Below are 72,089 nucleotides of genomic sequence, written 5' to 3' on the forward strand. Positions count from 1 at the left end.
TGCAGGCATATATTTAATAATCCAATTAGGGAATGAGCATATGCACAAGGGAACAGCCATTTTACCCAAACAGGGCGGGCAAACTACAGGGTTCCCTTGTGCCAATTGTAGTTATTATTACTCAGTTAGCACATTGGATTTGCTTTGAATACACTAGTGGGTGATTATCTCTCTCTTTTCCTCATTCTCACTGGGTTTATAGTTATGTGTAACTGTCACTGTGTCTGTCCCTTTCCCTTCTCTGCACTGCTGGTTCTGACTCCTGATATAACTCCCCAATATCCATTAATTCCTCATTCTCACTGGGTTTATAGTTATGTGTAACTGTCACTGTGTCTGTCCCTTTCCTTTCTCTGCACTGCTGGTTCTGACTCCTGATACAACTCCCCAATATCCATTCATTCCTCATTCTCACTGGGTTTATAGTTATGTGTAACTGTCACTGTGTCTGTCCCTTTCCCTTCCCTGCACTGCTGGTTCTGACTCCTGATACAACTCCCCAATATCCATTCATTCCTCATTCTCACTGGGTTTATAGTTATGTGTAACTGTCACTGTGTCTGTCCCTTTCCATTCCCTGCACTGCTGGTTCTGACTCCTGATACAACTCCCCAATATCCATTCATTCCTCATTCTCACTGGGTTTATAGTTATGTGTAACTGTCACTGTGTCTGTCCCTTTCCCTTCTCTGCACTGCTGGTTCTGACTCCTGATACAACTACCCAATACCCATTCATTCCTCATTCTCACTGGGTTATAGTTATGTGTAACTGTCACTGTGTCTGTCCCTTTCCCTTCCCTGCACTGCTGGTTCTGACTCCTGATACAACTCCCAATATCCCATTCCTCATTCTCACTGGGTTTATAGTTATGTGTAACTGTCACTGTGTCTGTCCCTTTCCCTTCTCATGCTGATTCTGACTCCTGATACAGCTCTCCAATATCCATTCATTCCTCATTCTCACTGGGTTTATAGTTATGTGTAACTGTCACTGTGTCTGTCCCTTTCCCGTCCCTGCACTGCTGGTTCTGACTCCTGATACACCCCCAATATCCATTCATCCCTAATTCTCACTGGATTTATAGTTATGTGTAACTGTCACTGTGTCTGCCCCTTTCCCTTCTCTGCACTGCTGGTTCTGACTCCTGATACAACTCCCCAATATCCATTCATTCCTCATTCTCACTGGTTTTATAGTTATGTGTAACTGTCACTTTGTCTGCCCCTTTCCCTTCTCTGCACTGCTGGTTCTGACTCCTGATACAACTCCCCAATATCCATTCATTCCTCATTCTTCTGGTTTTATAGTTATGTGTAACTGTCACTGTGTCTGCCCCTTTCCCTTCTCTGCACTGCTGGTTCTGACTCCTGATACAGCTCCCCAATATCCATTCATTCCTCATTCTCACTGGGTTTATAGTTATGTGTAACTGTCACTGTGTCTGTCCCTTTCCCTCCCTGCACTGCTGGTTCTGACTCCTGATACACCCCCAATATCCATTCATCCCTCATTCTCACTGGATTTATAGTTATGTGTAACTGTCACTGTGTCTGTCCCTTTCCCTTCCCTGCACTGCTGGTTCTGACTCCTGATACACCCCCAATATCCATTCATTCCTCATTCTCACTGGGTTTATAGTTATGTGTAACTGTCACTGTGTCTGTCCCTTTCCCTTCTCTGCACTGCTGGTTCTGACTCCTGATACAACTCCCCAATACCATTCATTCCTGATTCTCACTGGGTTTATAGTTATGTGTAACTGTCACTGTGTCTGTCCCTTTCCCTTCTCTGCACTGCTGGTTCTGACTCCTGATACAACTCCCCAATATCCATTAATTCCTCATTCTCACTGGATTTTATAGTTATGTGTAACTGTCACTGTGTCTGTCCCTTTCCCTTCTGTGCACTGCTGGTTCTGACTCCTGATACAACGCCTCAATATCCATTAATTCCTCATTCTCACTGGTTTTATAGTTATGTGTAACAGTCACTGTGTCTGTCCCTTTCCCTTCCCTGCACTGCTGGTTCTGACTCCTGATACAGCTCCCCAATATCCATTCATTCCTCATTCTCACTGGTTTTATAGTTATGTGTAACTGTCACTGTGTCTGTCCCTTTCCCTTCCCTGCACTGCTGGTTCTGACTCCTGATACAGCTCCCCAATATCCATTCATTCCTCATTCTCACTGGTTTTATAGTTATGTGTAACAGTCACTGTGTCTGTCCCTTTCCCTTCCCTGCACTGCTGGTTCTGACTCCTGATACAGTCCCCAATATCCATTAATTCCTCATTCTCACTGGTTTTATAGTTATGTGTAACTGTCACTGTGTCTGTCCCTTTCCGTTCTCTGCACTGCTGGTTCTGACTCCAGATACAACTCCCCAATATCCATTCATTCCTCATTCTCACTGGGTTTATAGTTATGTGTAACTGTCACTGTGTCTGTCCCTTTCCCTTCCCTGCACTGCTGGTTCTGACTCCTGATACAACCCCCAATACCCATTCATTCTTCATTCTCACTGGGTTTATAGTTATGTGTAACTGTCACTGTGTCTGTCCCTTTCCCTTCTCTGCACTGCTGGTTCTGACTCCTGATACAACTCCCCAATACCCATTCATTCCTCATTCTCACTGGGTTTATAGTTATGTGTAACTGTCACTGTGTCTGTCCCTTTCCCTTCCCTGCACTGCTGGTTCTGACTCCTGATACAACTCCCCAATATCCATTCATTCCTCATTCTCACTGGGTTTATAGTTATGTGTAACTGTCACTGTGTCTGTCCCTTTCCCTTCCCTGCACTGCTGGTTCTGACTCCTGATACAACTCCCCAATATCCATTCATTCCTCATTCTCACTGGGTTTATAGTTATGTGTAACTGTCACTGTGTCTGTCCCTTTCCCTTCCCTGCACTGCTGGTTCTGACTCCTGATACAACTCCCCAATACCCATTCATTTCTCATTCTCACTGGGTTTATAGTTATGTGTAACTGTCACTGTGTCTGTCCCTTTCCCTTCCCTGCACTGCTGGTTCTGACTCCTGATACAACTCCCAATATCCATTCATTCCTCATTCTCACTGGGTTTATAGTTATGTGTAACTGTCACTGTGTCTGTCCCTTTCCCTTCCCTGCACTGCTGGTTCTGACTCCTGATACAACTCCCCAATATCCATTCATTCCTCATTCTCACTGGGTTTATAGTTATGTGTAACTGTCACTGTGTCTGTCCCTTTCCTTTCTCTGCACTGCTGGTTCTGACTCCTGATACAACTCCCCAATATCCATTCATTCCTCATTCTCACTGGGTTTATAGTTATGTGTAACTGTCACTGTGTCTGTCCCTTTCCCTTCCTGCACTGCTGGTTCTGACTCCTGATACAACTCCCCAATATCCATTCATTCCTCATTCTCACTGGGTTTATAGTTATGTGTAACTGTCACTGTGTCTGTCCCTTTCCCTTCCCTGCACTGCTGGTTCTGACTCCTGATACAACTCCCCAATATCCATTCATTCCTCATTCTCACTGGGTTTATAGTTATGTGTAACTGTCACTGTGTCTGTCCCTTTCCCTTCTCTGCACTGCTGGTTCTGACTCCTGATACAGCTCCCAATATCCATTCATTCCTCATTCTCACTGGGTTTATAGTTATGTGTAACTGTCACTGTGTCTGTCCCTTTCCCTCCCTGCACTGCTGGTTCTGACTCCTGATACACCCCCAATATCCATTCATCCTCATTCTCACTGGTTTTATAGTTATGTGTAACTGTCACTGTGTCTGCCCCTTTCCCTTCTCTGCACTGCTGGTTCTGACTCCTGATACAACTCCCCAATATCCATTCATCCTCATTCTCACTGGTTTTATAGTTATGTGTAACTGTCACTTTGTCTGCCCTTTCCCTTCTCTGCACTGCTGGTTCTGACTCCTGATACAACTCCCCAATATCCATTTATTCCTCATTCTTACTGGTTTTATAGTTATGTGTAACTGTCACTGTGTCTGCCCCTTTCCCTTCTCTGCACTGCTGGTTCTGACTCCTGATACAGCTCCCCAATATCCATTCATTCCTCATTCTCACTGGGTTTATAGTTATGTGTAACTGTCACTGTGTCTGTCCCTTTCCCGTCCCTGCACTGCTGGTTCCGACTCCTGATACACCCCCAATATCCATTCATCCCTCATTCTCACTGGATTTATAGTTATGTGTAACTGTCACTGTGTCTGTCCCTTTCCCGTCCCTGCACTGCTGGTTCTGACTCCTGATACACCCCCAATATCCATTCATTCCTCATTCTCACTGGGTTTATAGTTATGTGTAACTGTCACTGTGTCTGTCCCTTTCCCTTCTCTGCACAGCTGGTTCTGACTCCTGATACAACTCCCCAATACCCATTCATTCCTGATTCTCACTGGGTTTATAGTTATGTGTAACTGTCACTGTGTCTGTCCCTTTCCCTTCTCTGCACTGCTGGTTCTGACTCCTGATACAACTCCCCAATATCCATTAATTCCTCATTCTCACTGGATTTATAGTTATGTGTAACTGTCACTGTGTCTGTCCCTTTCCCTTCTGTGCACTGCTGGTTCTGACTCCTGATACAGCTCCCCAATATCCATTCATTCCTCATTCTCACTGGTTTTATAGTTATGTGTAACAGTCACTGTGTCTGTCCCTTTCCCTTCCCTGCACTGCTGGTTCTGACTCCTGATACAGCTCCCCAATATCCATTAATTCCTCATTCTCACTGGTTTATAGTTATGTGTAACTGTCACTGTGTCTGTCCCTTTCCGTTCTCTGCACTGCTGGTTCTGACTCCAGATACAACTCCCCAATATCCATTCATTCCTCATTCTCACTGGGTTTATAGTTATGTGTAACTGTCACTGTGTCTGTCCCTTTCCCTCCCTGCCCTGCTGGTTCTGACTCCTGATACACCCCCAATATCCATTCATCCCTCATTCTCACTGGTTTTATAGTTATGTGTAACTGTCACTTTGTCTGCCCCTTTCCCTTCTCTGCACTGCTGGTTCTGACTCCTGATACAACTCCCCAATATCCATTTATTCCTCATTCTTACTGGTTTTATAGTTATGTGTAACTGTCACTGTGTCTGCCCCTTTCCCTTCTCTGCACTGCTGGTTCTGACTCCTGATACAGCTCCCCAATATCCATTCATTCCTCATTCTCACTGGGTTTATAGTTATGTGTAACTGTCACTGTGTCTGTCCCTTTCCCGTCCCTGCACTGCTGGTTCTGACTCCTGATACACCCCAATATCCATTCATCCCTCATTCTCACTGGATTTATAGTTATGTGTAACTGTCACTGTGTCTGTCCCTTTCCCTTTCTCCTGCACTGCTGGTTCTGACTCCTGATACAACTCCCCAATATCCATTAATTCCTCATTCTCACTGGGTTTATAGTTATGTGTAACAGTCACTGTGTCTGTCCCTTTCCCTTCCCTGCACTGCTGGTTCTGACTCCTGATACAACTCCCCAATATCCATTCATTCCTCATTCTCACTGGGTTTATAGTTATGTGTAACTGTCACTGTGTCTGTCCCTTTCCCTTCTCTGCACTGCTGGTTCTGACTCCTGATACAACTCCCCAATATCCATTTCATTCCTCATTCTCACTGGGTTTATAGTTATGTGTAACTGTCACTGGTGTTGTCCCTTTCCTTCTCTGCACTGCTGGTTCTGACTCCTGATACAACTCCCCAATATCCTTCATTCCTCATTCTCACTGGTTTATAGTTATGTGTAACTGTCACTGTGTCTGTCCCTTTCCTTCTCTGCACTGCTGGTTCTGACTCCTGATACAACTCCCAATACCCATTCATTCCTCATTCTCACTGGGTTTATAGTTATGTGTAACTGTCACTAGGGCTGATTCACTAAAGTGCGATAAATTTTATCGCATGTTTATTTGCGTTAAAATAGACGCAAAAATTAGCGCAACCATTCACTACAGTATTACCACGTGCGTTAAGTTGCGTATCGCATGCGTTATTTAGCGCGCTGAAAAGAATACCAACGCCTGATTCACAAACACTTAGACGCGCTAAATATCGCATTAGTCTATGCGAAAAATAACCCCTACTTGGGCAGGCGGTAATTATAGAAAAGTACAGTAAATGAGGTTTGGCAATAAAATATGACTTTGCTGTGTTATTTATTCAAGTCTGTGTTGGCCCCAGAGTGACGCAGCCGCCAGTTTGCAGGGAAATGGTCATTTTTAATACAGTAATTTTCCAAAAGTATTGGCGTGTATGGCTAACATGGCGTGCGTTTATTTGCGCGACCATTTATATGGCGCTACAATTGATGAAATGTTTTTGCCAGGTATGGATTCGCGGCGAATTTTTAACGTACGGCTAATTTTTCCACGGCAATTTTTTCATGCGTTTCGCAAAACAATCCGCCAATGGCAAAACGCATGAAAATTTGCCGGGGAAAATTCGCCGCACGTCCAAAAATTCGCCACGAATCCATACCTGGCGAAACATTTCATCAATTGTAGCCGCATATAAATAGTCGCGGGGTAACAATATTTTTGGGCCGCACGACATTGTGAATTTTTCGCTAAAGATAAACGGAACAGATTCGGCTCATCACTAGCAGTTACTTATTTATAAGCAGCTACTTATTATATGCTACCATTTATATGTGGCGACAATTCATATGCGCCGACTATACGCGGGCGTTAAGTAGCGCATGTACCGTCAAATACGAACGAAAATAGTCTTCGCGAGTTAAATAACGCATGCAATATCGCGCGTAAATTAGCGCAAGTATGCTTATAGTGAATCGTGCGATAAGTAGCGAAAATTTAGACGTGATAAAGTTTTGAATGCAAGCTATAAATAGCGCACGTTAAAACGCACGTTAGTGAATCAGCCCTAAAATGTATTAATGTGTAATTCGTGTAATGAAGCTCTTAACGCAGCTCCCTTGAGCAAAAGACACAAATGGCCGGAACGTGTGATTTTAAGCAAAGCGCCACGTGTGACACTGCCCTGGGAAATATGGCAAAGGTAAGTACCCAGGAAGCCTTTGCCTTCAGCTTTTAATATAAAGAGACGCTTTACGCTACAAATAAAGCCAATTTGGGAAATGAATGGATGTTTTCAATACGCTGGTGCATATCAGTCAGTGTTCCAGGGAACCAATGCTGTGCTCTGGGCAATCTCTCTCCTATTAAAGCTAATGGCAGGGGGGGACTAAGCCCTGACACTGGAACATTTATCCCAAGAAATGCTACAAACAGGCGTCAGTCTTTGGAAAATATGAGCGGGGAATAATAGTTAGGAGCGCCATATTGGGGATACCTTGCCGGTGTCAGCTTTAGGCTCATAACTCTGTAAGTAAAATACACGCGCTGCACATACTACATTACTAGTAAGGGGCCTGGGAATGTGCACTGATCCCCTCTCTTTTGTATGCTCGTTCCAGTGTGAAACTGCCCTGTGCAATAATCTCCCACATTCCCCTTCATTCTATATATTTATGGCATCATTCCATATATTTTAGGTGCCAATAATACAGCAGGAAAAGAAAGGCAACCTGACAGACATCCATAATGCACAGAAAATAGATTAAAGGGGAACTCCACCCAAACACAATTTAAGCTTTTTGAAAAGTAAACATAATCTCAAGCAACTTTGCAATATACAATCAGTTAAACAACACGCAGACTTTTCATGACTTTTAATGTAATAATACGGTTTGGAACATTTCCCTAAATCCCGCCCCCTGTTCCCCTGCTGATTGGGCCGACTACTGTGAGACCCAAATAAAATGTAGCAGTAGTCGGCTGTCCTCAGCCTACCTTTCCCCAATCCCACAATCCCCTGCTGCACACGTAATGTCAATAAGGAAAGGAACATCCCAGTGCAATGCATTGTGGGTTATGTAGTTCCTGCATGCTGTCTGTAAGCTGGGGAGAAGTTGCTACAATTTATAACATCAGTGTTTTAGTCCCTCCTCCCCTGTCAGGATTACAAATGATGCAGAAAGAGAAGAACTGCTTTGCAGCTGGATTTCAGCATATAAACATGGGATTTATTCCTACTTTTTTGAATAAACAGATTACAGAGATAGGGATATCAGGGATTTCTGTGTTGTGCAGGGCACTAACAACTATATGTAGGAATAAATATAGATTTCAGCAAATCCAAGCACACTCACTCTTTACCCCCTTCTGTTCTTTTTTCCCTTCTTTTCAGACTCCTGTTTCTTCCTGGTTTTCTCTTTTCCTGTGTCTGTTTTTCTACCTTCTTTTTCCTAGGAATTAAATCAGGCAGTTACCAAGTGCACTCGTAAATATATATTTCATTGCAACTGAAAGATAAGGAAACACTTCAATATTTTAGGTTTTTGTTCAGCAGCTCTACAGTTTAACAACTCTCTCAGGTGTCAGGCTGCTAAGGTCTAATTTACCCCGGCAACCAGGCAGCGGGTTGAACGAGAGATTGGGAGTTGAATAGGAGAAGGTCTGAAAGGGGTCAGTGACCCCTATTTGATGCAAAAAGGAAATATAAACCATTTAACAAATGTTTAAGGAATGATAGCACAAAGGATGTATAGAGCATAGCACATTAATATCTGGTAGAAGAAGAATAAATGTGTAACTAGGGAATAACAGGGAGACATTTAGGCATCCCTCAGATACAGAGCCCACGGGCTGCTTTCCCTTCCGTGCTTGCTCGCGAGCCCTTCTGAAACGGAGCAGGAAGAGGTGCAGCCTTTCCAATACAGAAAGCTCTTTTACCTTCTCAAAGGTTCCTGCTGTTTCTGCTCTTTTTCTCACTCTGCAGCTCGTCACACAGGCCCTTCCTTTCCTCACCTCTCTCTTCTTCTTCTTTAACTTTTATCTCCTCATTGTCGTCGTCATCCTCCTCCTCTTCCATACCGGGTAACTCGCTCGGCTTTCCCTCTGGCAGATCCTGAATTGGTTCTTTTTCCTCTCGCTCCTCTATGGGTTGTTTTTTCTCCTCTGTTAAAATGGCTGAACTCACACTAATGGAATGGGAAAGCTCTTCAGAAACCTGCCTGGCATAATCTGGGGGGTCACAGTCCTTCACTTTGTCCTTCTTCTGCTGTTTGTCTCTTAATTCATCTTTTCCCTTGACCTTTAGGTCTTTTACATCTTCTTTCTTTGCCTTTTTTAACTCTTTGAGATCATCCTTCTTTTGCTTTTTGTTACTTAAATCTTCCTTGCTTTCTGATAGTTTCTTCTTTGGTTTTAGGTCTGGGGATGAGCTATCAGACAGCTCTGCTTCTGCCTTAGATTTTGCCTTAGATTTACCAGACTTGGATTTTTTTCTTTTTCATCTCTTCAAGTGCTAATTCTTCATCTTCCTCTCTGGATTTTTTCTTCGTTTGCGGAGGGGAGTCGGCCTTTTGGTCACTCTGCTCACTCTCAGAATCTGCCTCAAAGAGATCACTTGGAGATCATTTCTGCTGCTAAAAAGAGATTGGGGAGAATAAAGAGCTGACAAAACAAAGTTTTCATCCAAAATGGAAGTGAGGATTAAGGGAAGGGGCAGGCAGAAAGACATGCTCCAGTATATATTAGTGCAGGAAGAGTATCATTCCAACAAAGAGATATCAGACAAAAAAACCATAGAACAATAAGGAGTTCATTTGAATGAAAAATGGCATTATAGGACAGGGCCAAACTACAAGCCTATGGTCAGTAGGGCACAGCCATGTGTGATTCCTGCGGTTCTTTGGCAAAAAAAAGAAAACAGAGCTCAAACTCCCCAGTCCCCCGGCACCAATTTTGATTGAATTGAAATCGCCCAACTGAAAGCAACATGGAGCAGTGACAGACAGACTTTTCTCACTAGGATAGCAGTAGCTGTTAATATGCCCCCTCTGTTGCCATTTGTAGATTGTAAGCTCTTTTGGGCAGGGCTCTCTTCCCCTCCTGTATCGGTTATTGATTACTTTATATGTTACTCCTTGTAGAGTGTAAGCTCTTTTGGGCAGGGCTCCCTTCCCCTCCTGTATCGGTTATTGATTGCTTTATATGTTACTCCTTGTAGAGTGTAAGCTCTTTTGGGCAGGGCTCCCTTCCCCTCTTGTATCGGTTACTGATTGCTTTATATGTTACTCCTTGTAGAGTGTAAGCTCTTTTGGGCAGGGCTCCCTTCCCCTCTTGTATCGGTTACTGATTGCTTTATATGTTACTCCTTGTAGATTGTAAGCTCTTTTGGGCAGGGCTCCCTTCCCCTCTTGTATCGGTTACTGATTGCTTTATATGTTACTCCTTGTAGAGTGTAAGCTCTTTTGGGCAGGGCTCCCTTCCCCTCTTGTATCGGTTACTGATTGCTTTATATGTTACTCCTTGTAGATTGTAAGCTCTTTTGGGCAGGGCTCCCTTCCCCTCTTGTATCGGTTACTGATTGCTTTATATGTTACTCCTTGTAGAGTGTAAGCTCTTTTGGGCAGGGCTCCCTTCCCCTCCTGTATCGGTTATTGATTGCTTTATATGTTACTCCTTGTAGAGTGTAAGCTCTTTTGGGCAGGGCTCCCTTCCCCCCCTGTATCGGTTACTGATTGCTTTATATGTTACTCTGTATGCCCAATGTATGAAACCCACTTATTGTACAGCGCTGTGGGATATGTTGGCGCTTTATAAATAAATGTTAATAATAATAAATAGCCCTAAATGTTTACAAGTTTTATTACAATGTTTAATTTTTACATTTATTTTAAGAAATTGAAAGAAGCTTTTTGTCACAAATCACCCACTGCCCTAAGGCAAAAAGTAGGAAAGGGTAAAACCAATGGAGTTCCAGAGAATGGATGAATGTGGCAGCAAATGCATTTGCATGACTCGCACAGCCAGGCTTTGCCAAAGTGATGTGCAGGAGAACTGATTGGGTCCCACTGCGGGTAAGAGATGATGCTAATAAGCAATATTAATTGGTGCTGCTTAGATGTCTAATTACCGGCATTTCCTTCTTGACAGGTTTCTGTTTGTTTTCGGCCTGTTTCCTCCGAAATTCAAGCAGGACTTCCTTACAGTCATCAAGATGGGCTTCGGGCTCCCAGGTGTCCCCTTCAGAGTCCCTTCCACCTCACGCGGTACAATACTTCACCCTGAAAGACCAAAGAGTTCTAGTTAGGAACAGCCTAGCAGCCATGTGGCTAGCAGAAGAGTAAAGCAGATAGCGTATATACTCGAGTATAAGCCGATCCGAATATAAGCCGAGGTACCTAATTTTACCTAAGAAAACTGGAAAAACGTATTGACTCAAGTATAAGCCCCTCAATGGTGCAGCATGAAAAGCATCCATATACCGGTATACAAAATCTTTAATCCCATAACTAAATATGGCATTTCTGTATACTTTAAATACAGTAAATTGCTGTATCACAATAAATATTTTCATGGCTCAATTTAAACATCCCATCTCCAGAACAAAATGCCTCAGGACTGTAAGTGTGAATGGCTCACCAAGAGGAAAACGCTGAACAGAGATAGATTACGCATTTTACAGACACCACAAATGTTGTGCTAAAAGAAACTAGGAGCCCAGCAGGACTCTAATGGCCACATGCTTATGTTTTTAGTCTTTATCCATAATAAAACATCACAGTCCTGCCAAGGAAAGTAATCTTTAGAGAGAGACAGAAAGGCTTCTTTTTTAACACACTGTGTCCCGCACCACTCGCTGTGTCCAATAATGTATGAAGAACCCAGTCTAGGCTTTAAATAGTATTATATTCATTATGCATGGTACAGATGAATGCTATGCAAGTGTCGCACACCACTCAAACCACATATATAAGCAAGTTGTCCCTGTGAATGTTACCAGTGACTACACATGCTGCTTATTCCTGCCGAACGGTGCCACAGTCGTCCAGGGGGGGTCCAGGGAGGGGGGGGCTCCGGGGTGCTCCTCATAGCGGCTCCTCTCCCTATGTGCAGCGGCACGATGCGCATCGTACCGCGTATACACGCCGCTTACGGCCGGCCACGGGCAACTACTGTATTGCCTGTAGTTTGAGCGCATATACCCGAGTTTTACCATATATACCCGAGTATAAGCCGATGCTTACTTTTTAAGCACATTTTTAGGGCTGAAAAACTCGGCTTATACTCGAGTATATACGGTAATATGCAATGTTAGTACAGTGTATGTATGGAGAAAGCAGTGCAAAGCTAAAAAAAAATATAAATAAAAACACTAAAAACCCAGTGACTACATTTATGGAAAAACACACACACAATGTATATAGCGCTCCAGCAAATGTATACAACCTTAGGGTTCATGTATGACAAGAGTATTTACAAAGTTACTTGCCTATACACACTCCCTGCTCCCTGAATCCAATGCAAAAGCCATTTTAGATTGTGAGCACACAGGGCCCTCTTTCCCTGGTTAATGGTTGTTGTTTGTTTGGGATCTGCATGTACAATGTATACACCCATGTACTGTACAGCGCTGCGGATATGTTGGTGCTTTATGAATACGGATGCATTTCTGGGGGTGGGAGCATCGATGCGCCACAAATGATGCCATTCACACCTACAATGACTAAGAAGCGCTGCTGCCACTAGCTACGCGGGATTTACACACACAGTTGCATGGCCCCTGCTATTTCGTGGGTGCCCGCTGTTAGGCTGGCATTGTGGGTAACAAACACACAACAATTTGTCATGAACACCATGCTCACCCAACTCACGTATTTAAGCCCTTATCTGAAGAGACAGGAGAGACCTGTATTGCTCCCCATATAAAGCTGCCCGTACCTAGGCCAATACGGCCACATGTAACTCAGTCAGCAGCCGGATATCTGGTAGGAGTGTGGCCGGGAATTAGGCTGGGAATACCCTAATCCGGCCATAGGGGGTGCCCCTCCCGCGGCACAGACCATTATTGTGCCCAATGGCGCCTCTCCCTTGGGGTACGCACAGGCTATTTATATTATTAGATTACTGCCAAATGATTAAATCCTACCTCCCAACATTTGAAAAACGAAAACATACACAGTAGCTTTTGTGGCCCCGCCCCAATTACCACACCCCATTTTTTTCTAAAAATACTCCTTTTATATAGTTGAAATGGCGGGATCAGACACTAATGTGCTATACCCTCATACTGTACTACCTAAGGAAAACAATATAGCAACTCCTACATATAAAATACAAATATAGAGAGAAGGCAGTCAGTTATAACCCAGTTAGTCAGTTAGTACCCCCCATACACACTGCCCCCCATAGACAGTAACCCCCATTCACAGTGCCCCCCATTGCCCCCATAGACAGTAGCCCCCAATTGACCCAATAGACAATGCCCCCAATTACCCCATACACAGTTTCCACAATTGCCCCCATAGACAGTACCCCCTACACAGTACCCCCAATTGCCCCCATAGACAGTATCCCCCATACACAGTACTCACAATTGCCCCCATACACAGTGCCCCCATAGACAGTAACCCCCATACAAAGTACCCCCCCAAATGCCCCCATAGACAGTAACCCCCATACACAGTACTCACAATTGCCCCCATACACAGTACCCCCAATTGCCCCCATAGACAATACCCCCCATACACAGTAAACCCAATTGCCCCCATAGACATGTAACCCTTTCTTGGCTGTAACAAGCCAATAGCACGACTAGATAGGTCTAGAGCATGGGGTACACGTGACTCAGTCCTTCAGGATGGACCTTCGCTATGTGGAAGTAACCAAACGGAGCTAGGGTGTAGTGCAACTACAACTCACTGTAGCTGTGTGCAGTGCAGAATAACAAATGGGCGCCAGAAGGTTCTTGCAGTTGAACAGTAGAACTGGTTTATTTTCAGCAACAAGCAACTTGCAGGGTTATGCAATATACTCACACATCAGTTAGCATAGCAGTCTCTGAGGACAGCACAGAGAGGGGGCACACCCGCTCCCCCCAACTCCCCTTGAGCCCGGGCAGGATCAGTGCCACCGGTTCAGTTGCCCACTCTGTGGAACAGGCAGCTGGGTACCCCACTCCTCAGGCCCCACGGCAACTCTGGATCAGGGTTCAAACTACCTGCCTCCTAGGTCTAAACCGTGGCCCTACACTAAGGCAACAGGGCCTGTCTGGGACTCCCACAGCTACTTTCCTCTGAGCCAAACTGCTCCTTCCCTCACTATCTCACTTTCCTACAAAGTGCCCCCAAAACTTGCTCTCTAACTGCTCCTCATTCACGGGGTCCCTGTCCCCGACTTCCCCAGAGTGACTGACACACTGTGGGGCACATGGCTTTACTGGGGCCTAGTTCTTCTGCCTCCAGCACAGTGCTGCTTCCCCTGTGAGCACAGGCAGCCAAAGAGGCAGACCCCCCCCTGCTAAACACTATATCTGTGTCCCAGGGGAGGGGTCTCCCTATTAACCAATAATCACACATATGAACTCAAACTGATACATGGGGCTTTGCCCAGTAACAGCACAAAACCAGGAAGCTGCAGGGTTTAAAGCCATAGGGACTAATTAACCCTATGGATCCCTACAGACAGTACCCCCCATACACAGTACCCCCATAGACAGTACCCCCCCATACACAGTACTCACAATTGCCCCCATACACAGTACCCCCAACAGCACAGCCGCCCATAGGAAATCATGGAATCCCAGGAGCCACTACATGGACTGTGTAACGTGCAGCCCTTTCCCATGAAGCTGACAATTCAGAGGCAGGTGATGTCGTTTCTCTCCTATATCAGAACAAACTCCACGAAATATTGATTTGGGGTTGCACCCTAATAGATACTGCCCCCCCAGACACAGCCCCCCAGAGACAGCCCCGCACAGCCCCCCCAGAGACAGCCCAGCCCCCCAGAGACAGCCCCCGCACCAGCCCCCCAGAGACAGCCCCCCCAGAGACAGCCCCGCAAAGCCCCCCCAGAGACAGCCCCGCACAGCCCCCCCAGAGACAGCCCCGCACAGCCCCCCCAGAGACAGCTCCGCACAGCCCCCCCAAGAGACAGTTCCGCACAGCCCCCCCAATAGACAGCTCTGCACAGCCCCCCCAGAGACAGCCCCGCACAGCCCCCCCCAAGAGACAGCTCCGCACAGCCCCCCCAGAGACAGTCACACACAGCCCGCTCCGCCCAGAGACAGCCCCGCCCCCAGAAAAGCTCCACACAGCCCCGCCCCCAGAGACAGCCCAGCCCCCCCCTCAGAGACAGCCCCGCACCCCCCACAGAGACAGCCCCCAAGGGCGCTTCTGCCATTAGGTGAGTTGAGAAACTCGCCTCAGGCGGCAGAAGCGCCCCAGTTACCAGGGGCGGCAAAAAGCTCAAATTAATTTAGGCACCCAAATAAACTGATTATGAAATCCTTCCCTAAGGTAAAGTCCCACTGATTTGGCTCCGCCTCTCCCGGCGGGGGGGTTGGTTTGTAGCCACGCCTCCATCCCAATAACAGTTACTGGCACTGCCGCTAGCGAACTCACTAAAACCCACACACATGGCAAAATAGTCCCACTGGGGGGATTTAGCCATAAAACTGACTGGGAATGGAACAAATGACATAAGAACCCCTTACTGGGAAACCAATAGTTAATTGGGAACAGGTTCGGACTGGCCCGCCGGCCACTGTGGGAAATCCCGGTAGCCCCAGGCCCTTGGGGCCCTGCTACATGCCCAGGGTGTGCAGCGACATCGGACGGGTTGACAGAAGGGAAAGTTCACCTTGGGGGGCCCCGCTCCTGGGCCAGGGGGGGCGGCAGGGTCTTTGTCACCAGTTGGCGTCAGGGTTTGGGCCACTGACATCGCGGGGGCGGGGCTAGGGCATGGGGATCAATCTGGGAGAATTCTGCCCAATTTACCAAACTGGGACACTGGGCAGGCAGTTCTGAATGGAACAGCCCTACTGAAACCGGGCTGTCTGGGTCAGAACCAAACAGGTGGCAAGATAGAAGCCGGCAGAGGGGGGAACCCTAACCCCTAATACCTGCCTGTTGCTCTACATTCCCCTGTATGTGAATAATTGTTACTAATGGCCCCGACGTGTTTGCTCTGTGTGCCCCCCCTACATTTATAGCATTGTGTTTCCTCCTACCCACAAAGTACTCTTACAATAGCCCCCCCAACCTCTCTCTACTTCTCCTGAAAATAACACTGCTTTCTATTAGCTGTACCCCCTACACCTATTCTGCCCCCGCTCTACTCCCCACTCAGCATACAAAGTGCCTGCAGGGTATTAATATGGGCCCCCTGCAGGCATATATTTAATATCCAATAGGAATGAGCATATGCACAAGGGAACAGCCATTTTACCCAACAGGGGGGCAAATAGGGTTCCCTTGTGCCAATTGTAGTTATTATTACTCAGTAGCACATTGGGATTTGCTTTTGAATAACACTAGTGGGTGAGTTGGTGCGTAGGGGTTTGTGCAATGCACTATTCACTCTATATGACAGTTGCATAGTGTAAATACTATTTGTATGCAGGCCCGGATTTGTGGAAAGGCCACAAAGGCCCGGGCCTAGGGCGGCAGAAGTTTAGGGGCGGCATGCCGCCCCGCCGCAAGAAAATTTTAAAATTTTGCTCCCATACGGAGCAGTCGGGACCTCTCCCCACTGCTCCCTATGGGAGTTTAAAAAAGCGCGTTCGCGCATGCGCACTGGGGGGCGCATTCGTGCATGCGCAGAGGGGGACACCCACAGGGGCGGCCTCGGGGCATTTTATGGGCACTAATGTCACACAGAATGTATGTGCCACACCGAGTCTGTCCGGGGTCTGGGAATAAACCTGGTGGGTCCTGCTGGCCCAGACCTGATCCCCGCCGGGCCCCCCCCATGTGTAGTATGTGCCCCCCAAGGCGGCCCCTCCGATGCCCCCCCGGCACTTACCTTTACAGCGCCTGAGGGGGTCCAGGGGGGCCGCATCGCTAAAAAGTCCTTTCTGCAAAAGCCCAGATTTTGAAAGTAAATTCAGGACAGAGCCGGTGCTTTTGGGCCGAGAATGTTCTGGGGAGGGTGTAGGGTGGAAACGTGCCGAGACTGCAGAGCCGCCATTTCCCATTGAAATATAAAGGCTGGGGGGGGGGGGGCTGTTGGAAATCAGGGAAAGCTCAGCATGTCTCCAGCACTGCATGGGGTCAGCTTTTATATGTAAGAATCCCCCTTTATCATTAAGTGACTTCATTCAAAGCGATAAACTCTGTTTGCTGAAATGTATTGCATTTCTGTACTGACACTCCCATAGCGCTTCAGCAGTTCTACCCCCTGCAAATACAGTTTCTCTCTCCCCCCCCCCCCCCCGACATATTTTAGCCGCTGCCGGGCCCCGTGAGTTGTATTTATGCCTACCCCATACCTCCCAACGTTTGAAAAATGAAGACGGACAATTTTTGACCACGCCCACCTTTGTGGCCCCGCCCCAATTACCACACCCCATTTATTTATTTATTTTTTAAAAATACTCCTTTTATATAGTTGAAATGGTGGGATCAGACACTAATGTGCTATACCCTCATACTGTACAATATAGCAACTCCTACGTATAAAATACAAATATAGAGAGAAGGCAGTCAGTTATAACTATGTACCAGTTTTGCCCCCCCATTTACAGTGCCCCCAATTGCCCCCATAGACAGTACCCCCCATACACAGTGCCCCTATAGACCCAACCCCCCCATACACAGTGCCCCCAATTGCCCCCATACACAGTACCCCCATACACAGTACCCCCATACACAGTGCCCCCCATACACAGTGCCCCCAATTGCCCCATAGTCAGTACCCCTATAGAAAGTGCCCACATAAACAGTACCCCCAATTGAAAGTTCCCCCAATTGACCCCATAGACAGTGCCCCAATTGCCCCATAGACAGATCTATTATGGAAATGTGGTACATTCATTGAACTATCCGGGACAGCGGGATGCGCTATTAAAACCGGGACAGTTCCGTGGAAAGCGGGACAGTTGGGGGGTATGGCCTACCCCATCCACTTTTGGTGATATGAATGTATCATAAAGCACTTTCCCACACAAGGCTTTTTAGCATTGTATCATGTAGCCCCGCTCTGTTCCCCCCTCAGCTTTACTTGACATGCAGGGGCGCGTGACTTGTGGGGCAGAGCGCGGCGCGAGGGAGGAGCTAGTGCGGGCGCAGGTACCTGGGGGGTCCGGGGTTGGCGGGGGCAGCAGGAGCGGGAATGGGGCAGCTAGAGGGGGCTCTGGAGGGACTAGAGTAGAAGCCGAGGGGGGTGAAAAAGTGTTGTTATACAGGAGTATATACGGGAGTAAAATGCTATTGCTATTTGTGAGATGGGATTCAGCCTGAGAGACTCACACACACACAGGGATGTTTGTTATTTGTTGTTTTTATTGTTTTGTTGTCTTCTGTCAGCGGGGCCCCTGCTGAGCCTCCCACACCAACCCACACAGCAGGGGCCCCGCTGAGCCTCTCAACTTCTTGGTTCTTGTCTCCGCTGAGCCTCTTGATTTTTTTATTTTATTTTTTAACTTCCTAACCTATATTTTTTTGTTTTTTTTATAAAAATATATTTTTTCTAATTCCTAACCTATTTTTTTTCTAATTTCCTAACCTATTTTTTTTCTAATTTCCTAACCTATTTTTTTGCTTTTCTAATTTCCTAACCTATTTTTTTTGTTTTTTTATAAAATATTTTTTCTAATTTCCTAACCTATTTTTTTTTGTTTTTTCTAATTTCCTAACCTATTTTTTTTCCGTTTTTTTAATTTCCTAACCTATTTTTTTTTTGCTTTTTCTAATTTCCTAACCTATTTTTTTTTTGTTTTTTCTAATTTCCTAACCTATTTTTTTTGTTTTTTCTAATTTCCTAACCTATTTTTTTTTGTTTTTCTAATTTCCTAACCTATTTTTTTTTTGTTTTTTATAAAAATATTTTTTTTCTAATTTCCTAACCTATTTTTTTTCTAATTTCCTAACCTTTTTTTTTTTCTAATTTTTTAACCTTTTTTTTTTTTTTTTTCTAATTTCCTAACCTATTTTTTTTTTTCTATAAAAATATTTTTTTTCTAATTTCCTAACCTATTTTTTTTTGTTTTTTCTAATTTCTTAAGCTATTTTTTTTAGTTTTTTCTAATTTCCTAACCTATTTTTTTTTCTTTTTTATAAAAATATTTTTTTTCTAATTTCCTAACCTATTTTTTTTTTCTAATTTCCTAACCTTTTTTTTTTTTTTCTAATTTCCTAACCCATTTTTTTTTGTTTTTGTTTTTTTTATAAAATATTTTTTTTCTAATTTCCTAACCTATTTTTTTTTTTTTTTTTTATAAAAATATTTTTTCTAATTTTTTTTTTTTTTTTTTTAATTTCCTAACCTAACCCTTTTTTTCTAATTTCCTAACCTATTTTTTTATTTTTTTTTTGGTATTTTTTCTTTTTTTTTATTTTTTTATTTCCTAACCTAACCTATTAACCTAAACCTATTTAATTATCCTCGTAGGGATGAAAGTTATTGATTCATCCTCAACGACCTAAAAAAACAAACAAAAAGGACATTATTAGTTTTGGAAAACTTGGAATGGCCATTTAACATACAGACTGACACAAAGGACAATGATACAAATGATTTTATCTGTCGCACTCCCACACTGGGAAAGGCATACGCATCGCTAAGTCGCCCGTAGATCCCTCACCCGCCGCGCCTTATCATCTATTACTGATGATAAACTAATAATAAGCCCCTCAGTAACTACTGATGCAATGCCTGCAGCCCCCCCGGAACCGCTCAGTAACCTACACACACACCCTGATCCAGCAGCTCATTTACTCACAAACATTTATATCTGTTGTTTCCTACTTACGTAGAGGACTGCTTCCCATTTAGGGCATTTTTCAGTCTAAAAAGGAGAAAAAAAACCCGTTAGTTCTTTATACAAATAAAGCAAACGGTGCCACCAAGTATGAGGCGGCTGCAACTGTTACACGTTTATCTCTACATCTCACTAGATAAATACGAAGGGAAGAGAAAAAGAAAGGGTTGGACTGATGCCGCACAGTATGGATTGAAGAATAACAGTTCAGGGACCCAGGGAGGCTTCTGGGATTTATATTAGGGAGGCACCGAATCCTTTTTAAAAGCTTCGGGCGAATACCGAACTGAAGCTGAATCCCAATTTCCATATGCAATTAAGGTAATGGAAGGGTTAAAGAGAACGGCGCACATAGGTCCTGATTCACTAAAGTGCGCTAAAATTTATCGCACGCTTTTTTGCGTTAAAAAAGACGCAAACAAATAGCGCACGATTCACCATAGTATTATCGCGTGCGTTAAGTCGCCACATTACTTACATGCGTTAATTTTCGCGCTGAGAACAAAACTAACGCATGATTCACAAACAGGCGCGCAAAATATTGCATTAGTCTGTGCGAAAATTAACACCTACTTCAGGCAGGCGATAATTATAGAAAAGTACAGTAAATAAAAATGGACTTTGCAGTGTAATTTATTGAAGTCTGTGTTTCCCCCAGAGTGACACAGCCGCCAGTTTGCAGAGAAATGGTCATCTTTAATACAGTAATTTTCCGAAAGTATTGGCGTGTATAGCTAACATGGCGTGCGTTCATTCGCACGACTATTTATATGCGGCTACAAGTGATGAAATGTTTCGCCAGGCATGGATTCGCAGCGAATTTTCGGACGTGCGGCGAATTTTTCCGATGCAAATTTTGTCATGCGTTTCGCAAAACAATCTGCCAATGGCAAAACGCATGAAAAAAATTTGCCACGCAAAAATTCACCGCACGTCCAAAAATTGACACAGGCGTCAAAAAATAATAGTCGGGGGCAACAATTTTTTTGCCCGCACAACATTTTTGCCGTTTCGTGGATCTTTCGAAAGATTTGCTAATTTATCACCAAAGAGAACCAGAACACATTCGCTCATCACTAGTGGCTACTATTTATATACACTATTTATAAGCTACTATTCATATGCGGCGACTATTCACGTGCGTTATTTAGCGCATGTACTGTCAAAAACCGCTTGAAAATAGTCATCGCGAGTTAAATAACGCATGCAATATCGCGCGTAAAATAGCGCAAGTATGCTTATAGTGAATCGTGCGAAAAGTCGCGAAAATTAAGACGCGATAAAATTTTTAACGCACGCTATAAATAGCGCACGTTTTATCGCACTTTAGTGAATCGGCCCCATAGTGCGTATTCTTGGCCATAAAGGATCCTGGGAAGCTCATTCCGGCTCATATACACATTAAACATTGTAGAAGTAGAAAAGAATAAAAGCTGCTAAAAGCTGAGAGTGCAGAGACGGGTGTAAATCTGTTATCTCACCTTCTTGCTGTAGCCGAGACGCGTGCAGAGACCCCGCACGCAGTCAAGGACACAGTCAAGGAAACTGTCGCAGAGTCTTGATGCCATTGTTGCAGACGGTCAAAACTGTTGTTATATGGAAGGAAACAGAAACACAGCAATTAGTAAGTAAAAACACAGCGAATAATGTGAGAAAAACCCCGGCAGTGATTATTGGGGGTCAGTCTGTGGGGCATTAGGTTCCCCATATATTTATACATATCCCTGTTTGTTTAATGGAAATAAATGCTTAGATATGGGGCAATGTAGAGCGCAACGTTTCATACTGAAATCTAATTCATAGGAGCGGCCTAAGTATTTAGAGTAAAAAGTATCTTTTCTAGTTAATTAAAACAAATTAGAATTGGAACAGGGAGGAGCCCATAGCAGGGACAACTTACCTCTTCTGCTCTAAAAAGCAATCTGAAGTGTTTCCCCAAGTTGTAACAGTTACGCACACACGGCTGGTATTGTGACATCAGTGTTGCCATGGAAACCCATTGTGACATCATCCTCCTTGGAGTTCAATGACTTAGTTGCAAAGGTTTTCTGATAAGAGTTGACCACATGGGGGGTCTAAAGACCTCAGTGTTGCCATGGGAACCCACTATGACATCACCTGCAGGCTTCCTTGAGCTAAATGCCCTTAGTTGCAAAACAGGGAATTTAATGGTGAAACACCCTTTAGGTGCCTGTGTAAGATGATTGGTCAGGGCCCACCTTAGCGACATTTGAACACATTGTTATGATTCCCTATAGATCTATAATAGCAAATGTATTTCCCCCCCAATCTCGCCTTAAATGGCCTTCAGACTTAGTTTCCATGAGTATCAAGAGAACAAATAGACATTCTGTGCAAAGCTAATCCTAACTGCCCCCAGGTTGCCCCCCCAGTCACTGCTTCATTTCTCCCTAATGGGGGAGGAGCTGAAATTCCAAAACAAAAAGCAAAATCGGTAAACAAAACACAAAATATAAAAAACAAAGACCAACTGCAATTTGTGTGGGAATGTCACTTACAAACAGCAATGGGCCCAGTTGCCCCTGTATATACCAGCAGGTCCCTGCTATTACTGGCAGTAACTGTCTCGCCATGGAACCCAATTACACCTGCTGCCATTCTCACAGTATTAACCCCAGGGTGCCCAAACTCTTCACAGTTGGCCACTAGGGGACTGCAGTTTTGGGTTTGAAAATGTTGGGCGGAGCCACCAACAGTCAATCAGATAAACCCCATTACATTTCATTGGTTTAAATTTAAAATGATGCCATTCTCATACTATTTATGCCAACGTCGCCAAACTTTTCTCAGTTGGTTACGGGGTGATTTTAACTCAGGGTTAGAAAACTGGCCCCCCCCAGGCCTGTACTGGGTTTCAGGTACAGAGAGGCCCAAACAGCCCCCCCAGCCCAATAAATAGTGACTGTCTGTGGCACCTTACAGCCCCCCTGGCATTCCCAGTACCCAGAGGCACAAACAGCCCCCCCAGCCCAATAAATAGTGACTGTCTGTGGCACCTTACAGCCCCCCTGGCATTCCCAGTACCCAGAGGCACAAACAGCCACCCCCCAGCCCAATAAATAGTGACTGTCTGTGGCATCTTACAGCCCCCCTGGCATTCCCAGTACCCAGAGGCACAAACAGCCCCCCCAGCCCAATAAATAGTGACTGTCTGTGGCACCTTACAGCCCCCCTGGCATTCCCAGTACCCAGAGGCACAAACAGCCCCCCCCAGCCCAATAAATAGTGACTGTCTATGGCACCTTACAGCAGCGTCCTGGCATTCCCAGTACCCAGAGGCACAAACAGCCCCCCCCAGCCCAATAAATAGTGACTGTCTATGGCACCTTACAGCCCCCCTGGCATTCCCAGTACCCAGAGGCACAAGCAGCCCCCCCCAGCCCAATAAATAGTGACTGTCTGTGGCACCTTACAGCCCCCCTGGCATTCCCAGTACCCAGAGGAACAAACAGCCCCCCCAGCCTAATAAATAGTGACTGTCTGTGGCACCTTACAGCCCCCCTGGCATTCCCAGTACCCAGAGGCACAAACAGCCCCCCAGCCTAATAAATAGTGACTGTCTATGGCACCTTACAGCCCCCCTGGCATTCCCAGTACCCAGATGCACAAACAGCCCCCCAGCCCAATAAATAGTGACTGTCTGTGGCACCTTACAGCCCCCCTGGCATTCCCAGTACCCAGAGGCACAAACAGCCCCCCCCAGCCCAATAAATAGTGACTGTCTATGGCACCTTACAGCAGCCCCCTGGCATTCCCAGTACCCAGAGGCACAAACAGCCACCCCCCAGCCCAATAAATAGTGACTGTCTATGACACCTTACAGCCCCCCTGGCATTCCCAGTACCCAGAGGCACAAACAGCACCCCCAGCCCAATAAATAGTGACTGTCTATGGCACCTTACAGCCCCGCTGGCATTCCCAGTACCCAGAGGAACAAACAGCCCCCCCAGCCTAATAAATAGTGACTGTCTATGGCACCTTACAGCAGCCCCCTGGCATTCCCAGTACCCAGAGGCACAAACAGCCCCCCCCAGCCCAATAAATAGTGACTGTCTATGACACCTTACAGCCCCCCTGGCATTCCCAGTACCCAGAGGCACAAGCAGCCCCCCCCAGCCCAATAAATAGTGACTGTCTGTGGCACCTTACAGCCCCCCTGGCATTCCCAGTACCCAGAGGAACAAACAGCCCCCCCAGCCTAATAAATAGTGACTGTCTGTGGCACCTTACAGCCCCCCTGGCATTCCCAGTACCCAGAGGCACAAACAGCCCCCCAGCCTAATAAATAGTGACTGTCTATGGCACCTTACAGCCCCCCTGGCATTCCCAGTACCCAGATGCACAAACAGCCCCCCAGCCCAATAAATAGTGACTGTCTGTGGCACCTTACAGCCCCCCTGGCATTCCCAGTACCCAGAGGCACAAAAAGCCCCCCCCAGCCCAATAAATAGTGACTGTCTGTGGCACCTTACAGCCCCCCTGGCATTCCCAGTACCCAGAGGCACAAACAGCCCCCCCAGCCCAATAAATAGTGACTGTCTATGGCACCTTACAGCCCCGCTGGCATTCCCAGTACCCAGAGGAACAAACAGCCCCCCCAGCCTAATAAATAGTGACTGTCTGTGGCACTTTACAGCCCCCCTGGCATTCCCAGTACCCAGAGGCACAAACAGCCCCCCAGCCTAATAAATAGTGACTGTCTATGGCACCTTACAGCCCCCCTGGCATTTGCCAGATTGCCATTCCGGGCATAGGCACACCCACTAATCGCCAATCACAATTCAACTTTTAGTCAAAAAATGACTTTCAGTGGAATGGAAATGGAAACTGCTGCCATTCTGACACTATTAAAACCAGGGTTCCCAAACTTTGCACAGTTCCTGACTCGGGACAAGGACAGGGAGTCGAACCCCAGTCCCTGTTCCCTCTGAGCTGTTGCATCGCACTCAGCACGTTGGCACCGAGGCCGCGGGCACATGGGAAACACGGAAATGTTGTTACTGTGCATATTTAGTGCCCCAGCCTTTGCCCCATAATTCAAACCTCCCAACATTTAAAAAGCAGAAAGAGGGACAAAAACATCTGCCACGTGTAGCGTGGTCAAAAATGTTCAGGCCACACCCACTTTATGGCCACGCCCCAAACAAAAAGCCCATTTTACAAAACTACACCTGAAAAGCATAAGATGCACAAAGTGCGCCAGAAGACGGACACGGTGGCCCCAATCAGTTTATGGCATATTGTGGCCTTCATATTGTGGGTTTCATTACGCACTGTGGCAGCTCCGTATCATGGCAGACTCAGAAAGGACAAATAAATCAGGAGATATAACGCACGACACCATGGTTGCCATTGGCAGGTAAAACGCCAGCTGAGCCAGGGGCAGTATTACAGATTTAGTAGTAGTAGTCCTGTAATTCCCCCTGGTTCTGCTGCTGGCCCACCGACTTACACCACTGATTTGCCCCTATCCCTGCTCTCAGCTGAGCCCCCATTCACTAGACCCGTTTAGTTCAGCTCTATTTCCACTACAATATTGGGGATTTTTGTTGGTGCCGTTGCAAAGACAAAACTAATAAATACCTACTAACATTTGAAAAATAAATAAATAAATGACCCCGCCCACTTTGTAGCCACACTCCCCAAATGCCTTGCCCAGGAAATAAAAGTTCATCCCATCTTTGCTTGGTTGGAATATCAGCTTTTTTATTGTACATTAGTATAATTACAATGAGCAGTATATCAGTGCATTATTATATTTAATCATGGGCAATTATCCTCACTTTATATTACCAATACGTTCAGTAATAATAGTTATAAATATAATTCTTCCCCAAACAACTCACTAAAGTTGGCCCCATTATATGGCACCACACCCCCCCCCCCCCACTATACAGTTTGCAGCAGTATTTCACAGAATGGCGCTATCTGGGTGCTGATAGGAGTAAATCTGCCCGTGATTTGGGGATAATTCTGGTGCGAGACCTTATTGGCTCATGGGAAACAGAACATAATGTGAAAGTGATAAGAGGTGATAACGGGAGATCTCAGTTTAGTGAATAGAGTAGGCTCTGATGTTATTTCTGCCGCAGTATCGCCCCCTATAGCATGGAACGTCTACAGCTGCCAATACCGCTCCTTTATTTAGGATACTGGAGGGCACTCCGGGCTAAGATATTCTTGCCCTTTAGAAACAATCAAAAAGAATAAGTATATAGAATATATGAAATATCCAGGTGCTAGGGTTTCAACAATGCCCCCATTAGAGGATTATATATCCCAATAAAACCCCAAACAAACCCTGCACACCAGAAAACACTTTCCCAGGGAGGTATTATAGTAAAAAAAACATTTTTATTTATTTATGCAGCCAAAATATTGCATCTTAAACAGAACAATATCCATCAATAAACAATACATACCCCCCAGTGAAAAAACCGAACAAAAGGATATGAAGGCAGATACTCTGGATGAGAGAATCCCCCAACGTTTCCGCTCAAACGCCTTTATCAAGGGAGCTCTAGAGTCCATAGTGTAGTACAAACCCTGTATGGCGCCAAAAAATTACCGCACAAGCGCGCTTTCTCCTCTGCTCGAGTACCGTGACGTCACTTCCGCATACATCACTTCCGCTATCATTCTATTTGCTTCCGCGATGTTGCGCCCTATACACTGCATATACACGTATTTTTGCACATGCATGTGTATATGCGTAATCGCGCAAGCGGAATAATGCACGCAATATATATGCGTAAAAACGCACGCACCCTACGCGTAAACACATATATATATGAAAGTGTTGCTTAGCAACCAATTTACTTAACTCGGACCTTTTTTATAAGTGCATTATACTTCCAAAGCAGTATGTTCACGCATACGTATATAATAAGCATATATAAACATTCTCTATAGTAAGCCTTCATTTCATAATAGAACAAGTGATCATGTGACTAAAGTGCTCAAGTGCCATATAAATAAATAAATACAGCAAAATATGGCCTCATACCAAAACATCAAATAGAATGTTTGCGGAAGTGATGTATGCGGAAGTGACGTCACGGTACTCGAGCAGAGGAGAACGCGCGCTTGTGTGGTAATTTTTTGGCGCTATACAGGGTTTGTACTACACTATGGACACTAGAGCTCCCTTGATAAAGGCGTTTGAGCGGAAACGTTGGGGGATTCTCTCATCCAGAGTATCTGCCTTCATATCCTTTTGTTCAGTTTTTTCACTGGGGGGGTATGTATTGTTTATTGATGGATATTGTACTGTTTAAGATGCAATACTGCTCCATTAGACAGATATCTGCCCGTGTATGGGCCCCCCCGATGGGCCTTCCCCCCCCCATTAACCAGATCTCGATTGGGTAGTTTTGATTGTTCTGTTGGATCAGGGGCTGCATTGGCCAGTTGATGTGGCCCCCTAACCGGCGGCGCCTATACCCCGTAGGTGGGCATATCGGGAGAAGATGCGCTTGCTTGGCGGCCTTGCCAAATGAGCGGATGGTACAGTGTATGGGCACCTTTACAGGTAATAAAGGTTCAGCTACAGCAAGTAATCTTATATGTTTATTTACAATCTGCCTTTACAGGAGAATTTGATGAAGTGGAGACAAGGTTATTACTGCCAGGCAAACACTGTGTCAGGGGAAACCTTGTGTGTACATAGCACTGACACTGAGGGGCAGATTCATCCACGTGTGAGATTAGTTTTTAATACATAAGAACTCACCCATGTTCTATTCATTCCTATGGGATTTTTTTAGAAGTTTATTTATCAATGAGTGAAAGTCAGAGCTCATTATTTAAATTTGCTTCTAAAATTCCCATAGAACGGATAGAAACTGGGTGAAACTGGGTTTTCTGCAGTGAATTCCGCCTGCCTTTACATTAAGTCTGCTGTTTCTCTTTCCACCCCTGAATATTACCCCCACGTGACACCCAGACATGTTCCCGTCACCATCACCTGGCCGCTATAAATTCTGGGAGCGGGGAGGCGCTGGGCAGTGAGAGGTAAGGATGGGTGCTGGGGAGAATGGCACTGAGCTGGGCACCGAACTGCAGCCATTGGCCAATGGAGATTCCACCCACGATGCCCCAGCCGGACAGGCAACTGAAGGGAGCAACAGGGATCTGGAGACACAGGTACAGTATGGGGGGGTTGGAACTGACAGCTGGGGGAGATATTACAGTATGGGGGGGTGGGAACTAACAGCTGGGGGGGAGATTACAGTATGGGGGGTCGGAACTGACAGCTGGGGGAGATATTACAGTATGGGGGGGTCGGAACTGACAGCTGGGGGAGATATTACAGTATGGGGGGGTCGGAACTGACAGCTAAGGGAAGATATTACAGTATGGGGGGTCGGAACTGACAGCTGAGGGGAGATATTACAGTATGGAGGGGTCAGAACTGACAGCTGGGGGACATATTACAGTATGGGGGGGTCGGAACTGACAGCTAAGGGAAGATATTACAGTATGGGGGGTCGGAACTGACAGCTGGGGGAGATATTACAGTATGGAGGGGTCGGAACTGACAGCTGGGGGAGATATTACAGTATGGGGGGGTCGGAACTGACAGCTAAGGGGAGATATTAGGGGGAGCCTACTTTCTGTTCCAAACCCATGAAACTAGAGATATGCCCCCGGTACCCCCAGCAGTGCTTCCCCCATAGCTGCTTATCACTCTGTATAGGAATGAGTCCTACCCCTCCTGCCCCACTCCCTGCAACTCCCTGCTGGCTGAGTGAGGTACAGCTGGGCATGGGGTACTTACATAGAGATATAATACACATCTGTAGGAAGTATTGCCCTAACCTGCTTTTCTGAATGTACGATGGAGAATGAGGCTGATCTATGTAGAGCAGCCATTTTGGTGAGTGACGTTGTTAATAATACGGCCCCTTTCCCAGGCAGCATTATGGGTGATCCAATATGGCACCTTGGACTCGCCCAACTCCTTGAAACCGTTGAAAAAACTCGTTCGAGTTGCTCTTCTTACTTATCTCTTGACTGCCCTCTGCCTGTTGATGTGCTGCAGTGCAGCTGCAATTACTGGTATCTATTTGCTTCTCTAGTGGGATCTTCTCGATGCCCTTGTGGGCCTAATACCCCTCTCCCAGGTACAACTTAATGGGCCTAATACCCCCCCAGGTACAACCTCATGGGCTTAATACCCCCCAGGTACAATCTCATGGGCTTAATACCCCCCCCAGGTACAATCTCATGGGCCTAATACCCCCCCAGGTACAATCTCATGGGCCTAATACCCCCCAGGTACAATCTCATGGGCCTAATACCCCCCCAGGTACAACCTCATGGGCCTAATACCCCCCCAGGTACAACCTCATAGGCCTAATACCCCCCCCAGGTACAATCTCATGGGCCTAATACCCCCCCAGGTACAATCTCATGGGCCTAATACCCCCCCAGGTACAATCTCATGGGCCTAATACCCCCCCAGGTACAATCTCATGGGCCTAATACCCCCCCAGGTACAACCTCGTGGGCCTAATACCCCCCCAGGTACAACATCGTGGGCCTAATACCCCCCAGGTACAACATCGTGGGCCTAATACCCCCCCAGGTACAACCTTATGGGCCTAATACCCCCCCAGGTACAACCTCATAGGCCTAATACCCCACCCCCAGGTATGACCTCATGGGCCTCATACCCCCCCAGGTACAACCTCATAGGCCTAATACCCCACCCCCAGGTACAACCTCATAGGCCTAATACCCCCCCCCCCCCCCAGGTACGACCTCATGGGCCTAATACTCCTCTCAAGTACAACCTCATGGGCCTAATAACCCCCCCCCCCAGGTATGACCTTGTCACTGACTGGTGCAGGGAATGATTTTACAGAACTACAACTCCCAGCATACTTATCTATCTGCTGCCAGCTAGGAGGGGTTCATGGGAATTGTTGCCCAAAGCAGCTGCTGGAAATTCTCCCTGTTGTGGAACCACTGATCCAAACACCTTCCATATGCCACATGGCTCTTATTCGCAGGGGCCGATTAGAATGACTGGCCCTGGATCATAAAAACTGACAAACTGCATTTACCGGGGGCCACAATGCTCCTCCCACTGTCAGCTGCTTATTGTTGGGCAGTTTTGCTGTGTGCCCACCGGCACTAAGGAGCACAATGTTCTGGCAATCTTGTTTGCTCTGTGCCAACTGTGCCACAGTCCTGAGCAGTGGCATAACTAGATGTTACTGGGCCCCCCCACAGCAAAGTCGTTTTAGGGCCTCCTTAAATGTCAAGAGGTTGGCCGGTTTTACCAACATTTATTCAAATTGTTCCTTAATTAGGACCTGATGGGGCCCCCTGTACCTTCTGGGCCCCCCTATAGTTAGTCCCCTGGCCCTGAGCCCAGCTAGCCAAAGCCGCCCCACATAGGGCCACATCATCCTATTGAGCAGAACAGGGCGTAGCTGAATATAAGGGGAGAGTCACTTACCCAGCTTGGGTACATAGAGGGGCTTCTCTACTGGTTCCAGCTCTGCCCCCCACATTCTCCCAGTCTGTCTGTGCCCAGCAGTAGAAAAACATCATTATAATCCTGTCCGGATGGGACATTTCTCTTGTATTTATCCGTCAGACTCCTCAGTGCTGGGCTTGTAAATAAACAGGAAACATTAGAAACAAAAGTGTAACTTGCACAGACAGGGCTTGTTTTTCCAGGGTGTATAATTGACAGCAATGTGGGAAGGAACAGATTTAGGGTGAAGACACACAGAGCTACTTAGTAGCAGCTACTTTTTCACGGCTACTAAACGCCAGAAAATCCCCTGCCATAGACAGTACTGAGAATTCCCTCTGCTAAACACACGTAGAGACATTTATCAATAAATGATCAGCATTGTCTGTTTTAGTAGCTGCTACTAGTAGCTCCGTGTGTATTTATATTAAGGCTGTGTCTGCATTCCTATTTGCTGGGGCGCAGGGGCCGGGCTGCTTTCTTCCAATCAGGTGATTCCATGCCAGCCTCACTTTAAGGCAGTGTTGCGCAGTAAGGTTTCTGTCCCTCCCTGAGGCAAATCAGACATGGCTGCACATTATCCCCTTACTCTGGATCAGGCAGACACTGGGTTACAGTTATTTGAGCTTTGTTTATAGCAATTGCCATTCCCAGGTAACTTGTCGTTTGTATATAACGTCTGTATTACATTTTACCTAAAAACTCCATTTATGTATGTGAAATTGCTGTACTTCCTGGTTACCTCACAGGGCACTTCCCCCCTCGCTCATTCATTCACTGTACGTACTTCCTGGTTACATCACAGGGCACTTCCCCCCTCGCTCATTCATTAGCCGTTAGTACTTCCTGGTTACCTCACAGGGCACTTCCCCTCTCCCTCATTCATTAGCTGTAGGTACTTCCTGGTTACCTCACAGGGCACTTCCCCCCTCGCTCATTCATTAGCCGTTAGTACTTCCTGGTTACCTCACAGGGCACTTCCCCTCTCCCTCATTCATTAGCTGTAGGTACTTCCTGGTTACATCACAGGGCACTTCCCCCCTCGCTCATTCATTAGCCGTTAGTACTTCCTGGTTACCTCACAGGGCACTTCCCCTCTCCCTCATTCATTAGCTGTAGGTACTTCCTGGTTACCTCACAGGGCACTTCCCCTCTCCCTCATTCATTAGCTGTAGGTACTTCCTGGTTACCTCACAGGGCACTTCCCCTCTCCCTCATTCATTAGCTGTAGGTACTTCCTGGTTACCTCACAGGGCACTTCCCCTCTCCCTCATTCATTAGCTGTAGGTACTTCCTGGTTACCTCACAGGGCACTTCCCCCCTCCCTCATTCATTCACTGTACGTACTTCCTGGTTACCTCACAGGGCACTTCCCCTCTCTCTCATTCATTCACTGTACGTACTTCCTGGTTACCTCACAGGGCACTTCCCCCCTCGCTCATTCATTCTCTGTAACTACTTCCTGGTTACCTCACAGGGCACTTCCCCCCTCGCTCATTCATTAGCCGTTAGTACTTCCTGGTTACCTCACAGGGCACTTCCCCTCTCCCTCATTCATTAGCTGTAGGTACTTCCTGGTTACCTCACAGGGCACTTCCCCCCTCGCTCATTCATTCACTGTAGTACTTCCTGGTTACCTCACAGAACACTTCCCCCCTCGCTCATTCATTCTCTGTAACTACTTCCTGGTTACCTCACAGGGCACTTCCCCCCTCGCTCATTCATTCTCTGTAACTACTTCCTGTTTACCTCACAGGGCACTTCCCCCCTCGCTCATTCATTAGCCGTTAGTTCACAGGGCACAATGTGATGTATTGTTTATGCCATCATTTCTCTGCTTTTTTTCTTTTCTTTTATTGGGCTGGGGGGGGCGGTTTGTGCCTCTGGGTACTGGGAATGCCAGGGGGGCTGTAAGGTGCCACAGACAGTCACTATTTATTGGGCTGGGGGGGGGTTGTTTGTGCCTCTGGGTACTGGGAATGCCAGGGGGGCAGTAAGGTGCCACAGACAGTCACTATTTATTGGGCTGGGGGGGGGGCTGTTTGTGCCTCTGGGTACTGGGAATGCCAGGGGGGCTGTAAGGTGCCACAGACAGTCACTATTTATTGGGCTGGGGGAGCTGTTTGTACCTCTGGGTACTGGGAATGCCAGGGGGGCTGTAAGGTGCCACACACAGTCACTATTTATTGGGCTGGGGGGGGGGCTGTTTGTGCCTCTGGGTACTGGGAATGCCAGGGGGGCTGTAAGGTGCCACAGACAGTCACTATTAATTGGGCTGGGGGGGGCTAATTGTGCCTCTGGGTACTGGGAATGCCAGGGGGGCTGTAAGGTGCCACAGACAGTCACTATTTATTGGGCTGGGGGGGCTGTTTGTGCCTCTGGATACTGGGAATGCCCGGGGGGCTGTAAGGTGCCACAGACAGTCACTATTTATAGGGCTGGGGGGGCTGTTTGTGCCTCTGGATACTGGGAATGCCCGGGGGGCTGTAAGGTGCCACAGACAGTCACTATTTATTGGGCTGGGGGGGGGGCTGATTGTGCCTCTGGGTACTGGGAATGCCCGGGGGGCTGTAAGGTGCCACAGACAGTCATTATTTATTGGGCTGGAGGGGCTGTTTGTGCCTCTGGATACTGGGAATGCCCGGGGGGCTGTAAGGTGCCACAGACAGTCACTATTTATTGGGCTGGGGGGGCTGAATGTGCCTCTGGGTACTGGGAATGCCAGGGGGGCTGTAAGGTGCCACAGACAGTCACTATTTATTGGGCTAGGGGGGCTGTTTGTGCCTCTGGGTACTGGCAATGCCAGGGGGGCTGTAAGGTGCCACAGACAGTCACTATTAATTGGGCTGGGGGGGCTGTTTGTTCCTCTGGGTACTGGGAATGCCTGGGGGGCTGTAAAGTGCCACAGACAGTCACTATTTATTGGGCTGGGGGGGGCTGTTTGTGCCTCTGGGTATTGGGAATGCCAGGGGGGCTGTAAGGTGCCACAGACAGTCACTATTTATTGGGCTGGGGGGGCTGTTTGTGCCTCTGGGTACTGGGAATGCCAGGGGGGCTGTAAAGTGCCACAGACAGTCACTATTTATTGGGCTGGGGGGGCTGTTTGTGCCTCTGGGTACTGGGAATGCCAGGGGGCTGTAAAGTGCCACAGACACTCACTATTTATTGGGCTGGGGGGGGCTGTTTGTGCCTCTGGGTATTGGGAATGCCAGGGGGGCTGTAAGGTGCCACAGACAGTCATCATTTATTGGGCTGGGGGGGCTGTTTGTGCCTCTGGGTACTGGAAATGCCAGGGGGGCTGTAAGGTGCCACAGACAGTCACTATTTATTGGGCTGGGGGGGGGCTGTTCGTGCCTCTGGGTACTGGGAATGCCAGGGGGGCTGTAAGGTGCCACAGACAGTCACTATTTATTGGGCTGGGGGGGGGGCTGTTTGTGTCTCTGGGTACTGGGAATGCCAGGGGGACTGTAAGGTGCCACAGACAGTCACTATTTATTGGGCTGGGGGGGCTGTTTGTGCCTCTGGGTACTGGGAATGCCAGGGGGGCTGTAAGGTGCCACAGACAGTCACTATTTATTGGGCTGAGGGGGCTGTTTGTGAATCTGGGTACTGGGAATGCCAGGGGGGCTGTAAGGTGCCACAGACAGTCACTATTTATTGGGCTGGGGGGGGGGCTGTTTGTGCCTCTTGGTACTGGGAATGCCAGGGGGGCTGTAAGGTGCCACAGACAGTCACTATTTATTGGGCTGGGGGGGCTGTTTGTGCCTCTGGGTACTGGGAATGCCAGGGGGGCTGTAAGGTGCCACAGACAGTCACTATTTATTGGGCTGGGGGGGGCTGTGTGTGCCTCTGGGTACTGGGAATGCCAGGGGGGCTGTAAGGTGCCACAGACAGTCACTATTTATTGGGCTGGGGGGGCTGTTTGTGCCTCTGGGTACTGGGAATGCCAGGGGGGCTGTAAGGTGCCACAGACAGTCACTATTTATTGGGCTGGGGGGGGCTGTTTGTGCCTCTGGGTACTGGGAATGCCAGGGGGGCTGTAAGGTGCCACAGACAGTCACTATTTATTGGGCTGGGGGGGCTGTTTGTGCCTCTGGGTACTGGGAATGCCAGGGGGGCTGTAAGGTGCCACAGACAGTCACTATTTATTGGGCTGGGGGGGCTGTTTGTGCCTCTGGGTACTGGAAATGCCAGGGGGGCTGTAAGGTGCCACAGACAGTCACTATTTATTGGGCTGGGGGGGCTGTTTGTGCCTCTGGGTACTGGGAATGCCAGGGGGGCTGTAAGGTGCCACAGACAGTCACTATTTATTGGGCTGGTGGGGGGCTGTTTGTGCCTCTGGGTACTGGAAATGCCAGGGGGGCTGTAAGGTGCCACAGACAGTCCACTATTTATTGGGCTGGGGGGGCTGTTTGTGGCCTCTGGGTACTGGGAAATGCCAGGGGGGCTGTAAGTGCCACAGACAGTCCACTATTTATTGGGCTGGGGGGGGGCTGTTTGTGCCTCTGGGTACTGGGATGCCAGGGGGGCTGTAAGGTTGCCACAGACAGTCCACTATTTATTGGGCTGGGGGGGGCTGTTTGTGCCTCTGGGTACTGGGAATGCCAGGGGGGCTGTAAAAGTGCCAAGCAGACAGTCACTATCTTATTGGGCTGGGGGGGGCTGTTTTGTGCTCTGGGTACTGGGGAATGCCAGGGGGGCTGTAAAGTGCCACAGAACAGTCCTATTTATTGGGCTGGGGGGGGCTGTTTGTGCCTCTGGGTACTGGGAATGCCAAAAGGGGGCTGTCAAGTGGCAAAACAGACCGTCACTATTTATTGGCTGGGGGGGGCTGTTTTGTGCCTCTGGGTACTGGAAATGCCAGGGGGCGCTGTAAGTTGCGCCAAGAACAGTCATTATTTATTGGTCTGGGGGGGCTGGTTTGTGGCCTGCTGGGTAACTGGGAATGCCAGGGGGATGTAAACACGGTGGCCAGAGACAGTCACTATTTATTGGGCTGGGGGGCTGTTTGTTGCCTCCTGGGTACTGGGAATGCCAGGGGGCTGTAAGGTGCCACAGACAGTCACTATTTATTGGGCTGGGGGGGCTGTTTTGCCTCTGGGTACTGGGAATGCCAGGGGGGCTGTAAGGTGCCACAGACAGTCACTATTTATTGGGCTGGGGGGGCTGTTTGTGCCTCTGGGTACTGGGAATGCCAGGGGGGCTGTAAGGTGCCACAGACAGTCACTATTTATTGGGCTGGGGGGGCTGTTTGTGCCTCTGGGTACTGGGAATGCCAGGGGGGCTGTAAGGTGCCACAGACAGTCACTATTTATTGGGCTGGGGGGCTGTTTGTGCCTCTGGGTACTGGGAATGCCAGGGGGGCTGTAAGGTGCCACAGACAGTCACTATTTATTGGGCTGGGGGGGCTGTTTGTGCCTCTGGGTACTGGGAATGCCAGGGGGGCTGTAAGGTGCCACAGACAGTCACTATTTATTGGGCTGGGGGGGCTGTTTGGGCCTCTCTGTACCTGAAACCCAGTACAGGCCTGGGGGGGGGCCAGTTTTCTAACCCTGAGTTAAAATCACCCAGTAACCAACTGAGAAAAGTTTGGGGACGTTGGCGTAAATAGTATGAGAATGGCATCATTTTAAATTTAAACCAATGAAATGTAATGGGGTTTATCTGATTGACTGTTGGTGGCTCCGCCCAACTTTTTCAAACCCAAAACTGCAGTCCCCTAGTGGCCAACTGTGAAGAGTTTGGGCACCCTGGGGTTAATACTGTGAGAATGGCAGCAGGTGTAATTGGGTTCCATGGCGAGACAGTTACTGCCAGTAATAGCAGGGACCTGCTGGTATATACAGGGGCAACTGGGCCCATTGCTGTTTGTAAGTGACATTCCCACACAAATTGCAGTTGGTCTTTGTTTTTTATATTTTGTGTTTTGTTTACCGATTTTGCTTTTTGTTTTGGAATTTCAGCCCCCCCCCATTAGGGAGAAATGAAGCAGTGACTGGGGGGGCAACCTGGGGGCAGTTAGGATTAGCTTTGCACAGAATGTCTATTTGTTCTCTTGATACTCATGGAAACTAAGTCTGAAGGCCATTTAAGGCGAGATTGGGGGGGAAATACATTTGCTATTATAGATCTATAGGGAATCATAACAATGTGTTCAAATGTCGCTAAGGTGGGCCCTGACCAATCATCTTACACAGGCACCTAAAGGGTGTTTCACCATTAAATTCCCTGTTTTGCAACTAAGGGCATTTAGCTCAAGGAAGCCTGCAGGTGATGTCATAGTGGGTTCCCATGGCAACACTGAGGTCTTTAGACCCCCCATGTGGTCAACTCTTATTGCAAAACCTTTGCAACTAAGTCATTGAACTCCAAGGAGGATGATGTCACAATGGGTTTCCATGGCAACACTGATGTCACAATACCAGCCGTGTGTGCGTAACTGTTACAACTTGGGGAAACACTTCAGATTGCTTTTTAGAGCAGAAGAGGTAAGTTGTCCCTGCTATGGGCTCCTCCCTGTTACAATTCTAATTTGTTTTAATTAACTAGAAAAGATACTTTTTACTCTAAATACTTAGGCCGCTCCTATGAATTAGATTTCAGTATGAAACGTTGCGCTCTACATTGCCCCATATCTAAGCATTTATTTCCATTAAACAAACAGGGATATGTATAAATATATGGGGAACCTAATGCCCCACAGACTGACCCCCAATAATCACTGCCGGGGTTTTTCTCCCATTATTCGCTGTGTTTTTACTTACTAATTGCTGTGTTTCTGTTTCCTTCCATATAACAACAGTTTTGACCGTCTGCAACAATGGCATCAAGACTCTGCGACAGTTTCCTTGACTGTGTCCTTGACTGCGTGCGGGGTCTCTGCACGCGTCTCGGCTACAGCAAGAAGGTGAGATAACAGATTTACCCCCGTCTCTGCACTCTCAGCTTTTAGCAGCTTTTATTCTTTTCTACTTCTACAATGTTTAATGTGTATATGAGCCGGAATGAGCTTCCCAGGATCCTTTATGGCCAAGAATACGCACTATGGGGCCGATTCACTAAAGTGCGATAAAACGTGCGTTATTTATAGCGTGCGATAAAATTTTTATCGCGTCTTAATTTTTGCGAATTTTCGCACGATTCACTATAAGCATACTTGCGCTATTTTACGCGCGATATTGCATGCGTTATTTAACTCGCGATGACTATTTTCAAGCGGTATTTGGCAGTACATGCGCTAAATAACGCACGTGAATAGTCGCCGCATATGAATAGTAGCTTATAAATAGTGTATATAAATAGTAGCCACTAGTGATGAGCGAATGTGTTCTGGTTCTCTTTGGTGAAAAATTAGCAAATCTTTCGAAAGATCCACGAAACGGCAAAAATGTTGTGCGGGCAAAAAAATTGTTGCCCCCGACTATTATTTTTTGACACCTAATTATCGCCTGCCTGAAGTAGGTGTTAATTTTCGCACAGCCTAATGCGATATTTTGCGCGCCTTACTGTTTGTGAATCATGCGATCGTATTCTTTTCAGAGCAAAAATTAACGCATGCAATGTGGCGACTTAATGCACGCGATAATACTATGGTGAATCGCACGCTATTTTTTGCGTCTTTTTTAACGCAAAAAAGCGTGCGATAAATTTTGGCGCACTTTAGTGAATCAGGCCCTATGTGCGCCGTTCTCTTTAACCCTTCCGTTACCTTAATTTCATATGGAAATTGGGATTCAGGTTCAGTTCGGTATTCGCCCGAAGCTTTTAAAAAGGATTCGGTGCCTCCCTAATATAAATCCCAGAAGCCTCCCTGGGTCCCTGAACTGTTATTCTTCAATCCATACTGTGCGGCATCAGTCCAACCCTTTCTTTTTCTCTTCCCTTCGTATTTATCTAGTGAGATGTAGAGATAAACGTGTAACAGTTGCAGCCGCCTCATACTTGGTGGCACCGTTTGCTTTATTTGTATAAAAAACTAACTGTTTTTTTTTCCTTTTTAGACTGAAAAAGAAAAATATCCTAAATGGGAAAAAGTCTACGTAAGTAGGAAACAACAGATATAAATGTTTGTGAGTAAATGAGCTGCTGGATCAGGGTGTGTGTGTAGGTTACTGAGCGGTTCCGGGGGGGCTGCAGGCATTGCATCAGTAGTTACTGAGGGGCTTATTATTAGTTTATCATCAGTAATAGATGATAAGGCGCGGCGGGTGAGGGATCTACGGGCGACTTAGCGATGCGTATGCCTTTCCCAGTGTGGGAGTGCGACAGATAAAATCATTTGTATCATTGTCCTTTGTGTCAGTCTGTATGTTAAACGGCCATTCCAAGGTTTCCAAAACTAATAATGTCCTTTTTGTTTGTTTTTTTAGATCTTTGAGGATGAATCAAGTGTTTTTATCCCTACTTATTGCGTTGAGCTTTAATAGGTTAGGTTAGGAAATTACAAAAAAAAAAAAAAATAGGCTAGATTAGGAAATTAGAAAAAAAAAAAAAAAATAGGTTAGGAAATTAGAAAAAAAAAAAGATTAGGAAGAAAAACAGAAAAAAACAAAAAATAGGTTAGAAAATTAGAAAAATATTTTTATAAAAAAAAAAAAAAAAATAGGTTAGGAAATTAGAAAAACAAAAAAAAATAGGTTAGGAAATTAGAAAAAAAATATTTTTATAAAAAAAAAAAAAAAATAGGTTAGGAAATTAGAAAAAAAAAATAGGTTAGGAAATTAGAAAAAAAATATTTTTATAAAAAAACAAAAAACAAAAAAAAAATAGGTTAGGAAATTAGAAAAAAATTTTTTATAAAAAAAAAAAAAACAAAAAAAAATAGGTTAGGAAATTAGAAAAAATTATTTTTGTAAAAAAAAATATAGGTTAGGAAGTTAAAAAAAAAAAAAAAAATCAAGAGGTTAAGAAATTAGAAGAAAACAAAAAAAAAATAGGTTAGGAAATTAGAAAAAAAATATTTTTATAAAAAAAAAACAAAAAAAAAATAGGTTAGGAAATTAGAAAAAAAAATAGGTTAGGAAATTAGAAAAAAATATTTTTATAAAAAAAACAAAAAAAAATAGGTTAGGAAATTAGAAAAAAAATATTTTTATAAAAAAAAACAAAAAAAATAGGTTAGGAAATTAGAAAAAAATATTTTATTAAAAAAAAAAACAAAAAAATAGGTTAGGAAATTAGAAAATAAATATTTTTATAAGAGGCTCAGCGGAGACAAGAACCAAAACAAAAGAAGAACCAAGAAATTGAGAGGCTCAGCGGGGCCCCTGCTGTGTGGGTTGGTGTGGGAGGCTCAGCAGGGGCCCCGCTGACAGAAGACAACAAAATAGGTTAGGAAATTAGAAAAAAAATATTTTTATAAAAACAAAAAAAAGGTTAGGAAATTAGAAAAAAAATTAAAAAAAACAAAAAAAAATAGGTTAGGAAATTAGAAAAAAAATATTTTTATAAAAAAACAAAAAAAAATAGGTTAGGAAGTTAAAAAATAAAAAAATCAAGAGGCTCAGCGGAGACAAGAACCAAGAAGTTGAGAGGCTCAGCGGGGCCCCTGCTGTGTGGGTTGGTGTGGGAGGCTCAGCAGGGGCCCCGCTGACAGAAGACAACAAAACAATAAAAACAACAAATAACAAACATCCCTGTGTGTGTGTGAGTCTCTCAGGCTGAATCCCATCTCACAAATAGCAATAGCATTTTACTCCCGTATATACTCCAGTATAACAACACTTTTTCACCCCCTCGGCTTCTACTCTAGTCCCTCCAGAGCCCCTCTAACTGCCCCATTCCCGCTCCTGCTGCCCCCGCCAACCCCGGACCCCTCAGGTACCTGCGGCTGTTAGTGCGCTCTTCTGCGCCCGCACTAGCTCCTCCCTCGCGCCGCGCTAAAAAGCCTTGTGTGGGAAAGTGCTTTATGATACATTCATATCACCAAAAGTGGATGGGGTAGGCCATACCCCCCAACTGTCCCGCTTTCCACGGAACTGTCCCGGTTTTAATAGCGCATCCCGCTGTCCCGGATAGTTCAATGAATGTACCACATTTCCATAATAGATCTGTCTATGGGGCAATTGGGGCACTGTCTATGGGGTCAATTGGGGGAACTTTCAATTGGGGGTACTGTTTATGTGGGCACTTTCTATAGGGGTACTGACTATGGGGCAATTGGGGGCACTGTGTATGGGGGGCACTGTGTATGGGGGTACTGTCTATGGGGGCAATTGGGGCACTGTGTATGGGGGGGTTGGGTCTATAGGGGCACTGTGTATGGGGGGTACTGTCTATGGGGGCAATTGGGGGCACTGTAAATGGGGGGCAAAACTGGTACATAGTTATAACTGACTGCCTTCTCTCTATATTTGTATTTTATACGTAGGAGTTGCTATATTGTACAGTATGAGGGTATAGCACATTAGTGTCTGATCCCACCATTTCAACTATATAAAAGGAGTATTTTTAAAAAAATAAATAAATGGGGTGTGGTAATTGGGGCGGGGCCACAAAGGTGGGCGTGGTCAAAAATTGTCCGTCTTCATTTTTCAAACGTTGGGAGGTATGGGGTAGGCATAAATACAACTCACGGGGCCCGGCAGCAGCTAAAATATGTCGGGGGGGGGGCGAGAGAGAAACTGTATTTGCAGGGGGTAGAACTGCTGAAGCGCTATGGGAGTGTCAGTACAGAAATGCAATACATTTCAGCAAACAGAGTTTATCGCTTTGAATGAAGTCACTTAATGATAAAGGGGGATTCTTACATATAAAAGCTGACCCCATGCAGTGCTGGAGACATGCTGAGCTTTCCCTGATTTCCAACAGCCCCCCCCCCCCCAGCCTTTATATTTCAATGGGAAATGGCGGCTCTGCAGTCTCGGCACGTTTCCACCCTACACCCTCCCCAGAACATTCTCGGCCCAAAAGCACCGGCTCTGTCCTAAATTTACATTCAAAATCTGGGCTTTTGCAGAAAGGACTTTTTAGCGATGCGGCCCCCCTGGACCCCCTCAGGCGCTGTAAAGGTAAGTGCCGGGGGGCATCGGAGGGGCCGCCTTGGGGGGCACATACTACACATGGGGGGGCCCGGCGGGGATCAGGTCTGGGCCAGCAGGACCCACCAGGTTTATTCCCAGACCCCGGACAGACTCGGTGTGGCACATACATTCTGTGTGACATTAGTGCCCATAAAATGCCCCGAGGCCGCCCCTGTGGGTGTACCCCCCTCTGCGCATGCACGAATGCGCCCCCCAGTGCGCATGCGCAAACGCGCTTTTTTAAACTCCCATAGGGAGCAGTGGGAGCAAAATTTTAACATTTTCTTGCGGCGGGGCGGCATGCCGCCCCTAAACTTCTGCCGCCCTAGGCCCGGGCCTTTGTGGCCTTTCCACAAATCCGGGCCTGCATACAAATAGTATTTACACTATGCAACTGTCATATAGAGTGAATAGTGCATTGCACAAACCCCTACGCACCAACTCACCCACTAGTGTTATTCAAAAGCAAATCCCAATGTGCTACTGAGTAATAATAACTACAATTGGCACAAGGGAACCCTATTTGCCCCCCTGTTGGGTAAAATGGCTGTTCCCTTGTGCATATGCTCATTCCTATTGGATATTAAATATATGCCTGCAGGGGGCCCATATTAATACCCTGCAGGCACTTTGTATGCTGAGTGGGGAGTAGAGCGGGGGCAGAATAGGTGTAGGGGGTACAGCTAATAGAAAGCAGTGTTATTTTCAGGAGAAGTAGAGAGAGGTTGGGGGGCTATTGTAAGAGTACTTTGTGGGTAGGAGGAAACACAATGCTATAAATGTAGGGGGGGCACACAGAGCAAACACGTCGGGGCCATTAGTAACAATTATTCACATACAGGGGAATGTAGAGCAACAGGCAGGTATTAGGGGTTAGGGTTCCCCCTCTGCCGGCTTCTATCTTGCCACCTGTTTGGTTCTGACCCAGACAGCCCGGTTTCAGTAGGGCTGTTCCATTCAGAACTGCCTGCCCAGTGTCCCAGTTTGGTAAATAGGGCAGAATTCTCCCAGATTGATCCCCATGCCCTAGCCCCGCCCCCGCGATGTCAGTGGCCCAAACCCTGACGCCAACTGGTGACAAAGACCCTGCCGCCCCCCCGGCCCAGGAGCGGGGCCCCCCAAGGTGAACTTTCCCTTCTGTCAACCCGTCCGATGTCGCTGCACATCCTGGGCATGTAGCAGGGCCCCAAGGGCCTGGGGCTACCGGGATTTCCCACAGTGGCCGGCGGGCCAGTCCCAACCTGTTCCCAATTAACTATTGGTTTCCCAGTAAGGGGTTCTTATATCATTTGTTCCATTCCCAGTCAGTTTTATGGCTAAATCCCCCCAGTGGGACTATTTTGCCATGAGTGTGGGTTTATAGTGGGTTCGCTAGCGGCAGTGCCAGTAACTGTTAGTGGGATGGAGGCGTGGCTACAAACCAACCCCCGCCGGGAGAGGCGGAGCCAAATCAGTGGGACTTTACCTTAGGGAAGGATTTCATAATCAGTTTATTTGGGTGCCTAAATTAATTTGAGCTTTTTACCGCCCCTGGTAACTGGGGCGCTTCTGCCGCCTGAGGCGAGTTTCTCAACTCTCTGAGGGGGGGTGTCTCTAAGGGCAGAAGTGCGGGGCTGTCTCTGAGGGGGGGCTGTGCGGGGCTGTCTCTGGGTGGGAGGGTTGGGAGGGCTGGGCGGGGCTGTCTCTGGGGGCGGGGCTGTTTGGAGCTTTTCTGGGGGCGGGGCTGTGTGGAGCTTTTCTGGGGGCGGGGCTGTCTCTGGGGCGGAGCGGCTGTGTGTGACTGTCTCTGGGGGGGCTGTGCGGGGCTCTCTCTGGGGGGCTGTGCGGAGCTTTCTCTGGGGGGGCTGTGCGGGGCTGTTCTGGGGGGGCTGTGGGGGGCTGTCTCTTGGGGGGCTGTGCGGAGCTGTTCTCTGGGGGGGCTGTGCGGAGCTGTCTCTGGGGGGGCTGTGCGGGCTGTCTCTGGGGGGCTGTCTCTGGGGGGCTGTGCTGGGGGCTTTGCAGGGCTGTCTCTGGGGGGGCTGTGCGGGGCTGTCTCTGGGGGGCTGTGGGGCTGTCTCTGGGGGTGCTGTCTCTGGGGGGCTGTGCGGGGCTGTGTCTGGGGGGGGGCAGTATCTATTAGGGTGCAACCCCAAATCAATATTTCGTGGAGTTTGTTCTGATATAGGAGAGAAACGACATCACCTGCCTCTGAATTGTCAGCTTCATGGGAAAGGGCTGCACGTTACACAGTCCATGTAGTGGCTCCTGGGATTCCATGATTTCCTATGGGCGGCTGTGCTGTTGGGGCACTGTGTATGGGGGCAATTGTGAGTACTGTGTATGGGGGGTACTGTCTATGGGGGTACTGTGTATGGGGGGTACTGTCTGTAGGGATCCATACGGTTAATTAGTCCTATGGCTTTAAACCCTGCAGCTTCCTGGTTTTGTGCTGTTACTGGGCAAAGCCCCATGTATCAGTTTGAGTTCATATGTGTGATTATTGGTTAATAGGGAGACCCCTCCCCTGGGACACAGATATAGTGTTTAGCAGGGGGGGTCTGCCTCTTTGGCTGCCTGTGCTCACAGGGGAAGCAGCACTGTGCTGGAGGCAGAAGAACTAGGCCCAGTAAAGCCATGTGCCCACAGTGTGTCAGCCACTCTGGGGAAGTCGGGGACAGGGACCCCGTGAATGAGGAGCAGTTAGATAGCAAGTTTTGGGGAGCACTTTGTAGGAAAGTGAGTGCAGGGAGCAGTTTGGCTCAGAGGAAAGTAGCTGTGGGAGTCCCAGACAGGCACTGTTGCCTTAGTGTAGGGCCACGGTTTAGACCTAGGAGGCAGGTAGTTTGAACCCTGATCCAGAGTTGCCGTGGGGCCTGAGGAGTGGGGTACCCAGCTGCCTGTTCCACAGAGTGGGCAACTGAACCGGTGGCACTGATCCTGCCCGGGCTCAAGGGGAGTTGGGGGAGCGGGTGTGCCCCTCTCTGTGCTGTCCTCAGAGACTGCTATGCTAACTGATGTGTGAGTATATTGTATAACCCTGCAAGTTGCTTGTTGCTGAAAATAAACCAGTTCTACTGTTCAACTGCAAGAACCTTCTGGCGCCCATTTGTTATTCTGCACTGCACACAGCTACAGTGAGTTGTAGTTGCACTACACCCTAGCTCCGTTTGGTTACTTCCACATAGCGAAGGCCCATCCTGAAGGACTGAGTCACGTGTACCCATGCTCTAGACCTATCTAGTCGTGCTATTGGCTTGTTACAGCCAAGAAAGGGTTACATGTCTATGGGGGCAATTGGGTTTACTGTGTATGGGGGTATTGTCTATGGGGGTATTGTCTATGGGGGCAATTGTGAGTACTGTGTATGGGGGTTACTGTCTATGGGGGCACTGTGTATGGGAGCACTGTATGGGGGCATTTGGGGGGTACTTTGTATGGGTGTTACTGTCTATGGGGCACTGTGTATGGGAGCACTGTATGGGGGCATTTGGGGGGTACTTTGTATGGGGGTTACTGTCTATGGGGGCACTGTGTATGGGGGCAATTGTGAGTACTGTGTATGGGGGTTACTGTCTGTGGGGGCAATTAGGGTACTGTATGGGGGCAATTGGGGTACTGTGTAGGGGGGTACTGTCTATGGGGCAATTGTGGAAACTGTGTATGGGGTAATTGGGGGCATTGTCTATTGGGTCAATTGGGGGCTACTGTCTATGGGGCAAAGGGGGGCACTGTGAATGGGGGTTACTGTCTATGGGGGACTGTGTATGGGGGGTACTAACTGACTAACTGGGTTATAACTGACTGCCTTCTCTCTATATTTGTATTTTATATGTAGGAGTTGCTATATTGTTTTCCTTAGGTAGTACAGTATGAGGCGTTCTGATCCCACCATTTAAACTATATAAAAGGAGTATTTTTAGAAAAAAATGGGTGTGGTAATTGGGGCGGGGCCACAAAAGCTACTGTGTATGTTTTCGTTTTTCAAATGTTGGGAGGTAGGATTTAATAATTTGGCAGTGATCTAATAATATAAATAGCCTGTGCGTACCCCAAGGGAGAGGCGCCATTGGGCACAATAACGGTCTGTGCCGCGGGAGGGGCACCCCTATGGCCGGATTAGGGTATTCCCAGCCTAATTCCCGGCCACACTCCTACCAGATATCCGGCTGCTGACTGAGTTACATGTGGCCGTATTGGCCTAGGTACGGGCAGCTTTATATGGGGAGCAATACAGGTCTCTCCTGTCTCTTCAGATAAGGGCTTAAATACGTGAGTTGGGTGAGCATGGTGTTCATGACAAATTGTTGTGTGTTTGTTACCCACAATGCCAGCCTAACAGCGGGCACCCACGAAATAGCAGGGGCCATGCAACTGTGTGTGTAAATCCCGCGTAGCTAGTGGCAGCAGCGCTTCTTAGTCATTGTAGGTGTGAATGGCATCATTTGTGGCGCATCGATGCTCCCACCCCAGAAATGCATCCGTATTCATAAAGCACCAACATATCCGCAGCGCTGTACAGTACATGGGTGTATACATTGTACATGCAGATCCCAAACAAACAACAACCATTAACCAGGGAAAGAGGGCCCTGTGTGCTCACAATCTAAAATGCGCCGTTCTCTTTAACCCTTCCGTTACCTTATTGCATATGGAATTGGGATTCAGGTTCAGTTCGGTATTCGCCCGAAGCTTTTTAAAAAGGATTCGGTGCCTCCCTAATATAAATCCCAGAAGCCTCCCTGGGTCCCTGAACTGTTATTCTTCAATCCATACTGTGCGGCATCAGTCCAACCCTTTCTTTTTCTCTTCCCTTCGTATTTATCTAGTGAGATGTAGAGATAAACGTGTAACAGTTGCAGCCGCCTCATACTTGGTGGCACCGTTTGGTTTATTTGTATAAAAACTAACTGTTTTTTTTCTCCTTTTTAGACTGAAAAAGAAAAATCCTAAATGGGAAAAAGTCCTTACGTAAGTAGGAAACAACAGATATAAATGTTTGTGAGTAAATGAGCTGCTGGATCAGGGTGTGTGTGTAGGTTACTGAGCGGTTCCGGGGGGGCTGCAGGCATTGCATCAGTAGTTACTGAGGGGCTTATTATTAGTTTATCATCAGTAATAGATGATAAGGCGCGGCGGGTGAGGGATCTACGGGCGACTTAGCGATGCGTATGCCTTTCCCAGTGTGGGAGTGCGACAGATAAAATCATTTGTATCATTGTCCTTTGTGTCAGTCTGTATGTTAAACGGCCATTCCAAGGTTTCCAAAACTAATAATGTCCTTTTTGTTTGTTTTTTTAGATCTTTGAGATGAATCAAGTGTTTTTATCCTACTTATTGCGTTGAGCTTTAATAGGTTAGGTTAGGAAATTACAAAAAAATAAAAAATAACAAAAAAAAAAAAAAAATAGGCTAGATTAGGAAATTAGAAAAAAAAAAAAAATACAAAAAAAAAATAGGTTAGGAATTAGAAAAAAAAAAATAGGTTAGAAAATTAGAAAAAAATATTAATTAAAAAAAAAAAAAAATAGGTTAGGAAATTAGAAAAAAACAAAAAAAATAGGTTAGGAAATTAGAACAAAAAAGGGTTAGAAATTAGAAAAAAAATATTTTTATAAAAAAAAACAAAAAACAAAAAAAAAATAGTGTTAGGAAATTAGAAAAAAAAAAAAAAAATAGGTTAGAAATTGAAAAAAAAAATAGGGTTAGGAAATTAGAAAAAAATATTTTTATAAAAAACAAAAAAAACAAAAAAAATAGGTTAGGAAATTAGAAAAAAAATAGGTTAGGAAATTAGAAAAAAAATATTTTTAATAAAAAAAAACAAAAACAAAAAAAATAGGTTAGGAAATTAGAAATAAAAATATTTTTTAAAAAAATATAGGTTAGGAAGTTAAAAAATAAAATAAAAAAATCAAGAGGCTCAGCGGAGACAAGAACCAAGACAAAAGAAGAACCAAGAAATTGAGAGGCCCCGCTGACAGAGACAACAAAACAACAAAAAAAAATAGGTTAGGAAATTAGAAAAAAAATATTTTTTTAAAAAAAACAAAAAAAATAGGTTAGAAAATTAGAAAAAAAATATTTTTAATAAAAAAACAAAAAAATAGGTTAGGAAATTAGAAAAAAAAATATTTTTATAAAAAAAAAAACAAAAAAAAATAGTTAGGAAATTAGAAAAAAAATATTTTTATAAAAAAAAAACAAAAAAAATAGGTTAGGAAATTAGAAAAAAAATATTTTTATAAAAAAAAACAAAAAAAATAGGTTAGGAAATTAGAAATAAATATTTTTATAAAAAAAAACAAAAAAAATAGGTTAGGAAATTAGAAAAAAAAATTTTTATAAAAAAAAAAAAAAAACAAAAAAAAATAGGTTAGGAAATTAGAAAAAACAAAAAAAATAGGTTAGGAAATTAGAAAAACAAAAAAAAAACTAGGTTAGGAAATTAGAAAAAAAATATTTTTATAAAAAAAACAAAAAAAAATAGGTTAGGAAGTTAAAAAATAAAAAATCAAGAGGCTCAGCGGAGACAAGAACCAAGAAGTTGAGAGGCTCAGCGGGGCCCCTGCTGTGTGGGTTGGTGTGGGAGGCTCAGCAGGGGCCCCGCTGACAGAAGACAACAAAACAATAAAAACAACAAATAACAAACATCCCTGTGTGTGTGTGAGTCTCTCAGGCTGAATCCCATCTCACAAATAGCAATAGCATTTTACTCCCGTATATACTCCAGTATAACAACACTTTTTCACCCCCCTCGGCTTCTACTCTAGTCCTCCAGAGCCCCTCTAGCTGCCCCATTCCCTCCTGCTGCCCCCGCCAACCCGGACCCCTCAGGTACCTGCGGCTGTTAGTGCGCTCTTCTGCGCCCGCACTAGCTCCTCCCTCGCGCCGCGCTCTGCCGCACAAGTCACGCGCCCCTGCATGTCAAGTAAAGCTGAGGGGAACAGAGGCGGGGCTACATGATACAATGCTAAAAAGCCTTGTGTGGAAAGTGCTTTATGATACATTCATATCACCAAAAGTGGGGGTAGGCCATACCCCCCAACTGTCCCGCTTTCCACGGAACTGTCCCGGTTTTAATAGCGCATCCCGCTGTCCCGGATAGTTCAATGAATGTACCACATTTCCATAATAGATCTGTCTATGGGGCAATTGGGGCACTGTCTATGGGCAATTGGGGGAACTTTCAATTGGGGGTACTGTTTATGTGGGCACTTTCTATAGGGTACTGACTATGGGGCAATTGGGGGCACTGTGTATGGGGGGCACTGTGGTATGGGGGTACTGTGTATGGGGGTACTGTGTATGGGGGTATTGTCTATGGGGGCAATTGGGGGCACTGTGTTATGGGGTGGGGTTGGGTCTATAGGGGCACTGTGTATGGGGGGTACTGTCTATGGGGGCAATTGGGGCACTGTAAATGGGGGGGCAAAACTGTACATAGTTATAACTGACTGCCTTCTCTTCTATATTTGTATTTTATACGTAGGAGTTGCATATTGTACAGTATGAGGGTATAGCACATTAGTGTCTGATCCCACCATTTCAACTATATAAAAGGAGTATTTTTAAAAATAAATAAATAATGGGGTTGTGGTAATGGGGCGGGCACAAAGGTGGGCGTGGTCAAAAATTGTCCGTCTTCATTTTTCAAACGTTGGGAGGTATGGGGTAGGCATAAATACAACTCACGGGGCCCGGCAGCAGCTAAATATGTCGGGGGGGGGGGGGGCGAGAGAAACTGTATTTGCAGGGGGTAGAACTGCTGAAGCGCTATGGGAGTGTCAGTACAGAAATGCAATACATTTCAGCAAACAGAGTTTATCGCTTTGAATGAAGTCACTTAATGATAAAGGGGGATTCTTACATATAAAGCTGACCCCATGCATGCTGGAGACATGCTGAGCTTTCCCTGATTTCCAACAGCCCCCCCCCAGCCTTTAATATTTCAATGGGAAATGGCGGCTCTGCAGTCTCGGCACTTTCCACCCTACACCCTCCCCAGAACATTCTCGGCCCAAAGCACCGGCTCTGTCCTAAATTTACATTCAAAATCTGGGCTTTTGCAGAGAAGGACTTTTTCAGCGATGCGGCCCCCTGGACCCCTCAGGCGCTGTAAAGGTAAGTGCCGGGGGGGCATCGGAGGGGCCGCCTTGGGGGGCACATACTACACATGGGGGGGCCCGCGGGGATCAGGTCTGGGCCAGCAGGACCCACCAGGTTTATTCCCAGACCCCGGACAGACTCGGTGTGGCACATACATTCTGTGTGACATTAGTGCCATAAATGCCGCGAGGCCGCCCTGTGGGTGTCCCCTCTGCGCATGCACGAATGGCGCCCCACAGTGCGCATGCGCAAACGCGCTTTTTTTAAACTCCCATAGGGAGCAGTGGGGAGAGGTCCGACTGCTCCGTATGGGAGCAAAATTTTAACATTTTCTTGCGGCGGGCGGCATGCCGCCCCTAAACTTCTGCCGCCTAGGCCCGGGCCTTTGTGGCCTTTCCACAAATCCGGGCCTGCATACAATAGTATTTACACTATGCAACTGTCATATAGAGTGAATAGTGCATTGCACAACCCCTACGCACCAACTCACCCACTAGTGTTTTCAAAAGCAAATCCAATGTGCTATTGAGTAATAATAACTCAATTGGCACAGGAACCCTATTTGCCTCCTGTTGGGTAAATGGCTGTTCCCTTGTGCATATGCATTCCTATTGGATATTAAATATATGCCTGCAGGGGGCCCATGTTAATACCCTGCAGCACTTTGTATGCTGAGTGGGGAGTAGAGCGGGGGCAGAATAGTGTAGGGGGTACAGCTATAGAAAGCAGTGTATTTTCAGGAGAGTAGAGAGAGGTTGGGGGGGCTATTGGTAGAGTACTTTGTGGTAGGAGGAAACACAATGCTATAAATGTAGGGGGGCACACAGAGAAACACGTCGGGCCATTAGTAACAATTATTCACATACAGGGAATGTGAGCAACAGCAGGTATTAGGGGTTAGGGTTCCCCCTCTGCGGCTTCTATCTTGCCACCTGTTTGGTCTGACCCAGACAGCCCGGTTTCAGTAGGGCTGTTCCATTCAGAACTGCCTGCCCAGTGTCCCAGTTTGGTAAATAGGGCAGAATTCTTCCCAGATTGATCCCCATGCCCTAGCCCCGCCCCGCGATGTCAGTGGCCCAAACCCTGACGCCAACTGGTGACAAAGACCCTGCCGCCCCCCCTGGCCCAGGAGCGGGGCCCCCAAGGTGAACTTTCCCTTCTGTCACCCGTCCCATGTCGCTGCACACCCTGGGCATGTAGCAGGGCCCCAAGGGCCCGGGGCTACCGGGATTTCCCACAGTGGCCGGCGGGCCAGTCCCAACCTGTTCCCAATTAACTATTGGTTTCCCAGTAAGGGGTTCTTATATCATTTGTTCCATTCCCAGTCAGTTTATGGCTAAATCCCCCCAGTGCGGACTATTTTGCCATGAGTTGTGGTTTATAGTGGGTTCGCTAGCGGCAGTGCAGTAACTGTTAGTGGGATGGAGGCGTGGCTACAAACAACCCCGCCGGGAGAGGCGGAGCCAAATCAGTGGGACTTTACCTTAGGGAAGGATTTCATAATCAGTTTATTTGGGTGCCTAAATTAATTTGAGCTTTTTTACCGCCCTGGTAACTGGGGCGCTTCTGCGCCTGAGGGCGAGTTTCTCAACTCTCTGAGGGGGGTGTCTCTGTGGGGGTGCGGGGCTGTCTCTGAGGGGTGGGCTGTGCGGGGTGCTTCTCTGGGTGGGAGGGCTGGGCGAGGCTGTCTCTGGGGGCGGGGCTGTTTGGAGCTTTTCTGGGGGCGGGGGCTGTGTGGAGCTTTTCTTCGGGGGCAGGGCTGTCTCTGGGGCGGAGCGGGCTGTGTGTGACTGTCTCTGGGGGGGCCTGTGCGGAGCTGTCTCTTGGGGGGCTGTGCGGAGCTTTTTCTCTGGGGGGGCTGTCTCTTGGGGGGCTGTGCGGAGCTGTCTATTGGGGGCTGTGCGGAACTGTCTTCTTGAGGGGCTGTGCGGAGCCTGTCTCTGGGGGGGCTGTGCGGGCTGTCTCTGGGGGGCTGTGCAGGGCTGTCTTTGGGGGGCTTTGCGGGGCCTGTCTCTGGGGGGCTGTCTCTGGGGGGCTGTGCGGGCTGTCTCTGGGGGTGCTGTCTCTGGGGGGACTGTGCGGGGCTGTGCATTGCCCCATATCTAAGCATTTATTTCCATTAAACAAACAGGGATATGTATAAATATATGGGGAACCTAATGCCCCACAGACTGACCCCCAATAATCACTGCCGGGGTTTTTCTCACATTATTCGCTGTGTTTTTACTTACTAATTGCTGTGTTTCTCTTTCCTTCCATATAACAACAGTTTTGACCGTCTGCAACAATGGCATCAAGACTCTGCGACAGTTTCCTTGACTGTGTCCTTGACTGCGTGCGGGGTCTCTGCACGCGTCTCGGCTACAGCAAGAAGGTGAGATAACAGATTTACCCCCGTCTCTGCACTCTCAGCTTTTAGCAGCTTTTATTCTTTTCTACTTCTACAATGTTTAATGTGTATATGAGCCGGAATGAGCTTCCCAGGATCCTTTATGGCCAAGAATACGCACTATGGGGCCGATTCACTAAAGTGCGATAAAACGTGCGTTATTTATAGCGTGCGATAAAAATTTTATCGCGTCTTAATTTTTGCGAATTTTCGCACGATTCACTATAAGCATACTTGCGCTATTTTACGCGCGATATTGCATGCGTTATTTAACTCGCGATGACTATTTTCAAGCGGTATTTGGCAGTACATGCGCTAAATAACGCACGTGAATAGTCGCCGCATATGAATAGTAGCTTATAAATAGTGTATATAAATAGTAGCCACTAGTGATGAGCGAATGTGTTCTGGTTCTCTTTGGTGAAAAATTAGCAAATCTTTTAAAGATCCACGAAACGGCAAAAATGTTGTGCGGGCAAAAAAATTGTTGCCCCCGACTATTATTCTTTGACGCCTGTGTCAATTTTTGGACGTGCGGTGAATTTTTGCGTGGCAAATTTTTTCATGCATTTTGCCATTGGCAGATTGTTTTGCAAAACGCATGACAAAATTTGCAGCGGAAAAATTCGCCGCGCGTCCGAAAATTCACTGCGAATCCATGCCTGGCGAAACATTTCATCACTTGTAGCCGCATATAAATAGTCGTGCGAATGAACGCACGCCATGTTAGCCATACACGCCAATACTTTCGGAAAATTACTGTATTAAAGATGACCATTTCGCTGCAAACTGGCGGCTGCGTCACTCTGGGGGAAACACAGACTTCAATAAATAACACTGCAAAGTCCATATTTTATTGCCAAAAGCTCATTTACTGTACTTTTCTATAATTATCGCCTGCCTGAAGTAGGTGTTAATTTTCGCATAGCCTAATGCAATATTTTGCGCGCCTGTTTGTGAATCATGCGTTAGTATTGTTTTTAGCGCGAAAATTAACGCATGTAATGTAATGTGGCCGGATCCTTAACGCACGCCGGATAATGACTATGGTGAATCGTGCCCTTTTTTTTTGCCGTCTTTTCCACGCAAAAAAGCGTGCCCGATCAAATTTCGCGCATTTTAGGTGACATCAGGGCCCTATGTGCGCCGTCTCTTTAACCCTTCCCGTACCTTAATTGCACTATGGAAATTGGGATTTCCAGCTTCAGTTCGGTATTCGCCCGAAGCTTTTAAAAAGGATTCGGTGCCTCCCTAATATAAATCCCAGAAGCCTCCCTGGGTCCCTGAACTGTTATTCTTCAATCCATACTGTGGCATTTCAGTCCAACCCTTTCTTTTCTCTTCCCTTCGTATTTATCTAGTGAGATGTAGAGATAAACGTTGTAAACAGTTGCAGCCGCCTCATACTTGGTGGCACCGTTTGCTTTTATTGTATAAAGAACTAACGGGTTTTTTTCTCCTTTTTAGACTGAAAAATGCCCTAAATGGGAAGCAGTCCTCTACGTAAGTAGGAAACAACAGATATAAATGTTTGTGAGTAAATGAGCTGCTGGATCAGGGTGGTGTGTGTAGGTTACTGAGCGGTTCCGGGGGGGCTGCAGGCATTTGCATCAGTAGTTACTGAGGGGGCTTATTATTAGTTTATCATCAGTAATAGATGATTAAGGCGCGGCGGGTGAGGGATTCTACGGGCGAGCTTAGCGATGCGTATGCCTTTCCCAGTGTGGGAGTGCGACAGATAAAAATCATTTGTATCATTGTTCCTTTGTGTCAGTCTGTATGTTAAACGGCGCATTTCCAAGGTTTTCCAAAACTAATATTGTCCTTTTTGTTTGTTTTTTTTAGGTCGTTGAGGATGAATCAATAACTTTTATCCCTACGAGGATAATTAATTAGGTTTAGGTTAATAGGTTAGGTTAGGAAATAAAAAAAAAAAAAATACCAAAAAAAAAAAAAATAGGTTAGGAAATTAGAGAAAAAAAAAAAAAGGGTTAGGTTAGGAAATTAGAAAAAAAAAAAAAAAAGGTTAGGTTAAAAAAAAAAAAAAAAAAGGTTAGGAAATTAGAAAAAATATTTTTATAAAAAAAACAAAAAAACGACAAAAATAGGTTAGGAAATTAGAAAAAAAATATTTTTATAAAAAAAAACAAAAAAAAAAAAAAAAAAATAGGTTAGGAAATTAGAAAAAAATTTTTTATAGAAAAAAAAACAAAAAAAAATAGGTTAGGAAATTAGAAAAAAAATATTTTTATAAAAACAAAAAAAAAAACAAAAAAAAAGAGGTTAGGAAATTAGAAAATAAATATTTTTATTAAAAAAATATATAGGTTAGGTTAGGAAGTTAAAAAATAAAAAAAAAAATCAAGAGGCTCAGCGGAGACAAGAACCAAGACAAAAGAAGAACCAAGAAATTGAGAGGCCCCGCTGACAGAAGACAACAAAACAACAAAAAAAAATAGGTTAGGAAATTAGAAAAAAAATATTTTTATAAAAAAACAAAAAAAAATAGGTTAGGAATTAGAAACAAAAAAAATATAGGTTAGGAAATTAGAAAAAAAATAGTTTTTATAAAAAAAAAAACGAAAAAAAGAAAAAAAAATAGGTTAGGAAATTAGAAAAAAACAAAAAAAAAAATAGGGTTAGGTAAATTAGAAAAAAAATATTTTTATAAAAAAAAAAAAAAAATAGGTTAGGAAATTAGAAAAAACAAAAAAAAATAGGTTAGGAAATTAGAAAAAAAACATTTTTATAAAAAAAAACAAAAAAAAAAATAGGTTAGGAAATTAGAAAAAAAAAATAGTTAGGAATTAGAAAAAAATATTTTTATAAAAAAAAAACCAAAAAAAATATGTTAGGAAATTAGAAAAAACAAAAAAAAAATTGGTTAGGAAATTAGAAAAAAAAAAAAAATAGGTTAGGAAATTAGAAAATAAAATAAAAAAATCAAGAGGCTCAGCGGAGACAAGAACCAAGACAAAAGAAGAACCAAGAAATTGAGAGGCTCAGCGGGGCCCCTGCTGTGTGGGTTGGTGTGGGAGGCTCAGCAGGGGCCCCGCTGACAGAAGACAACAAAACAATAAAAACAACAAATAACAAACATCCCTGTGTGTGTGTGAGTCTCTCAGGCTGAATCCCATCTCACAAATAGCAATAGCATTTTACTCCCGTATATACTCCAGTATAACAACACTTTTCACCCCCCTCGGCTTCTACTCTAGTCCCTCCAGAGCCCCTCTAGCTGCCCCATTCCCGCTCCTGCTGCCCCCGCCAACCCCGGACCCCTCAGGTACCTGCGGCTGTTAGTGCGCTCTTCTGCGCCCGCACTAGCTCCTCCCTCGCGCCGCGCTCTGCCGCACAAGTCACGCGCCCCTGCATGTCAAGTAAAGCTGAGGGGGGAACAGAGCGGGGCTACATGATACAATGCTAAAAAGCCTTTGGGGAAGGCTTACATTCATATCACCAAAAGTGGATGGGGTAGGCCATACCCCCCAACTGCCCGCTTCCACGGAACCTGTCCCGGTTTTAAATAGCGCATGTACCACATTTCCATAATAGATCTGGTCTATGGGGCAATTGGGCACTGTCTATGGGGTCAATTGGGGGAACTTTCAATTGGGGGTACTGTTTATGTGGGCACTTTCTATAGGGGTACTGACTATGGGGCAATTGGGGGCACTGTGTATGGGGGGCACTGTGTATGGGGGGCACTGTGTATGGGGGGCACTGTGTATGGGGGTACTGTGTATGGGGGTATTGTCTATGGGGGCAAATTGGGGGGCACTGTGTATGGGGGGTTGGGTCTATAGGGGCACTGTGTATGGGGGTACTGTCCTATGGGAGCAATTGGGGGCACTGTAAATGGGGGGGCAAAACTGGTACATAGTTATAACTGACTGCCTTCTCTCTATATTTGTATTTTATACGTAGGAGTTGCTATATTGTACAGTATGAGGGTATAGCACATTAGTGTCTGATCCCACCATTTCAACTATATAAAAGGAGTATTTTTAAAAAATAAATAAATAAATGGGGTGTGGTAATTGGGGCGGGGCCACAACGGTGGGCGTGGTCAAAAAATTGTCCGTCTTCATTTTTCAAACGTTGGGAGGTATGGTATAGGCATAAATACAAGAAACTGTATTTGCAGGGGGTAGAACTGCTGAAGCGCTATGGGAGTGTCAGTACAGAAATGCAATACATTTCAGCAAACAGAGTTTATCGCTTTGAATGAAGTCACTTAATGATAAAGGGGGATTCTTACATATAAAAGCTGACCCCATGCAGTGCTGGAGACATGCTGAGCTTTCCCTGATTTCCAACAGCCCCCCCCCCCCCAGCCTTTATATTTCAATGGGAAATGGCGGCTCTGCAGTCTCGGCACGTTTCCACCCTACACCCTCCCCAGAACATTCTCGGCCCAAAAGCACCGGCTCTGTCCTAAATTTACATTCAAAATCTGGGCTTTTGCAGAAAGGACTTTTGAATCTAGCGATGCGGCCCCCCTGGACCCCCTCAGGCGCTGTAAAGGTAAGTGCCGGGGGGCATCGGAGGGGCCGCCTTGGGGGGCACATACTACACATGGGGGGGGCCCGGCGGGGATCAGGTCTGGGCCAGCAGGACCCACCAGGTTTATTCCCAGACCCCGGACAGACTCGGTGTGGCACATACATTCTGTGTGACATTAGTGCCCATAAAATGCCCCGAGGCCGCCCCTGTGGGTGTCCCCCTCTGCGCATGCACGAATGCGCCCCCCAGTGCGCATGCGCAAACGCGCTTTTTTAAACTCCCATAGGGAGCAGTGGGGAGAGGTCCCGACTGCTCCGTATGGGAGCAAAATTTTAACATTTTCTTGCGGCGGGGCGGCATGCCGCCCCTAAACTTCTGCCGCCCTAGGCCCGGGCCTTTGTGGCCTTTCCACAAATCCGGGCCTGCATACAAATAGTATTTACACTATGCAACTGTCATATAGAGTGAATAGTGCATTGCACAAACCCCTACGCACCAACTCACCCACTAGTGTTATTCAAAAGCAAATCCCAATGTGCTACTGAGTAATAATAACTACAATTGGCACAAGGGAACCCTGTGGGGCGGGTTGGTGACATGATGTGGGTGGGGCTATGACGTGACGATGTGTGATTGGCTGATCCCCTATGCCCTAGGGGAAATAACTAGGGTTGCCACCTGTTTGGTTCTGACCCAGACAGCCCGGTTTCAGTAGGGCTGTTCCATTCAGAACTGCCTGCCCAGTGTCCCAGTTTGGTAAATTGGGCAGAATTCTCCCAGATTGATCCCCATGCCCTAGCCCCGCCCCCGCGATGTCAGTGGCCCAAACCCTGACGCCAACTGGTGACAAAGACCCTGCCGCCCCCCCGGCCCAGGAGCGGGGCCCCCCAAGGTGGACTTTCCCTTCTGTCAACCCGTCCGATGTCGCTGCACACCCTGGGCATGTAGCAGGGCCCCAAGGGCCTGGGGCTACCGGGATTTAACACAGTGGCCGGCGGGCCAGTCCCAACCTGTTCCCAATTAACTATTGGTTTCCCAGTAAGGGGTTCTTATGTCATTTGTTCCATTCCCAAGCCATTAAGCAATATATATATATTTCTATATATTTTGTATTTGTTTGCTGCAGTCAAGTCTGGACATTCCAAAAGGCCCTGTCATAAAAAAGTACCCAGAGGCCCAAACAGCCCCCCCAGCCCAATAAATAGTGACTGTCTGTGGCACCTTACAGCCCCCCTGGCATTCCCAGTACCCAGAGGCACAAACAGCCCCCAGCCCAATAAATAGTGACTGTCTGTGGCACCTTACAGCCCCCCTGGCATTCCCAGTACTCAGAGGCACAAAACAGCCCCCCCCAGCCAATAAATAGTGACTGTCTGTGGCACCTTACAGCCCCCCTGGCATTCCCAGTACCCAGAGGCACAAACAGCCCCCCCCAGCCCAATAAATAGTGACTGTCTGTGGCACCTTTACAGCCCCCCTGGCAATTCCCAGTACCCAGAGGCACAAACAGCCCCCCCAGCCCAATAAATAGTGACTGTCTGTGGCACCTTACAGCCCCCCTGGCATTCCCAGTACCCAGAGGCACAAACAGCCCCCCCAGCCCAATAAATAGTGACTGTCTGTGGCACCTTGTAGCCAGTTATACCAGTGGGCCCTTTCCCTTTGCAGCCAATCTCCCCGATGTACATAACCTGCAGCCGCTCCCCTGACATGGAAGTCTGTTCCTTATGTTACATAACATCATTATTGTAAAGAAATACAAAAAATGTTTATCTATAAAAGTGCATTATACTACAGAATATTCTCACATTTTTCCTTTCCGTGTATAACAGCTTGCAGCAATGTTAGAAAGCACAGGCTGGGATTCACTCTCTGGGGTACACGGAATAATGTTGGGGAACCTGGTTCCATTCCAAGCTAATGGCTGTTTATGGTTGGTGGGAAACCGGATTCAGCAAAGGCCGGACCTTCACAAACTGATGGTATAATGCTATAATATAATGGTATAATGCTCGGGTATATGGTATAATGCTCGGGTATAATGCTCGGGTATAATGCTCGGGTATATTGGTATAATGCTCGGTATAATGCTCGGGTATAATGGTATAATGCTCGGGTATGGTATAATGCTCGGTATATTGGTATAATGCTCGGGTATAATGGTATAATGCTCGGGTATAATGGTATAATGGTATAATGCTCGGGTATATTGGGGTATAATGCTCGGGTATATTGGTATAATGCTCGGTATAATGGTATAATGCTCGGGTATAATGGTATAATGCTCGGGTATAATGGTATAGCTCGGGTATATTGGTATAATGCTCGGTATAATATAATGGTATAATGCTCGGGTATAATGGTATAATGCTCGGGTATAATGCTCGGGTATATGGTATAATGCTCGGGTATAATGCATAATGCTCGGGTATAATGGTATAATGCTCGGGTATAATGGTATAATGCTCGGGTATAATGGTATAATGTATAATGGTATAATGCTCGGTATAATGGTATAATGCTCGGGTAAAATGGTATAATGCTCGGTATAATGGTATAATGCTCGGGTATAATGCTGGTATATTGGTATAATGCTCGGGTATAATATAATGCTCGGGTATAATGGTATAATGCTCGGGTATAATGGTACATTCGGGTATAATGGTATAATGCTCGGGTATAATGGTATAATGTTCGGGTATAATGCTGGTATTTTGGTATAATGCTCAGGTATAATGGTATAATGCTCGGGTATAATGGTATAATGCTCGGTATAATGGTATAATGCTCGGGTATATTGGTATAATGCTATGGTATAATGGTATAATGCTCGGTATAATTGTATAATGTATAATGGGTATAATGCTCGGGTATATTGGTATAATGCTCAGGTATAATGGTATAATGCTCGGGTATAATGGTATAATGCTCGGTATATTGGTATATGCTCGGGTATAATGCTCGGTAATGGTATATGGGTATAATGGTATAATGCTCGGGTATAATGGTATAATGCTCGGGTATAATGCTCGGGTATATTGGTATAATGCTCAGGTATAATGGTATAATGGGTATAACGGGTATAATGGTATAATGCTCGGGTATATTGGTATAATGCTCGGGTATAATGGTATAATGCTCGGGTATAATGTATAATGCTCGGGTATATTGGTATAATGCTCGGGTATATTGGTATAATGCTCGGGTATAATTGGTATAATGCTCGGTATAATAATGCTCGGGTATAATAATGCTCGGGTATAATGGTATAATGCTCGGGTATAATGCTCGGGTATAATGGTATAATGCTCGGGTAATGTATAATGCTCGGTATATGGTATAATGCTCGGGTATAATGGTATAATGCTCGGGTATAATGGTATAATGCTCGGTATAATGGTATAATGCTCGGGTATAATGCTCGGGTATAATGGTATAATGCTCGGGTATAATGTATAATGCTCGGTATAATGGTATAATGCTCGGGTATAATGGTATAATGCTCGGGTGGTATAATGCTCGGTATAATGGTATAATGCTCGGTATAATGGTATAATGCTCGGGTATAATGGTATAATGCTCGGGTATAATGGTATAATGCTCGGTATATGGTATAATGCTCGGTATAATGGTATAATGCTCGGGTATAATAATGGTATAAATGCTCGGGGTATAATGGCTCGGTATGGTATAATGCTCGGGTATGGTATAATGCTCGGTATAATGGTATAATGCTCGGGTATATTGGTATAATGCTCGGTATATGGTATAATGCTCGGGTATAATGGTATAATGCTCGGGTATAATGGTATAATGCTCGGGTATAATGCTCGGGTATATTGGTATAATGCTCGGGTATAATGGTATAATGCTCGGGTATATTGGTATAATGCTCGGGTATAATGGTATAATGCTCGGGTATATTGGTATAATGCTCGGGTATAATGGTATAATGCTCGGTATATTGGTATAATGCTCGGGTATAATGGTATAATGCTCGGGTATAATGGTATAATGCTCGGGTATATTGGTATAATGCTCGGTATAATGGTATAATGCTCGGGTTTAATGGTATAATGCTCGGTATCATGGTATAATGCTCGGGTATCATGGTATAATGCTCGGGTATATGGTATAATGCTCAGGTATCATGGTATAATGCTCGGTATCATGGTATAATGCTCGGGTATAATGGTATAATGCTCGGGTATATTGGTATAATTCTCAGGTATATTGTTATAATGCTCGGGTATTGGTATAATGCTCGGGTATAATGGTATAATGCTCGGGTATATTGGTATAATGCTCGGGTATAATGGTATAATGCTCGGGTATAAAGGTATAATGTTCGGGTATAATGCTGGAGTATATTGGTATAATGCTCAGGTATAATGGTATAATGCTCGGGGTATAATGCTCGGGTATCATGGTATATGCTCGGGTATAATGGTATAATGCTCGGTATCATGGTATAATGCTCGGGTATAATGGTATAATGCTCGGGTATAATGGTATAATGCTCGGTATAATGGTATCGGGTATAATGGTATCATGTTCGGTATAATGGTATAATTCGGGTATAATGTATAATGCTCGGGTATAATGGTATAATGCTGGATATTGGTATAATGCTCGGGTATAATGGTATAATGCTCGGGTATAATGGTATAATGCTCGGTATAATGTATAATGCTCGGTATAATGGTATAATGCTCGGGTATAATGGTATAATGCTCGGTATATTGGTATAATGCTCGGATAATGGGTATAATGCTGGAGTATATTGGTATAATTCTCAGGTATAATGGTATAATGTTCAGGTATAATGGTATAATGCTCGGTATATTGGTATATGCTCGGGTATAATGGTATAATGTTCAGGTATAATGGTATAATGCTCGGGTATAATGGTATAATGCTCTGGTATAATGGTATAATGCTCGGGTATAATGGTATAATGCTCGGTATATTGGTATAATGCTCGGGTATAATGGTATAATGCTCGGGTATAAGGGTATAATGCTCGGGTATAATGGTATAATGCTCGGGTATAAGGGTATAATGCTCGGGTATAATGGTATAATGCTCGGGTATAATGCTTGGGTATAATGGTATAATGCTCGGGTATAATGGTATAATGCTCGGTATATTTGTATAATGCCCGGGTATAATGGTATAATGCCCGGGTATAATGGTATAATGCTCGGGTATAATGGTATAATGCTCGGTATATTGGTATAATGCTCGGGTATAATGGTATAATGCTCGGGTATAATGGTATAATGCTCGGGTATAATGGTATAATGCTCGGGTATAATGGTATAATGCTCGGGTATAATGGTATAAGGCTCGGGTATAAGGGTATAATGCTCGGGTATAATGGTATAATGCTCAGGATTCTTGTCGTTCCCACCCAGTTCCCCCTGCTCATTAGTAGAAGACCATCAGCTTAGGGAACTGTAAAGCAGGAAGTAGTGTTCTGGCTATTATGTTAGACATCTGCCCACTCCAGCCCTTTACAGATTACATTATTGCCTAACTAACTATATTGAAAACATTTTTTTAAGACGCGGGCTTGATGGCCAACACAGGTGCCACATCATACAATGACATTCCTGCCAATTCCGTGCTCCCTACTTTGTGGAACAGTTTGGGGGGCTCTTTGCTGTTTCAGCACAATAATGCCCCCATGCACAGAGCCAGGTCCCTACAGAATGGGTTTGCTGAGATGGGAAGAACCTGTCTGCACAGAACCCTGACCCGACCCAACTGAACCCCTGTGGGATGAATTTGAATCATATAGTGTATTTGTGTATCCATATTAACCACTATGCTTTATATCAACCTCCTTCCAGCTGCATCCAATCTGCTTTCCTTATGGTTCCATATGAATAACTGTCGCAGTTGCTGTACATGTCACTTTGTGTAGCAGCTACTCTATAAATACCCAACAATACACTGTACCCGGCACTGCACCCAATTACCCATTATGACTCTCACCTGTACATAATAATGTTCATGTAACAACTGTCCCGATGGTAACAAGGGCTCATCAGTATATCATCCCCGCTGGGTCTGGGCCCCGGGCCCCACTGGGATTTTTCCCAGTGTCCCGGCAGCCCAGTCTGACCCTGACTATGGGTCCATCATTCACCCAGCAACTCGGTGCCATGGCATTTAGCCATAACCAGCAGGTGGTGCTCCAGTCTGGCAATGGCCCAGATACCCCTGAACAGTTTGTAGCCATTTCCCAATCATTATGAATAAGTAGCCCATTGCCCCCCAGCCTAAAATCACAAGGTCCTCCTGGTTGGCCAGAATATCCAGCCCTCAGGCCAATGACTGGATCTGTAACAGTAAATGTCATTTTTCTGGATTTCTTGGAAGTTCATGGCTATTTTATTGGGCAGGAGAGAATTTCAGCCCTTTGATTCTGCCTCTGCTAAACCCTTTTACATGTAAATGTGAAATTATTGACCTTAATCCCCTCTCTCTGGGGCAGAACCTTCCCGCACACAATACAGAACGTGCAGAGATAACGAGGCAAGCGGAGAGCAATGGGACTTACATGGGAATAGCCCAGTCCTGTACGTGCTGCTTGAACAGACAGTCGAAGTTGAAGACTTTATGACTGATGTTGACCCGTTGGCTTTTACTGGCAAACAGCAGCCGGAAGAAGAACCGGTTGATCCAAGGGACCATCCCTGACATGAAAGTGCTGCAAACAGAAGGGAAATGCATTTGATATGAGACACAGTTCAGATTTCTTGATCCAGAGAGAAATAATTAATAATAACCAGAACTTTCTCGACCATTAGAGTGCAAGCTGCCTGGCGCGGCGTTCTGTACAGGTCACGGGCAATATCATAAATCATTTATATATTATTACTTTCAATGGTTTGGGCCCCTGGTTCCAGTGAAACCTTAAGGCTACAGGGTACAGTGACATTCCCGGCAATTCTGTGCTCCCTACTTTGTGGAATAGTTTGGGGGGGCCCCTTTCCTGTTTCAGCACAATAATGTCCCCCATGTACAGAGATGGGCCCTACAGAATGGGTTTGCTGAGATGGGAAGAACCTGCACAGAGCTCTGACCCAACCCAACTGAACCCCTGTGGGATGGAACCCCGACTGTGAGCCTGATCCCCAACATCACTGCCCAACCTCACTAATGCCCTTGTGGCTGAATGGGAGCAACTCCCAGCAACTCCACCATCTAGTGGGAACCTTCCCAGAGGGGCAGGGGCAGTTATAGCAGCAAAGGGAGGGACATTATTTTATGAATCCCCTTGGTTTGGGAATGAGATGTTGGGCAGGCAGGGGTCTGGTTACATATGGCTCAGTATTTACTCAGTCACATCCAGCTCTTAGGCCAGTCCCAATGTTTTAATGGCTGGAATCAAGACTGTTGTGTTAAACAGGGCAGTTATAAGACGTGTCATTGTTGGGTCACAATCTCCATGGAAGATACCTGACCATAAAGCAAGGATGTGCCGTCACGTTATGTAATACAGAGCCAAAGCCTCTCAGTTTAACTGACAGACCCTGTAACATTATTTATATTGTCATGGAAACCCCGGCAACTGTGCCCTCGCAGGCTCCCTACAGACTCTCCCCGTCATCTGGAGCAACAGTTGTTGGTACCTTCGGGGCAATAGGAGACCGGCAGAACCTCGACATACAGACATTTATCTGCCAGACACATGAGCAGCTGTTCTGTTGGATTCCAGCGATCAACATTAATGAGTCTGAACTTACTGACTGGAAGGGAAAATCATATTTCAGTGTAATGTATGTACTGTGGGTCTGTGTGCCTCAGCCTGAGAATGAGCAATTACTTGTATGAAGAACTAGAGGAACTCAGAGCATGTTAGTAGCCCCTTGGGTCTCCATTGTAGCCCATTGTTACGGGGCACAGGGTGCAGTTAAGGTGCTTGGGAAACCCAGTAGTGAAACCGGTTTTTGCCTCCATCAAATCTCTTTGGCGCTAAGACCCATGGGAATTAATGCTGGGGAGGTGCCGCCATGTTTCCTTCCAAGTCTGGAGAAGCAAACAGGCAGGTCACATAAACTAACTTGGGTACCAGGTATTCTTACCTTCCTACTAATGTGTCTGTCCCTTTCCCTTCCCTGCACTGCTGGTTCTGACTCCTGATACAACTCCCCAATACCCATTCATTGCTCATTCTCACTGGGTTTATAGTTATGTGTAACTGTCACTGTGTCTGTCCCTTTCCCTTCCCTGCACTGCTGGTTCTGACTCCTGATACAACTCCCCAATACCCATTCATTGCTCATTCTCACTGGGTTTATAGTTATGTGTAACTGTCACTGTGTCTGTCCCTTTCCCTTCCCTGCACTGCTGGTTCTGACTCCTGATACAACTCCCCAATATCCATTAATTCCTCATTCTCACTGGGTTGATAGTTATGTGTAACTGTCACTGTGTCTGTCCCTTTCCCTTCTCTGCACTGCTGGTTCTGACTCCTGATACAACTCCCCAATATCCATTCATTCCTCATTCTCACTGGTTTTATAGTTATGTGTAACTGTCACTGTGTCTGTCCCTTTCCCCTCTCTGCACTGCTGGTTCTGACTCCTGATACAACTCCCCAATACCCATTAATTCCTCATTCTCACTGGGTTTATAGTTATGTGTAACTGTCACTGTGTCTGTCCCTTTCCCCTCTGTGCACTGCTGGTTCTGACTCCTGATACAACTCCCAAATACCCATTCATTCCTCATTCTCACTGGGTTTATAGTTATGTGCAACTCTCACTGTGTCTGTCCCTTTCACTTCCCTGCACTGCTGGTTCTGACTCCTGATACAACTCCCCAATATCCATTCATTCCTCATTCTCACTGGGTTTATAGTTATGTGTAACTGTCACTGTGTCTGTCCCTTTCCCTTCTCTGCACTGCTGGTTCTGACTCCTGATACAACTCCCCAATATCCATTCATTCCTCATTCTCACTGGGTTTATAGTTATGTGTAACTGTCACTGTGTCTGTCCCTTTCCCTTCTCTGCACTGCTGGTTCTGACTCCTGATACAACTCCCCAATATCCATTCATTCCTCATTCTCACTGGGTTTATAGTTATGTGTAACTGTCACTGTGTCTGTCCCTTTCCCTTCCCTGCACTGCTGGTTGTGACTCCTGATACAGTTCCCCAATACCCATTCATTCCTCATTCTCACTGGGTTTATAGTTATGTGTAACTGTCACTGTGTCTGTCCCTTTCCCTTCCCTGCACTGCTGGTTCTGACTCCTGATACAACCCCCCAATACCCATTCATTCTTCATTCTCACTGGGTTTATAATTATGTGTAACTGTCACTGTGTCTGTCCCTTTCCCTTCTCTGCACTGCTGGTTCTGACTCCTGATACAACTCCCAATACCCATTAATTCCTCATTCTCACTGGGTTTATAGTTATGTGTAACTGTCACTGTGTCTGTCCCTTTCCCTTCTGTGCACTGCTGGTTCTGACTCCTGATACAACTCCCAAATACCCATTCATTCCTCATTCTCACTGGGTTTATAGTTATGTGCAACTCTCACTGTGTCTGTCCCTTTCCCTTCCCTGCACTGCTGGTTCTGACTCCTGATACAACTCCCCAATATCCATTCATTCCTCATTCTCACTGGGTTTATAGTTATGTGTAACTGTCACTGTGTCTGTCCCTTTCCCTTCTCTGCACTGCTGGTTCTGACTCCTGATACAACTCCCCAATATCCATTCATTCCTCATTCTCACTGGGTTTATAGTTATGTGTAACTGTCACTGTGTCTGTCCCTTTCCCTTCCCTGCACTGCTGGTTGTGACTCCTGATACAGTTCCCCAATACCCATTCATTCCTCATTCTCACTGGGTTTATAGTTATGTGTAACTGTCACTGTGTCTGTCCCTTTCCCTTCCCTGCACTGCTGGTTCTGACTCCTGATACAACCCCCCAATACCCATTCATTCTTCATTCTCACTGGGTTTATAATTATGTGTAACTGTCACTGTGTCTGTCCCTTTCCCTTCTCTGCACTGCTGGTTCTGACTCCTGATACAACTCCCCAATACCCATTCATTTCTCATTCTCACTGGGTTGATAGTTATGTGTAACTGTCACTGTGTCTGTCCCTTTCCCTTCCCTGCACTGCTGGTTCTGACTCCTGATACAACTCCCCAATATCCATTCATTCCTCATTATCACTGGGTTTAGTTATGTGTAACTGTCACTGTGTCTGTCCCGTTCCTTTCTCTGCACTGCTGGTTCTGACTCCTGATACAACTCCCCAATATCCATTCATTCCTCATTCTCACTGGGTTTATAGTTATGTGTAACTGTCACTGTGTCTGTCCCTTTCCCTTCCCTGCACTGCTGGTTCTGACTCGTGATACAACTCCCCAATATCCATTCATTCCTCATTCTCACTGGGTTTATAGTTATGTGTAACTGTCACTGTGTCTGTCCCTTTCCATTCCCTGCACTGCTGGTTCTGACTCCTGATACAACTCCCCAATATCCATTCATTCCTCATTCACACTGGGTTTATAGTTATGTGTAACTGTCACTGTGTCTGTCCCTTTCCCTTCTCTGCACTGCTGGTTCTGACTCCTGATACAGCTCTCCAATATCCATTCATTCCTCATTCTCACTGGGTTTATAGTTATGTGTAACTGTCACTGTGTCTGTCCCTTTCCCTTCTCAGCACTGCTGATTCTGACTCCTGATACAGCTCTCCAATATCCATTCATTCCTCATTCTCACTGGGTTTATAGTTATGTGTAACTGTCACTGTGTCTGTCCCTTTCCCGTCCCTGCACTGCTGGTTCTGACTCCTGATACACCCCCAATATCCATTCATCCCTCATTCTCACTGGATTTATAGTTATGTGTAACTGTCACTGTGTCTGCCCCTTTCCCTTCTCTGCACTGCTGGTTCTGACTCCTGATACAACTCCCCAATATCCATTCATCCCTCATTCTCACTGGTTTTATAGTTATGTGTAACTGTCACTTTGTCTGCCCCTTTCCCTTCTCTGCACTGCTGGTTCTGACTCCTGATACAACTCCCCAATATCCATTTATTCCTCATTCTTACTGGTTTTATAGTTATGTGTAACTGTCACTGTGTCTGCCCCTTTCCCTTCTCTGCACTGCTGGTTCTGACTCCTTATACAGCTCCCCAATATCCATTCATTCCTCATTCTCACTGGGTTTATAGTTATGTGTAACTGTCACTGTGTCTGTCCCTTTCCCGTCCCTGCACTGCTGGTTCTGACTCCTGATACACCCCCAATATCCATTCATCCTCATTCTCACTGGATTTATAGTTACCGTATGTGTAACTGTCACTGTGTCTGTCCCTTTCCCGTCCCTGCACTGCTGGTTCTGACTCCTGATACACCCCCAATATCCATTCATTCCTCATTCTCACTGGGTTTATAGTTATGTGTAACTGTCACTGTGTCTGTCCCTTTCCCTTCTCTGCACAGCTGGTTCTGACTCCTGATACAACTCCCCAATACCCATTCATTCCTGATTCTCACTGGGTTTATAGTTATGTGTAACTGTCACTGTGTCTGTCCCTTTCCCTTCTCTGCACTGCTGGTTCTGACTCCTGATACAACTCCCCAATATCCATTAATTCCTCATTCTCACTGGATTTATAGTTATGTGTAACTGTCACTGTGTCTGTCCCTTTCCCTTCTGTGCACTGCTGGTTCTGACTCCTGATACAACGCCTCAATATCGATTAATTCCTCATTCTCACTGGTTTTATAGTTATGTGTAACAGTCACTGTGTCTGTCCCTTTCCCTTCCCTTCCCTGCACTGCTGGTTCTGACTCCTGATACAGCTCCCCAATATCCATTCATTCCTCATTCTCACTGGTTTTATAGTTATGTGTAACTGTCACTGTGTCTGCCCCTTTCCCTTCTCTGCACTGCTGGTTCTGACTCCTGATACAGCTCCCCAATATCCATTCATTCCTCATTCTCACTGGGTTTATAGTTATGTGTAACTGTCACTGTGTCTGTCCCTTTCCCGTCCCTGCACTGCTGGTTCTGACTCCTGATACACCCCCAATATCCATTCATCCCTCATTCTCACTGGATTTATAGTTATGTGTAACTGTCACTGTGTCTGTCCCTTTCCCGTCCCTGCACTGCTGGTTCTGACTCCTGATACAACTCCCCAATATCCATTAATTCCTCATTCTCACTGGTTTTATAGTTATGTGTAACAGTCGCTGTGTCTGTCCCTTTCCCTTCCCTGCACTGCTGGTTCTGACTCCTGATACAACTCCCCAATATCCATTCATTCCTCATTCTCACTGGGTTTATAGTTATGTGTAACTGTCACTGTGTCTGTCCCTTTCCCTTCTCTGCACTGCTGGTTCTGACTCCTGATACAACTCCCCAATATCCATTCATTCCTCATTCTCACTGGGTTTATAGTTATGTGTAACTGTCACTGTGTCTGTCCCTTTCCCTTCCCTGCACTGCTGGTTCTGACTCCTGATACAACTCCCCAATATCCATTCATTCCTCATTCTCACTGGGTTTATAGTTATGTGTAACTGTCACTGTGTCTGTCCCTTTCCCTTCTCTGCACTGCTGGTTCTGACTCCTGATACAACTCCCCAATATCCATTCATTCCTCATTCTCACTGGTTTTATAGTTATGTGTAACTGTCACTAGGGCTGATTCACTAAAGTGCGATAAATTTTATCGCATGTTTATTTGCGTTAAAATAGACACAAAAATTAGCGCACCATTCACTACAGTATTACCACGTGCGTTAAGTTGCGTATCGCATGCGTTATTTAGCGCGCTGAAAAGAATACCAACGCCTGATTCACAAACACTTAGACGCGCTAAATATCGCATTAGTCTATGCGAAAAATAACCCCTACTTGGGGCAGGCGGTAATTATAGAAAAGTACAGTAAATGAGGTTTTGGCAATAAAATATGGACTTTGCTGTGTTATTTATTCAAGTCTGTGTTGGCCCCAGAGTGACGCAGCCGCCAGTTTGCAGGGAAATGGTCATTTTTAATACAGTAATTTTCCGAAAGTATTGGCGTGTATGGCTAACATGGCGTGCGTTTATTTGCGCGACCATTTATATGCGGCTACAATTGATGAAATGTTTTGCCAGGTATGGATTCGCGGCGAATTTTTTAACGTACGGCTAATTTTTCCACGGCAATTTTTTTCATGCGTTTCGCAAAACAATCCGCCAATGGCAAAACGCATGAAAAATTTGCCGGGGAAAATTCGCCGCACGTGCAAAAATTCGCCACGAATCCATACCTGGCGAAACATTTCATCAATTGTAGCCGCATATAAATAGTCGCGGGTAACAATATTTTTGGCCGCACGACATTGCGAATTTTTCGCTAAAGATAAACGGAACAGATTCGCTCATCACTAGCAGTTACTATTTATAAGCAGCTACTTATTATATGCTACCATTTATATGTGGCGACACTGCTATTACTGGGATATTCACTGGAAAATGGCCGGAACGTGTGATTTTAAGCAAAGCGCCACGTGTGACACTGCCCTGGGAAATATGGCAAAGGTAAGTACCCAGGAAGCCTTTGCCTTCAGCTTTTAATATAAAGAGACGCTTTACGCTACAAATAAAGCCAATTTGGGAAATGAATGGATGTTTTCAATACGCTGGTGCATATCAGTCAGTGTTCCAGGGAACCAATGCTGTGCTCTGGGCAATCTCTCTCCTATTAAAGCTAATGGCAGGGGGGGACTAAGCCCTGACACTGGAACATTTATCCCAAGAAATGCTACAAACAGGCGTCAGTCTTTGGAAAATATGAGCGGGGAATAATAGTTAGGAGCGCCATATTGGGGATACCTTGCCGGTGTCAGCTTTAGGCTCATAACTCTGTAAGTAAAATACACGCGCTGCACATACTACATTACTAGTAAGGGGCCTGGGAATGTGCACTGATCCCCTCTCTTTTGTATGCTCGTTCCAGTGTGAAACTGCCCTGTGCAATAATCACTCTCCCACATTCCCCTTCATTCTATATATTTATGGCATCATTGCATATATTTTAGGTGCCAATAATACAGCAGGAAAAGAAAGGCAACCTGACAGACATCCATAATGCACAGAAAATAGATTAAAGGGGAACTCCACCCAAACACAACTTAAGCTTTTTGAAAATTAAACATAATCTCAAGCAACTTTGCAATATACAATCAGTTAAACAACACGCAGACTTTTCATGACTTTTAATGTAATAATACGGTTTGGAACATTTCCCTAAATCCCGCTGATTGGGCCGACTACTGTGAGACCCAAATAAAATGTAGCAGTAGTCGGCTGTCCTCAGCCTACCTTTCCCCAATCCCACAATCCCCTGCTGCACACGTAATGTCAATAAGGAAAGGAACATCCCAGTGCAATGCATTGTAGGTTATGTAGTTCCTGCATGCTGTCTGTAAGCTGTGGGAGAAGTTGCTACAATTTGTAACATCAGTGTTTTAGTCCCTCCTCCCCTGCCAGGATTTCAAATGATGCAGAAAGAGAAGAACTGTTTTGCAGCTGGATTTCAGCATATAAAAATGGGATTTATTCCTACTTTTTTGAATAAACAGATTACAGAGATAGGGATATCAGGGATTTCTGTGTTGTGCAGGGCACTAACAACTATATGTAGGAATAAATATAGATTTAAGCAAATCCAAGCACACTCACTCTTTACCCCCTTCTGTTCTTTTTTCCCTTCTTTTTCAGACTCCTGTTTCTTCCTGGTTTTCTCTTTTCCTGTGTCTGTTTTTCTACCTTCTTTTTCCTAGGAATTAAATCAGGCAGTTACCAAGTGCACTCGTAAATATATATTTCATTGCAACTGAAAGATAAGGAAACACTTCAATATTTTAGGTTTTTGTTCAGCAGCTCTACAGTTTAACAACTCTCTCAGGTGTCAGGCTGCTACGGTCTAATTTACCCCGGCAACCAGGCAGCGGGTTGAACGAGAGATTGGGAGTTGAATAGGAGAAGGTCTGAAAGGGGTCAGTGTATTTGATGCAAAAAGGAAATATAAACCATTTAACAAATGTTTAAGGAATGATAGCACAAAGGATGTATAGAGCATAGCACATTAATATCTGGTAGAAGAAGAATAAATGTGTAACTAGGGAATAACAGGGAGACATTTAGGCATCCCTCAGATACAGAGCCCACGGGCTGCTTTCCCTTCCGTGCTTGCTCGCGAGCCCTTCTGAAACGGAGCAGGAAGAGGTGCAGCCTTTCCAATACAGAAAGCTCTTTTACCTTCTCAAAGGTTCCTGCTGTTTCTGCTCTTTTTCTCACTCTGCAGCTCGTCACACAGGCCCTTCCTTTCCTCACCTCTCTCAGCTTTTATTTTTTGGGGTTTCTTCTTCTTTAACTTTCACCTCCTCATCGTCATCATCCTCCTCCTCTTCCATACCGGGTAACTCGCTCGGCTTTCCCTCTGGCAGATCCTGAATTGGTTCTTTTTCCTCTCGCTCCTCTATGGGTTGTTTTTTCTCCTCTGTTAAAATGGCTGAACTCACACTAATGGAATGGGAAAGCTCTTCAGAAACCTGCCTGGCATAATCTGGGGGGTCACAGTCCTTCACTTTGTCCTTCTTCTGCTGTTTGTCTCTTAATTCATCTTTTCCCTTGACCTTTAGGTCTTTTACATCTTCTTTCTTTGCCTTTTTTAACTCTTTGAGATCATCCTTCTTTTGCTTTTTGTTACTTA

The 72,089-nt window shown here is 45.7% G+C and overlaps 3 long non-coding RNA genes across 3 annotated transcripts; 2 read left to right on the forward strand and 1 right to left on the reverse strand.

Moving 5' to 3' along the window:
- Positions 1-8,038: 8,038 nt before the first annotated feature.
- Positions 8,039-40,201, reverse strand: LOC100486765. Its single transcript, XR_004222868.1, has 3 exons — positions 40,151-40,201; positions 10,968-11,118; positions 8,039-8,292 (listed from the first exon to the last, which is right to left on the reverse strand). It is a non-coding gene; the product is annotated as an uncharacterized LOC100486765 (long non-coding RNA).
- LOC116411118 lies at positions 36,298-38,788 on the forward strand. The gene is made up of 2 exons (XR_004222871.1): positions 36,298-37,234; positions 38,328-38,788. It is a non-coding gene; the product is annotated as an uncharacterized LOC116411118 (long non-coding RNA).
- An 11,351-nt stretch (positions 40,202-51,552) lies between the features above and the next one.
- Positions 51,553-53,756, forward strand: LOC116411117. The gene is made up of 3 exons (XR_004222870.1): positions 51,553-51,807; positions 53,290-53,325; positions 53,668-53,756. It is a non-coding gene; the product is annotated as an uncharacterized LOC116411117 (long non-coding RNA).
- The last annotated feature ends 18,333 nt before the right edge of the window (positions 53,757-72,089 follow it).

The sequence above is a fragment of the Xenopus tropicalis genome, chromosome 5 (assembly GCF_000004195.4).
Source record: "Xenopus tropicalis strain Nigerian chromosome 5, UCB_Xtro_10.0, whole genome shotgun sequence".
NCBI classification, from domain to species: Eukaryota; Metazoa; Chordata; class Amphibia; order Anura; family Pipidae; genus Xenopus; species Xenopus tropicalis.